Source organism: Eleutherodactylus coqui, chromosome 8, assembly GCF_035609145.1.
Source record: "Eleutherodactylus coqui strain aEleCoq1 chromosome 8, aEleCoq1.hap1, whole genome shotgun sequence".
Taxonomy (NCBI): Eukaryota; Metazoa; Chordata; class Amphibia; order Anura; family Eleutherodactylidae; genus Eleutherodactylus; species Eleutherodactylus coqui.
In genome coordinates, this window is record NC_089844.1 from 17,966,025 (window position 1) to 18,038,113 (window position 72,089).

Below are 72,089 nucleotides of genomic sequence, written 5' to 3' on the forward strand. Positions count from 1 at the left end.
CGCACCCACCTATAATTGCCCCTCCGTGTCTCCTGTGCACCCCCATATGTGCCTTCTCTCCGTCTCCAGAGCCCCCCACTTGTGCTCCTTCTGGGCCTCCTATGTACGCCCATGTGTTTCCGTGCGTCTGCACCTCCCGTGCCCCCATATATACCCCTTCTGTGCCCTCTATACACTCTCCATGTTCTTCTTCTGCAGCCCCCATAATTGCCCCTTCTGTATCTCCAGCGCCCCCCATATATTCCTTTCCTGACCCCCCTGTTCCCTCTTCTGCACCCCATCACAACCCGCCATGTGCCCCCTGAGCCCCCCACAAGCTCACTATGAGATTTCTACCAACTGTCTGCGTACGTTCACACAAAGTGAAATTGAGAGGGATTGTTGTGGATTTTGCTGTGGATCCGCATTAAAACCTGACACATGTGAACACACCCCAAAAGAAAAACTCTCTGTCGCCCAAAGCAGCCAATCAGAGCTCAGCTTTCATTTTCCCACAGCACTATGATGAATGAAAGCTGCGCTGTGATTGGTTGCTATGGGCAACGCTGCTCCAACGTCCTTCTTTGAGCAGCCTCAGGAGCCGCCTATGCTAGATCATGTGACGTCAGTAGGTCACGTGACGCCAGAACGCCCTCATCAGTACCTCTGTATAAATTATGCAAGTAGGCGTGTTGCTGCATGTAAATACTGTGAGTGGGCGTGCCCTGAATGAGGTGGGCGTTCCGCAGTCACCTGGTGTGATGCCGGCGTTGCTGCTGCTCCTGGCCGCGGTTGCCGTCTGCTGCTCGTGCTGCGGGTTTGCTCTGGTCCTGCGCCGCCACGGCTGCTGCCGCTGCCTCCCGCTGATGGCCCGCACCGAGAAGCCGTTCTTCAGGATCTTGTGAGTATAACGTGCGGGCATCGGGCGACGAGTGCGGCGCGTGCATGTCGCCCGATCTGCCGCGGCGTTAATGCATTCTGGTCCAGTGATTAGAAACGACGCAAACAGAGCTAAAAATAGCGCAGGCTAAAAATAGCGCAGCTGTGATCACCCCTTTATTGTTTTGGTTATTGAACTGAAAAATGACTATTGGCCGCCGTCCGTTAGTGGAGCCATAAATTAACTTGGCGCTAAGCGGTTACTAGCGATCGGAATTGCGGTCGGGTGATTGTACGCCGCTAACGCCGCCGCTTCTGGTAGACGTTCCGTTTTCAGCGACTTTATTACTGCAGTCACTTAGAATGTCGCGGTCTCGGCGCCCGTTCACACCGCCGTGTTTTCTGTTCATATTTTTCTGCTAACTGAATACAGAAAAATCCTGAATCCGAGGGGTTAATTAAGTGCGTTTACGTGGACTGGTCTTGGGCGCAGAACGCTCTATTTTTGGTCCGCATTCGCAGACCCAAATCCGTGCGGATTTTGATGTGTGCATTCGCATCCGTATTCGCTGCAGGGTTTTTGCGCGCCGTTTCTTCTGCGGGTTGTGATGTCACTTTCGGTACCTTGCACGTTTTTGTTTTCTTTTTGCCTGTGAAAAACGGGTGAGACGCGGACTTGTAGGGGGGGGGGGAGCCCGTGCGGCGAGAACGCTTTTAAGCGTGCATCCACACGGACAAGTTTTGGCGCCGTGAGATGCAGTAGACCCCGTTGTTTTCGGTGGCGCTGATCACATATGCGTTTTTTTTTTTTTTTTTTTCTACCTCTCGCAACTTGTTCTATTTTTTGAGTGTCCGCAGAAATCGCGCCATTGTTGGCGGCGGGTGAGGAAAATCTCATCGCACTCGCGTGTTCGTCGATGCGATTTTCTAGCACGTAACGCGCTCGCAGTGAACATCGCACTTTTCCGAGCGCGGTATTTGTCCAAGTTTCTGGGTCGGATATCGCGCTCGCCCGTGTGAATGCGCACTCAGCGAAAATGGCGCATTTTTGAATGGATGTAAAATCGCGTCCGGCTGTGTGAGCCCTTAGCGCTGTATTGTATCGCGGATGTAGGGGGCGTGATGGCGAGGGATGTCAGCCATGTTGGGGTCCTGCAGTCCGCATAACATTGTGGGGCGTTGTTTGACTTTTTTTAAGCCTGCGCTGCGATGTTCTGCAGAAGAATGGATGTAATCGGCTCTGAGCGATGCTGAGACATGACCAGTAGCGAGGAGTGATGCTCTGCAGACATCCTATATGCAAAGGCAGTGAGATGCATTGCAGAACGCAATCATGCAATGCTGAACTGTAGCTTGGTGCGATGCTCTGCAGAAGAATGGATGTAATCGGCTCTAAGCGATGCTGAGACATGACCAGTAGCGAGGAGTGATGCTCTGCAGACATCCTATATGCAAAGGCAGTGAGATGCATTGCAGAACGCAATCATGCAATGCTGAACTGTAGCTTGGTGCGATGCTCTGCAGTTTGCACGCTGCGTTAAGCTGTAATAGTTAATAAAACAACTTTCTGCACAAGGATTGCTGATGAGGTGCAATGTTCTGCAGAGTGTTTATATGCAGTGCTAAGCAAGTTGGGTCCTGCGATGTTCTGCAGGGTGCTTATTAGCGTTTGTGAAATGCTCTGCCTAATATCCCTGTGCAATGTGCTGCAGAGCATGGAGTACCAGAGATGCCTCATGACAGCAGTGAAGATGCCGCTCCGTCAGATGTTCCATGTAGGTGGCTTCTAGGAAGGTGCGCTGCTCTGCAGAATGCCAGTAATGACTCTGTACGGGGTTTGTGTTATGATGCAATAGTCTGCAGGATTCCTAGTAGTGTGACCGCCCGGCGGCCATCAGATGATGAGAGCTGTAGTCATCTGCAGGACTTGGCTACATCCGGTGCAGCAGGCTGAAGGGTTAATGTGGCAGCGATGCTCTGCGGGGCAGCCAGTGCATTGTCATGGTCATGCATTCTTGTTGCCACATAGTCTGAACAAAGATCACATCATGACTGCAAAACCACAGCTATGAGCGAGGGGCCGAGCCCCCCACGTTGTGTAACCCTGTGTGCGCTGGCAGAACCGCAGACCATCTCGACTCAACATATTAGATTCCGTTCTCTCTGTAGTCAGCAGTTTGGCTTTTCCACTTCACTGCTGCAGCAGAAATCTCTTATGTCCTGGTAGATTGTCACAGTGTATCAGTCTGAGGGCCACAGAGAATGGTCTAAGCAGCTGTAACAAACCCTCAGCTGTGATTTATACAAGAAGGATTCAGTTCACTGACAACAAGCAGAGAACTTATCTGTTAGTCATTCTTCAATCTGATCCTAAATTCCTCTGGGGTTCCTACATCTTCATTGGTATTATACTCCAGAGCTGCACTCACTATTCTGCTGGTGGAGTCACTGTGTACATACATTACTTATCCTGTACTGATCCTGAGTTACATCCTGTATTATACTCCAGAGCTGCGCTCACTATTCTGCTGGTGGAGTCACTGTGTACATACATTACTTATCCTGTACTGATCCTGAGTTACATCCTGTATTATACTCCAGAGCTGCGCTCACTATTCTGCTGGTGGAGTCACTGTGTACATACATTACTTATCCTGTACTGATCCTGAGTTACATCCTGTATTATACTCCAGAGCTGCGCTCACTATTCTGCTGGTGGGGTCACTGTGTACATACATTACTTATCCTGTACTGCTCCTGAGTTACATCCTGTATTATACTCCAGGGCTGCACTCACTATTCTGCTGGTGGAGTCACTGTGTACATACATTGCTTATCCTGTACTGATCCTGAGTTACATCCTGTATTATACTCCAGAGCTGCACTCACTATTCTGCTGGTGGAGTCACTGTGTACATACATTACTTATCCTGCACTGATCCTGAGTTACATCCTGTATTATATTCCAGAGCTGCACTCACTATTCTGCTGGTGGTGTCCCTGTGTACATACATTACTTATCCTGTACTGATCCTGAGTTACATCCTGTATTATACCCCAGAGCTGCACTCACTATTCTGCTGGAGGAGTCACTGTGTACATACATTACTTATCCTGTACTGATCCTGAGTTACATCCTGTATTATACCCCAGAGCTGCACTCACTATTCTGCTGGTGGAGTCACTGTGTACATACATTACGTATCCTGTGTACTGATCGTGAGTTACATCCTGTATTATACTCCAGAGCTGCACTCACTATTCTGCTGGTGGAGTCACTGTGTACATATATTACTTATCCTGTACTAACCCTGAGTTACATCCTGCATTATACTCCAGAGCTGCACTCACTATTCTGCTGGTGGTCACTGTGTACATACATTACTTATCCTGTACTGATCCTGAGTTACATCCTGTATTATACTGCAGAGCTGCACTCACTATTCTGCTGGTGGAGTCACTGTGTACATACATTACTTATCCTGTACTGATCCGGAGTTACATCCTGTATTATACTGTAGAGCTGCACTCACTATTCTGCTGGTGGAGTCACTGTGTACATACATTACTTATCCTGTATTATACTCCAGAGCTGCACTCACTGTTCTGCTGGTGGAGTCACTGTGCACATACATTACTTATCCTGTACTGACCCTGAGTTACATCCTGTATTATACCCCAGAGCTGCACTCACTATTCTGCTGGTGGAGTCACTGTGTACATACATTACTTATCCTGTACTGATCCTGAGTTACATCCTGTATTATACTCCAGAGCTGCACTCACTATTCTACGGGTGGAGTCACTGTGTACATACCTTACTCATCCTGTACTGATCCGGAGTTACATCCTGTATTATACTGCAGAGCTGCACTCACTATTCTGCTGGTGAAGTCACTGTGTACATATATTACTTATCCTGTACTGATCCTGAGGTACATCCTGTATTATACCCCAGAGCTGCACTCACTATTCTGCTGATGGAGTCACTGTGTACATACATTACTTATCCTGTACTGATCCTGAGTTACATCCTGTATTATACTCCAGAGCTGCACTCACTATTCTGCTGGTGGAGTCATTGTGTACATACAAATACGTGTACACATTCAGTCCGCTGTCATTCACTTGTGGGGACTCCTCTCTGCGGTCCGTGTAGACGCGTTGTCTTGCGCTGATTTGATATCTTGTATGTTACACGGATGACTGACCGCGTGTAGACGTGTGAACTCCGCCCGCACTCCGCTCTGACACGCTTCGCTGCACATGTGATACGGCTGTCACCTTGCAGCTTTTATATCTGAGCTCTGTGTGACCTTCTTATAATCCGATGAATCCACGGCGCCGGAGCTGATGCAGCGAGCGGACGGTGTTAACCCTTTGAGCTTAAAAGGAGCATTAATTGCACGCTAAACGGCAGTCGGATGCTTTATAAATACGGCGCCCCCTGCCTGCGCCATTTTTGACTACATAGCAGTTGCTATAAATGTGTCCCAGTTTGGGCATGGACCAAATCCATTTATTTTGTGTCAGTTTTCACTGCACGTCTGGCATTTTATTCAGGGTAAGCAGTGCAGTAATATACTGTATGGACGATGTTATATGGCAACCAAGTTGGCAGGATCTTCTGTGGCTGAGATGGGGTTAATCAGCAGAAGCAGCGCTGATCTGCGGGATGTCAGCAGCGCCGCACCGTTCTGTTCTCACCTCCCATGACTCGCGTGTGAGGCTGGAGCTGATCCGAGATCCACAGAGACGCCTTGTTTGCTCGGAGTGCATGTTCAAGATAAGATTGGGTCGAGTTCACACTCTGCTTGCTGTCAGTAAATGGAAACTCTTTTTTTTTTTTTTTTTTTTTTTTTTTTTATAGTTGTTTACACCCTGAGACTGACCAGCCCTCCGGATTGCGTCCAGTTTTACACTAGCGCTCCTAGTCGTCCGTGTAATCGGGACCGGATGTAAAGAAGAAATGTTCATGAACAGCAAGCAGAGATCTATAAAAGAGATGTCTCTTTGCTGTGGAACTCAGCATGCAATAACTCCGTCTCGGGCGCAATAGTTTTTGTTAAAGCCTATAATGCCCCCATACGCTCGCAGGGACGTTGGTCAGATCTTCACTGACTACTATCGCACTCACCGCGGGAACCCGGCGTAAGACGTAGCGGTGGGATCGGAGGGAGCAGAGTAACATGTGACTGTGGGGGGTTTGTTTGGCTGGGCTCACACAGTTTTAAGCTGCGCCTATCCCGTGTAAATTTCGTGATTTTTCGCTGCGGCAACGCCGCGAGATTTCTGCTGTGAAGGCGTCCAATTCGGACCCCGCATTAAGGCTCCTGTCCACGGGGGGTTCCGGTAAAACACTGCCGCTGTTCCCGCAGCGTCTTACCGGTGTTTGTCTCTGCTGGCGTTTTGCAAAGACAATGTATGGGCAGTGAGTGAGCTGTGCGTGTCCGTGGCCAAAATCCATCAGTGTGTCCCCGGCCGGAGTCTGCGGAGTCGCTTCATGGTTTTTTTTTTAGAAGCACTGGAGCAATAAAACGGTTGCTGACGTATTCACACCTGTTGGCACGGCACAGTGGAGCTCTGCAGCCTGCGAGGGCGTGCAACAGCGCTGACTAACACAGCCCCATCAGATTGTCAGCTCCTAGGATCGGCGTTCTCACGGCTTCTTTTATGTGTCATCTTGTGTTATGTTAGCACTTGTTACAATGTATCTGTTCAGAGATCATTCGGTATGAGGTGCGCTTGTGCAAACAGGATGTGGCTGCAGGTGTAGTGATGGCTCGGAACAGAATTCTAGACCGTCCAGCGTGATATGTTCTTACAGTTCCGGGCAGGACAGCGACAGGGTCATATATTATACTACACTAACTGATATACCCGAGGAAACTTGGTGCAGGTGTTTATAAAGCGGTGCTTACTTCAGAGGAACCGAGGAATACAGTATGTATACACAGAGGAGCGTTAGATTCTCCTCAGACTGCATGTACCGATGTCCCTCTGCAGAATGTGCCACCCCTCCCACTCCGCTCACTTTTTACCCTTAAATGTAATGCCCGTTTTTATTCAAGTTTACCCCCACACTGGAGGTTGCAGCCCCTTCTTAGCCTTAAAGGCTCCATCCCTGCAGTCCATGGCTGCTTCCTAATGTACTTTACAGCCTTTCAGTATAGTCTCCGCAGTATGTACACACGGTCAGGCGGACTCTCTTTGGGAGCTGCGCACCCAGGTCAGGCGGATTCTCTTTGGGAGCTGCGCACCCAGGTCAGGCGGATTCTCTTTGGGAGCTGCGCACCCAGGTCAGGCGGATTCTCTTTGGGAGCTGCGCACCCAGGTCAGGCGGATTCTCTTTGGGAGCTGCGCACCCAGGTCAGGCGGATTCTCTTTGGGAGCTGCGCACCCAGGTCAGGCGGATTCTCTTTGGGAGCTGCGCACCCAGGTCAGGCGGATTCTCTTTGGGAGCTGCGCACCCAGGTCAGGCGGATTCTCTTTGGGAGCTGCGCACCCAGGTCAGGCGGATTCTCTTTGGGAGCTGCGCACCCAGGTCAGGCGGATTCTCTTTGGGAGCTGCGCTCGGGGGTCAGGCGGACTCTCTTTGGGAGCTGCGCGCTCGGGGGTCAGGCGGGCTCTCTTTGGGAGCTGCGCGCTCGGGAGTCAGGCGGGCTCCCTTTGGGAGCCGCGCTCGGGGGCCAGGCGGGCTCCCTTTGGGAGCCGCGCTCGGGGGCCAGGCGGGCTCCCTTTGGGAGCCGCGCTCGGGGGCCAGGCGGGCTCCCTTTGGGAGCCGCGCTCGGGGGCCAGGCGGGCTCCCTTTGGGAGCCGCGCTCGGGGGCCAGGCGGGCTCCCTTTGGGAGCCGCGCTCGGGGGCCAGGCGGGCTCCCTTTGGGCGCCGCGCTCGGGGGCCAGGCATTGGAGAGTGGCATATGAGAGCAACACAAGATGACAAGATACAAAGATGGCAGACTGCGTGGAAGGAGGAGTCTCCCTTCCCACAAGGGATTCTGTCTCCGAAGACGCTGAAATAGCATCGACAGTCTCATGGCAGTAGTGTGTGCACGATTACGGATGCTCACAGACTAATACGGACTGAAAGCGTAACTCCGCAGACGGGACGGTCGGATCTGGGGACGTTTTGATGGGCTGTGCTTGTGTTCGCCCGATGAGGTGTGCAAAGTTTGTACGAGGATTTGTGTGACGTGATGATGTGATTAGAGGTGTCATGGCGGACAAAGCACTTCGTGTTTACTGCTGGCGCCCGTGGATTCGCCCTATTGGCCGTCCTGTACAGCTTGATGAAAGCAATAAGTAAAACCTCCTGAACATCAAAGTCACCCTGGAACATGAATTTCCCCCTAATTGGCGCCGTTCCTCGTTCTCGCTGACGAGCCTCTGGGCTTAGATGCCAGGATGCTGCCTGAGGTGGGATTCTGCGGCGGAGGGTATTGATTAGATGACGTTGCGCCTCTCGCCTTCATCTTCTCCAGAGTCGTGTCACATGTGCCGGCATCCTGGAGGGGGTGGGGAGCAGCGGGTTTTTGTGCACAGTAGAGGAATTCGTAGGACCCCAATGACCCGTTCAATCTGCGGCTCTGACTCCATCATATTTGATACTTCTGCGTGTCGCACGATTTTTTTGTTTTTCCCCAGTGGTTCCCGATACAAATCATTGGCGTCCATCAGCAGAGCGTTGTGGCTTCATTATAAAGGGAAGCCACAACGTGGATGTGAAGCGGGCCCAGCAGCGGGCGCTGTCATGGTCTCCATCGATCTGGCACGACTACCGACGACGAAGCCTCCGAACGGCCTGTTTTTGTGTTGTATAAAAATCCACAGTTTTGGTCCGATTTGTGTGAAATTTTGCGTAAGCGTTCTCCAGCCCCAGGCGACGAATACTGGCAGAACTAAAAATCAAAAACTCACCAACTTTCCCTGTAACTTATGTTGCTAATAGCAACCAATCACAGCGCAGTTGATCTGTTGGTGCTGCGAATGTCGCGGATTTTAATATCCACCCATGTGAATATGGCCCTGGAGGGTTTTTCTGGGATCTCTGTATAGATGGTCTAGCCTGGGGTAGGCCACCAATATGAAGTGTGTGGGGGTCTGACTTACAGCCACCCCCGCTGATAAGCTGACTGAAGACCACCACACATTAGAGTTTAGTCATCTGAACCCACCAATAATGGCGGACAGCTCCCTGCCGTGTATGAGGGCTCAACATTCCCCAACAGATGATGCTGGGAAAGAGGGATGACTATCCGCGTCTGATGCTACTGGCGCCAGAGAGGTCCATCCGCTGCTGGGGGTAGTTGTACGCCAGGTGACTGCCGGGCACTTAATCTTAAAGGGGTTTTTCGGCAATGGGGAATTTTTTTTTTCCATTTTATGTCCATACACCGGATGGGTGAAACCTAATAGATGGGTGGGACCCCATGAGGGACCCGTGTCCCCCTTATTTCACAGTTCAGTGGTGGCGAACGCAGCCGCTCCATTCCTCTCAATGGCGCACACAGCTGTTGCTCCGTTCATTTAAACGGGGCTGATGAAAATGGCTGAACACAACAGTCGGCTATCAGCCATTGAGAAGGATGGAGTGGCCGCCGCGCATGTGCGACCGGCGGCTCCATTCGCCACTACACTACCGAAATGGGAGAGTTGCTTGTGAGATGGGGAGCACACGGGTCCACCATTCTCAGGATCGGTGGGGGTCCCAGTGGTCGGACCCTCACCGACCTATCAGTTTTCGCCCATCTGGGGGATTGGACATTCTCTCCAGTATGCCCCCATGACCAGAATACCCTTTAAGTGCCAGACGGCCGTCCCCACGATTATCACTGCTGTGTTTTCACGCGGGAGCGATGATTGCGCACTGAATGGAGGCAGAGTGCGCCGGAGACCTTCTGGCCGCCCACCTCCATCCAGAGTAAGCGGGCCGTTGTTCATAGTCAAATGGCCGACAGTCACTTAGTCTTTAGGTGAGCTACAAATCAAGCGACTCTGACAAGTGTGCGATTCTTCCCCACCCTCCCTGTTGGGTCCTGTGTACACGGGACGGCGGCCGCCTGCAATGGTACTTTTGAGTGATTAGTGACTATTGACCTTACCCCTCTAAACATACGAACCTTTGGCCATACTGTAGGCTGGATGGTTGTGTATGGGGGGCCGGGACTTGGTCGTAATATCAGGGACAGTCACTGCCAAATGTACGGCCCCGTATCTGGTAAACCATGAGCAGGACGCTGCGAGTAGCGTGGGACTACCGGGGATTGGGCCTCATCTGCCCCCGGCTTGTCTATTCGTGCTCTTTGGTAGTTCCCTGTACTCTCCCCCTGCCGTATCTACCGGCCTGTGCTTGCAGCAGCGTTCATAGCAGCATATAGGTATAATTATATAGTTGGCATTGACAGAGGAGTTCCGAGAACTAGGTCAGGCGCGTACAAGTCAGGTTGGGACATATAGAAGAGGTGAACTGAATGTGATGCCTCCTGCGCTCCAGCGGAGACGACACAATGGTGGCAGCGCGGCAAGATGGTATTAAATGAGTCAAAATTCCCCTAATCCGGCAAATTGGGATTAAGGTATCGGGTGGTGAGCGCCTGGATTATCGGCTGAGCACTTTGATTCCGTTTTGATGTGGAAATGGGTAATTCTGCAATTGTGCAATTTTTAGTCGCGGATCCTGGAGCGTCCCTTTTATTTTCTACTGAGCTGCCGGAGGAGGAGAGCCGCCTGCCGCCGTCATACCGTTCAGTTACACAAACTACCGCCGGAGCGCTGGGGGACGACAATGGGCATCACCTTCACTTTACCTTTAAATGCCAATATGTCCCAGCCTATATAGCGTAAGGCCAACACGGGCATTAGCGAAACGCTGGGTTCGAAATCGCTGCGTTTTACCACGATTTTGAGACGTTTTCTAGCGCATTCAACAGCGGTTTTTAACACCCCTTCATAGTGGTGATAGACATTTTAAAAAGCGCTAAACTGCGAGCCCCCATTGAAGTCTATGGGATCGTCTTGCAGCATTTAGCGATATTTGAAACGCCGCGCTGAACGCTGTAAACAGTGCGCCGTTTTTTTTTCCTCTTGCAGTGATGTACGTTTTCTGTGTATTTTTGGGTGATTTCATGTAAGAATCGCTCATTCTGGCTTATGGGAGCAAAAAAGTGCAGTGATGCGTTTTTTTCGCAGACGCATGGCGCTTGCATAGATCGCAGCTTTGCAGGTGTGATATTGGTTTCTGGGACTCCTCGCTCAGGTAAAGGCAGCCTAGATCCTTCTACAGATAGGATTAGGTGGAGAACCCCTGTAAGGACGCTGTACATGGCGGTGTGCGGGGGAGGGGTAGAGGACCAGGTCTTACTCTGGCATAGCAGGAGTTAAATATTTTACTGGTAATTCAGTGATTGGTAGCGATGCGTAGACCTACCGGCAGCGGTGACTGATGAACGGGACTGTCCGGATTCCTGCTCGCCTGACTCGTCATTAACGCGTTTGTGACGGATAGCTGAGAGTGACGCGCTGCCATTAGCTGTCCGTCCGCCTTCATAACTGTAATCCGTGATCATTACCGGAAAATCCCCGTCACTTAGAACTAATCTGCGGAAAATGTTCAGTGACTGCAGTAATTACTCGGCTTTACTCATCTCGTACTCTTACAATTCTTTCTTCTCCACTCACATCCACAGCTGCATTCAGTTTTGCAATTTTGTGCTTTTTGTCTTTTTTTTTTTATTTCCCCCCACAGAAGTGCATTGTGGGATGAGCCCAATGACATTCGTTATGAAACCATAGTGCTAAAATTGTCTGTTTTTAAGGAGATATGTAATGTTCTAAATGCAGCTCTGGATGTGACTGGTGGATACGTCAAATAGGTAAGAAATGTTCATTTTAAAGGTACCTTTATGGGGTATTGTGAAAACACACTGACAGAATCTCCCAGACAAATACACCTACAAGACGTCTAATTCATGTACAAGAATATAACTACTATAATACTGCCCCCCTATGTACAAGAATATAACTACTATAATACTGCCCCCATGTACAAAAATATAACTACTCTAATACTGTCCCCCCATGTACAAGAACTACTATAATACTGCTGCTATGTACAATATAACTACTATAATACTGCCCCCTATGTACAAGAACATAACTACTATAATACTACCTCCTATATACAAGAATATAACTACTATAATACTGCCCCCTATGTACAAGAATATAACTACTATAATACTGCCCCCTATGTACAAGAATATAACTACTATAATACTGCCCCCTATGTACAAGAATATAACTACTATAATACTGCCACCTATGTACAAGAATATAACTACTATAATACTGCCCCCTATGTACAAGAATATAACTACTATAATACTGCTCCCTATATACAAGAATATAACTACTATAATACTGCTCCTGTGTACAAGAATATAACTACTATAATACTGCCTCCTATGTACAAGAATATAACTACTCTAATACTGCATCCTATGTACAAGAATATAACTTCTATAATACTGCCCCCTATGTACAAGAATATAACTACTATAATACTGCCCCCTATGTACAAGAATATAACTACTATAATACTGCCCCCTATGTACAAGAATATAACTACTATAATACTGCCCCCTATGTACAAGAATATAACTACTATAATACTGCCCCCTATGTACAAGAATATAACTACTCTAATACTGCCCCCTATGTACAAGAATATAACTACTATAATACTGCCCCCTATGTACAAGAATATAACTACTATAATACTGTCCCCTATGTACAAGAATATAACTTCTATAATACTGCCCCCTATGTACAAGAATATAACTACTATAATACTGCCCCCTATGTACAAGAATATAACTACTATAATACTGCCCCCTATGTACAGGAATATAACTACTATAATACTGTCCTCTATGTACAGGAATATAACTACTATAATACTGCCCCCTATGTGCAAGAATAGAACTACTATAATACTGCCCCTATGTACAAGAATATAACTACTATAATACTGCCCCTATGTACAAGAATATAACTACTATAATACTGCCCCCTATATGTACAAGAATATAACTACTATAATACTGCCCCCTATGTACAAGAATATAACTACTATAATACTGCCCCCTATGTACAAGAATATAACTACTATAATACTGCCCCCTATGTACAAGAGTATAACTACTGTAATACTGCCCCCTATGTACAAGAGTATAACGACTATAATACTGCCCCCTATGTACAAGAGTATAACGACTGTAATACTGCCCCCTATGTACAAGAGTATAACGACTGTAATACTGCCCCCTATGTACAAGAGTATAACGACTGTAATACTGCCCCCTATGTACAAGAGTATAACTACTGTAATACTGCCCCCTATGTACAAGAGTATAACTACTGTAATACTGCCCCCTATGTACAAGAGTATAACGACTGTAATACTGCCCCCTATGTACAAGAGTATAACGACTGTAATACTGCCCCCTATGTACAAGAGTATAACGACTATAATACTGCCCCCTATGTACAAGAATATAACGACTATAATACTACCCCCAATTTACAAGAATATAACTACTGTAATACTGCCCCCTATGTACAAGAGTATAACTACTGTAATACTGCCCCCTATGTACAAGAGTATAACTACTGTAATACTGCCCCCCCCCTATGTACAAGAATATAACGACTATAATACTGCCCCCTATGTAAAAGAATATAACGACTATAATACTGCCCCCTATATGTACAAGAATATAACGACTATAATACTGCTCCTACCGTGTTTCCCCGAAAATAAGAGTGTCTTATATTAATTTGTTCAACAAGGGCTTAATTTTGGAGTAGGGCTTATATTTCAAGCATCCTCAAAAAGCCTGAAAAATCATTTTGCATCCTCAAAAATTCTGGAAAATCATGCTATGTCCTATTCTTATACATACCCCGTTTCCCTGAAAATAAGACATAGCAGCATGATTTTCCAGAATTTTTGAGGATGCAAAATGATTTTTCAGGCTTTTTGAGGATGCTTGAAATATAAGCCCTACTCCAAAATTAAGCCCTTGTTGAACAAATTAATATAAGACACTGTCTTATTTTCGGGCAAACACGGTAGGAGCAATATTATAGTAGTTATATTCTTGTACATAGAGGGCAGTATTATAGTAGTTATATTCTTGTACATAGGGGGCAGTATTATAGTAGTTATATTCTTGTACATAGGGGGCAGTATTATAGTAGTTATATTCTTGTATATAGGGGGCAGTATTATAGTAGTTATATTCTTTTACATAGGGGGCAGTACTATAGTAGTTATATTCTTGTACATAGGGGGCAGTATTATAGTAGTATTATTCTTGTACATAGGGGCAGTATTATAGTAGTTATATTCTTGTACATAGGGGGCAGTATTATAGTAGTTATATTCTTGTACATAGGGGCAGTATTATAGTAGTTATATTCTTGTACATAGGGGGCAGTATTATAGTAGTTCTATTCTTGTACATAGGGGGCAGTATTATAGTAGTTTTATTTTCAGGGAAACGGGGTATGTATAAGAATAGAACTACTATAATACTGCTCCCTATGTACAAGAATAGAACCGCTATAATACTGCTCCCTATGTACAAGAATAGAACCGCTATAATACTGCTCCCTGTGTACAAGAATAGAACCGCTATAAGACTGCCCCCGAGGTAACAGAAAATAGCTGCTGCCGCCGCCGCCCCCCCCCCCCCCCCTTGTCCTGTGTGTCGCGCACGATCTCGTTTGTGACTTGTACTTGTCTGCTAGGATACGGCGGGGTGCAGAACGCCAGTCCTCGAGGGCCCCAACAGGTCATGTTGTCAGGATATCGTATATTAAGAGCACCTGTGGCAATGTCTGAGGCACTGACTATAATTTCATTACCTGAGGAAATTCAGAAAGCAGGACCTGTTGGGCTCCCCCGAGGACTGGAGTTGGGCACCCCACATTACGGTGTAGTGCACCTGACATCTGGGACAACAGCGGGACTTGACCACCTAATCATCTGCTTACTGGTAGAAAAGCGATTCCCATCTGACCTGAAGGTCTGCTGGCAGCGGCTCTGCAGGCTGGTTCAGTATTAGGAGGGCAGGGCGCTGAGGTCACGTACAGAGAGACCCCGCTGTGCTGTCGGGAACAATCTGAGGATATGGCTGCTGGCAGTTCCTGTAGTCCAGATAAGGACACAACAGGTGGATTGTGCTGAGATCTACGTGATAAGAATGCGAGACGGTGCGCGACTAAGGACCAAAGACTGCAGCTGTTCATTGCATAATCCTTGCAGTCGGCGGAGGTCGGTTTGCATACAACATTTTGTTCCCCATCTAGGAAGAGTAAAGGTCCATTTAGACAACGATTATCGTTTAAAAGCCGTTTCTTGAGTGATAATTGTTGTCTAAACGCATGGCCGTCGTGGACTGTTCGTTCAACGCTCATTTCTAGCCAGCTAGAGATCAGCGATGAGCCTTTTCAGCGCTGCACACTGATATCTTAGCGGGTGGCGCTGATAGCATTCTTTTAGCTCTTATCCCTCTGGCAGTTCTCAGCAGGACACCAGCTGAAAGCTCCGAGAACAATGCAGCTATTTGCATAGTCAAAACAGCTGCATTGTTCTTGGAGCTAATGTGGTGGTATCCTGCTCCGCCTCCATAACTCCTAAGTAGCTAATTATTTACTTAGAGTAATGCAAAGATGATCACTCAGAACTGTTTGAGTGATTTTTTTTTTTTTTTTTGATAAAGCGATCATCGGTCCGTGTAAATGGGCCTTTAGCCTACCTGCGGAGCATCGCTCTACGTGGTCTTGGTTAGGTTCATATCCTCTGCTTAATGCCATTCTCACACATGCGTTTTTTTCCACAATTACCGTTGTGTTTTGAATGCTCACATTGATTTCAATGGGGCCTCGCAGACCTGCGCTCAAACGCATAGGTAGAATACAGGATGTAACTCAGGATCAGTACAGGATAAGTAATGTATATACACAGTGACGCCACCAGCAGAATAGTGAGTGCAGCTCTGGAGTATAATACAGGATGTAACTCAGGATCAGTACAGGATAAGTAATGTATGTACACAGTGATTCCACCAGCAGAATAGTGAGTGCAGCTCTGGAGTATAATAAAGGATGTAACTCAGGATCAGTACAGGATAAGTAATGTATGTACACAGTGACGCCACCAGCAGAATAGTGAGTGCAGCTCTGGAGTATAATACAGGATGTAACTCAGGATCAGTACAGGATAAGTAATGTATGTACACAGTGACTCCACCACCAGCAGAATAGTGAGTGCAGCTCTGGAGGATAATACAGGATGTAACTCAGGAGCTGTACAGGATAAGTAATGTATGTGAACAGTGACTCCACCAGCAGAATAGTGAGTGCAGCTCTGGAGGATAATACAGGATGTAACTCAGGAGCAGTACAGGATAAGTAATGTATGTACACAGTGACTCCACCAGCAGAATAGTGAGTGCAGCTCTGGAGTATAATACAGGATGTAACTCAGGATCAGTACAGGATAAGTAATGTATGTACACAGTGACTCCACCAGCAGAATAGTGAGTGCAGCTCTGCAGTATTGTATGGGCTAAGCAATATATGTAGACTCTTTGAATTGCAACCATTTTTAATTCAGTTTATGCCCTTAGTACAAATATATTCATAAATTTGGGCTTACAGCTTTCCTTCTGTATTTTATTGCCTGTAGGCCATTATTTTGTATCTGTACCAGTGACTGCCGAATGGTTGACAGAGCCCTCAGTAGTCGCAGGCCATCCGGTGGCCGGTTGGATTGCTGACTGGTCACGGGTCATAAGATGCTTTTTGCTTATGAAGTACAATCCCCCCTCTCTCTGACTGCAGTCATAATGGAGCCTTTGATCAAATTCATCAACCTTTTTTTATCCTGTGCGGCGCTCCCCCTCCCCCGATCATTAAATGCACCAGCAGAGGTTACCGGCCGGATGAATCAGCAGATTGATCCGTCATCGGCTTGATCAAACAGTTCTCTGCGCCAAGTGCGATTTAATTACAGGCTGGTGCAGCGGGCACGCTGCCTGGTGATGTGCGGCAGAACGCGGCGCTTCGTACTCTCTGCAGCCGTCGAGCCTTTATGACTGCTGTAGCCCGCCATACGTGGTACACTTGGAGCGCAGTGAATCTGGGTGACCCTTCTGCTATACGGTGGCCTCATTGGCGAATGTCAACTTGGGTTGCTGCAGACTACGTAGTCGCTTGACAGAACACGGGCGAGATGCATTTGATGCATTTTGGAGGACCTTAAAGTAGACGCCCCTGCGGTTCGTTTTTTCATATGTGTAGAAAAAATTTGCATGTGCCTCCAATTGTTACAATGGTAAAAATTGCGTAACATTTGAGTAAAACGCCATTTTTTTCCCCCAATGGGAATTTATGGACCACTTTTGAGGAAGGATTGCCCAAAAATAGGACCTGCTGCAAATGTCTTATCTCAATCCATCGGTCCGAGAGGAAAGTCGTTCGTGTGAATAAGCTGAGATCATCAATGGTCGCTCTCCTCATGCGTGTTCTGTAATCGGACAGAACCTGAACTTGAAAGTGGCCTGTGTGAATACGCCCCGCAGGATGTGTGCGGCGCGTCTGGAAGGATCGGGGAGTCCAGCGTACGAGGCGGCGGCGCACCTGTGTCCCGGAACGCCTCCTATTGTTATGGCCCGGAGCGATAAGATCATCTGTTTTTCCTGCTCTGAACAAACCAGTGTTTACTAGAGGGCAGAGGTTAATTCCTGCAATACACTAAAACGTTTCCTCCTCCTTCTGAAAGTCTTGGATCGCCGCCGCCGGAGCCTCGGCAGGTGTGCGCTGGAGCGAAAATAGTGGCGGAAGGCGAAAATGCCCTCCGGCTACCGGATTAATATAGCAGCCTGGAGCGATCACTGCGGATTGTGGCTCATAGCACAGGTTTACGAATGAGATGGTGTGGAGAGGACTGAGGGGGTTACAGGTCAAGATAGATTGTCCTACCTGAAGTAGTTGGACCCCCACCCCCCTGCCCTCCCGTCAGTAGAATAGATTTTATTAGCATGTCCCTAAACTCACGCCTCAGGTGTATTCTCACAACCCTTATGGATGTTCTCCTTGGGAAGAGACTATGCCCCCCCGACCCACTCACCCCCTGGGTGTCTCCACACACTTTTTTGGTGCTCTTCCTCTTGACCCACATCACAGGCCTCTCACCAGCCAAACCAGAAACCTACTGCACAATAATGAGGTGCAATCACCCTGAAACAGCTGTCTGTGTATGGATTTCTAGCTTGGTTTCTCATTTCCAATCATTGTTTTAGAAACAACTAAAAGAGTGGTAGATTGATTTTGAAGGAATGCTGCTGTAAGGAGAAGACAATCCCAGATCTCGTGTAGAAGCATGGGCCCTTAGGAGAAATGCAAATCACACCAGCCTGTTGCGGTATCAAATGATTTCTAATGTATTCAAAGTTGCATGTGGTTTATATACCATAAATGACATCACAGGAAAAGTACATACCTGCAAAACTACTAAGAATACATGATGGCTATAACTAAAATGATTAACATAAGTTACACCTTTAAAGGTATAACTATAACATACAAAGAAACTGTTATTTCATTAAGAAGCAATGCAAGGGAGGGAGGGGGTCTGAGGGCTATTTTATCTGTCTTACCCAGTACCACTCACTGGTATATAGAAATGGTTACATTTAACCACTTTACTACCTATACTAGCGCAGTGATGGGCAACCTTTTGAGCTCGTTGTGTCAAAATTCGCCAAAAAAGCTAGCATAACTCGGGTGGTGTGTCACTTCGAGGAAAAAAAACATAAATTTGCGATATTTATAGTTTAAAAAACAAAAATGTATAATTGTAATATATAAGGGCTCCTTCCCACGGACTGATTTCCGCCGCGTATTACGCGGCAGAAATCTGCTGCGTTGCCCGCAGCTATTAGGTTCTATTGATCCTAATAGCTCAGGGCTCACGGTGCGGAATTCCACCATGGAATTCCGCACCATAAAATCTCCCGTCCTCGCCCACGGCATGCTCTATGAGCCGTGGGTGTACGCGAGGACAGCTTCCATTGCAGTCAATGGAAGCCGTCCGTCACCGTATCTTCCGCTGTAGCACAACGGAAGATAGCGTGAAACCGCTTCCCCGCATACCGCAGCCGCGTCATATGACACAGTCGGCGCGTCGTGATGCTGTGGGCGTGTCATATGACGCGGCCGGCACGTCACGCGCTCTATTGCGCATGCACGCCGAAGCGTCTTGCGGGACGTAGGACGCCGAATCCGCAGGTAAGTATTGGGGTCTCTGGTAGGGGGCGGCGTGACGGGCTCTGCCGCGGAATTCCACGGCGGTGACCGTCACGGCCGTGTGAAGCCGGGCTAACTGTATTTAATAAACCCAAAACACCCATAGCACAGGCCCTCGCCTCTCGCTGCCTCCCCCTCACTTATCTTAGTAATGGTGAGCCCCCAGCAGTGACAGCAGCCCCCAGCTATGATGGTGCACCCCACAGTGCCCCCTGAGACCCATGCACTTACCCCCTCCACATCCTGGAAGCTCCGCTCCTCCTCTGAACTCCGAGCCCTCCAGCAGCGATGATCTCCGGCGCACACTGGGACATCAGTATGCTTCTGGACGCGTCTTCCCCCGTACCCTCTCGTTGAACCAACAGGTAGGAGACGTCAGGGCAGGGGGAAGGAGGATCCCGACTGCACACTGACATCACAGTGTGCACCAGGACCAGCGCTGCTAGTAGCGCTGGTTAGTGAATACTAGCAGGGGAGCCGCGGCCCCTGCCAGTATTCACTAACTGGGTGAGCGGCCGCATGTCAGCGACTATGGCGTGTCATAGGTTCGCCATCACAGTACTAGCAGGATGCTATATCTTTCTAATGTACAATCTGATAGCAAAAACCATTAACTGATATATTGATCTACAATTTTCTTAACTGCTGCCATCTAATAGGTGGAGCTGCAGAGGTATTGTTCCATCTTCCTCATTTGCATAAATCACCCAGAGGAGCGTGCATGGCCTTATAAGTCTCCTCACTCACTTTTCAGGTGTCTCCTCTCCCCCTTTCTGGGTGCTCTCCTTGGGGAGAGACTATATCATCCCCAGGCCCACTCAGCCGTTAGATGTCTCCACTCACTTTTTTTGGGTGCTCTCCTTGAGGAGAGACCTCACCCCTCTTGACACATGTCCTAAACCATGCTACATAACCTGCAGCCCCTCGGAGGTGTCAGCCATAGTTTGTGACAGAACTGCACGCTATTGGATATACGGGTTATGCCGCTGCACACAAGCCATCTATCATGAAGCTCGCATTGGCCCATCTACAAAGGTGCAAGGAGTGTCGTCTTTGGACAGTTGAGTAATGGAAGAACGTTCTATGGAGTGATGAATCGGGCTACTTCATCCTCACATCCGATGGCCGTACCCGGGTGAGGAGGAGCCTGGGGAACCCTGCCACCAGTTATGCCAACAGTTAAGTACGGTGGAGGTTCCGTTATGGCCTGGGGATGTTCTACGTGGCATGGTCTCCGTTCATTGCTTGTAGTGACAAGAACCATGAACATGAAGGGTGTACCCTGACATTCTAGACCATGTGCTGCCAACAATGTGACCATACTCTGGGAATGGTCGGCCATACTTCCAACAAGGTAACACATCTTGTCACACATCCAACACTGTTTTATGTTGGTGTGAGGATATGGGTGTTCCACGATTGGACTAGCGGCACAGAGTTCCCACCTGAATCCTATTGAACATATTTGGGATGAACTGGAATGTCAGGTCAGGAAATTTGAACAGTGTGCAACTTTGAGACAATCCGCCAGATGTTTGCAGGATGAATGAAGGGAAATACTAGCTGAAGTGTATAGAAAGTATGTCAGAGTATTCAATGTCACTATGGCCAAAGGAGCCGCACTAAGTATTGACATATGGAAATAAAATACTACTTAGGATTCTTGCTCAGGCGTTCAATTACTTTTAAGTAGGTAGGATAGTGTAAGATATTGATGGCCTATCCTTAGCTTGGGACATCAATATCAGATGAGTTGGGGGTCTTACTTCTGGTACCTATGCTGATTAGGCCACTCGGGACAAGTGTTAGGGCCTCTTCATTGTATGGCAGGCATAGCGCCATTTGTTTGAATGGGATGGAGGTGCCAAAAGGCCATGAGTGCACTTGTCCAAACACAAGGGCATTTAGCTAATGGGGGTGTTGAATTAGGTATCAATATATGACCTGTCCTAAGGATGGGTAACCAGTATTGAAGTCCCAATAACACATTTAAGATCATAGGGCAGAGGACCAACAGTGGAGGGGGTTGTAGGACTATATGGCTGATGGCCCCCCGGAAGCTGTAGGACTATATGGCTGATGGCCCCCCGGAAGCTGTAGGACTATATGGCTGATGGCCCCCCGGAAGCTGTAGGACTATATGGCTGATGGCCCCCCGGAAGCTGTAGGACTATATGGCTGATGGCCCCCCGGAAGCTGTAGGACTATATGGCTGATGGCCCCCCGGAAGCTGTAGGACTATATGGCTGATGGCCCCCCGGAAGCTGTAGGACTATATGGCTGATGGCCCCCCGGAAGCTGTAGGACTATATGGCTGATGGACCCCCGGAAGCTGTAGGACTGCAGCTATAGGGTTGGCTGATGGGGGCAGATGAAGGAGCACAGGGCTGCGTTTGACTCCTCTTGCAAGATGTCTAAGAAAGTCTTCTTTTATTCATCTTTTTCAAAAACTTCCTGATTCTCCTACCCGCACATCCAGCGTTGGGTTTCCTGGTTTGTCCTGGGGTGCGTCCCACATTAGAGGCTGACTATATCTGTACTGGGGTATATAACAATATAAGTTTAGGGTTGAAACAATCGCCTTGTGCATTGCCATCTTGTGGTATTTTTGGGAGAAAGGTTGAGGAGAACGGATACAATTGTAGCAAACTGCAAGCAGAAATCTTTGAAATGAGGTGAAGAAATTAGAAAGTTGCAAGAGTTTTTGTTATAATCAAGAAAATGCCTTTAAGGGTTCCCGCTGAGTGCCACCGGACACTCGGGCGTTATCTCACCGGTCTTGGCTCCATTCGCTTTTTATCTTCCTTTCCCATGTTCGTGGTGTTGACTTTAACTGAAGTAGTTATGAGCTCATCGTTCTCAGGACATGTAGGACAATGAGATTCCCGATATGAAGGACCGCACTAGACCCAAAGCAAATAAATGAGACCGGCCCCCGGGGGCCGCAGGACTGCAGAGCCCCTCAGCGGTGGTTACATGTTCTCCTGAGAACCAGGATCATTCTTCTCCGCCTTTCTGGTTCAGGTCATGAGACCACAACATCTGAAAAATCAGAGTAGTGGTGTTATACCTGTCAGTTTGAGTTCCAAATCACATGACCATTTACACCCCGACCCCGCCCACCCATGAATAACCCCAAGAGTACATAGAAGCTCCTCTCCGAATTTGCCTTGTCCTGGCTGTGCCTTTTCACAGTTCAGTTTTTAAGACAGTCCTGCAAAAATGTTCCAAAGTAGAGGGACATACGTGTGGTGCCTGTCTTCGCACTTGAGGAACCTGATCATGATCTCATTGGGGGCTGCGGCTCTTCCTTTATCTGCAGGGTCCCGCCCCCGCTTAGACTGCTGCATTGCATTACTGCAGTTATAAGCCACTACTGGTTAATATGACACCCTGTATGGAACACCTGCTAAGGATCTACCAGAGAATTGCAAAACTGCAACTTGTGGACCTCGCTACATGCAGTGCCAGCGTCGTGCTTATGGTGGCATACAGGCTGGCTTAGGGCTTAGGCTGGGCCTAACCAGCAATAGGGATGAGATTTACAATCTGGCCCACACGCTGCAGTCCATTGTGTCTAAGCCGCGATGAAACTGACACCGTGCAGAATTCAAAGCCGCGGTATGTCAGTTGTATCGCCGTTTCCGCTTCGGGCTCTCTCCTGTCTATGGGGAGAGAAGGCTGCAGCGGAGTTCAGGCAGACAAACCAATTCAAAACTCTCGCCGAACGACGCAGGTCTTGAAGCTGCCTTTCTGCTGCGGAAATCTCACGAAATTTCCGTGCGGTCCCGCTCTTGACCTTCTGCCAGATGTCCTCCCTGTGTGACCGCAGCATTATACTCACAGGCGTATGCTTTATTGGTCTGATTTCACTGCGTATCGCATGCGTTTTTAGAAGTTGTTTTGTTTTTTTCATGTCCATATGGCATGTTCTTTATGCACATACAAAAAAAAAGCAAATCGGCCTAATTGATACTTTTTTTCCAGTCTCCTGACAACCTGCACAAAGCAGCGCACACGCATGTAACATCCATGTTTGCTGCATCTAGCATGTAATGTCTGTGTTTGCAGTGTTTGTTCCCACAGTTTTTTTTTTATTGGGTTTGTGTGCTTTTGTTTTCTGTGACTTAAAAAAAAACGGACAGAAAATACGTGGTGTGAATGAGGCCCCAAGCCTACCCCGTATACATCGCCTGCCGACCAAGGAGGTGTTCCTTCTATTCTAGGTAGACTTCCACCTGTTGGGCAGTAATTCCTATAATATCTTTAGAAGTATACCGCCCAGGTATCTCTGCGGCGGGACGGATGAATATTAGATGTTTGCGGCGTGCTGTAGATTCGGATCGCTGCTATAGGGGCTGCACACTTATATGTAAGGGTCCTCTGAGCCTTGCTGGACTGGGGGAGCATGCGTGGCTTCTCTCCGGCAATGCTGCGCTCGCAGTATGTCGCAGACGGCATTTCCGCCTGGCACCTTCTCCAGACCCTGCTCCGATTAGCGGTCAGCTAGTTGGGGGTGGTACTTCGCCCGTCGTGTCCTCCTGTTGGGGGCTCTCCTGGGGGGGTTCTCACACTATCCCATTGTGCCGCGGCACCCTAGTTGTTACCCGCTGCTCTAAGGCTCTGTTCACACAAGGCGGATTTGGCTCCATGGCTCCTGTTGTGGATTTAGTGCAGATTTTACAGTGAAGAGAAGCTGCTGCGGGGCGGCCGCATGAATCTGGTGCCGTTACGGGTTTTGTGCGGACCTCCGCTTTTCCGCTGCAGTCTATTGGCCGTACTCTGCAGTGTATCCGCACCGCATGTCCATTTCCGCACAGATTTTTGCAGATCTTTGCCGGAGCGTGCGGACAGGACTTTGAAAATCAGCCAGAGATGGAGAACACGGCAGCCCTCCGGATAGACCCCACTGGTGACGAAAATATCATCGACTTTGCTGCTACTATAAATGCCGGGGGATTTCCTTGCGCTGCGGCGGCACGGACAATCTGCGGAAAAATCATCCCTGTGCGAAAATGGCCTAAAGCTAGAAATAAATGAGGGGGAAAACGGACATCTGTCGCTGTAATTGTATTTATGCCAGAAATCCAAGCCTGAGCCGCGGCTTTACAGTTAGAAACGACGCGGATTCTGTCATTCATCTTTTGCGCCACGCAGATTCAGCGTAAACGACCCCCAAAGAATAATAGTGGAACAGTTCTAATAAGAAAAATGGGGGTCACACCCATAAATGTCGCCGGTGGACTGCGGCTCCTTACACCACAGCCACTAATATTTATGGACCTCACTTAACATAAAGAGTCTCTTTGCGACTCATCGGGGGGGGGGGGGGGGGTTGGCATAGAAGGACCCGTTCCATCACTGATGATACAGATGAGGATTGTCACACTCTGGCTGTGGAAGGGTTAATGGCTGGTGAAACCCGATTACCGCCATATGTGCCTGGTTGATAACGCTTATCTCTGAGCCTCTCTGCTCCTTGCCCGCTGATAACACTTCTGTGTCTCCGGCCTCGGCTGAACCGCTCCAAAGCCGAAGGAAAATATAGAACCTCCCGAAACGGTTAGGGAAGCGCTGCCACCATTAACTGACTAAAACACATGTGGGCCCCCGCCATATATACCTGCAAGGCTTGAGGGGCCCCTGGTGCAGCACTGATTGTGGCCCCCTCGCCCTTTACGCAGATCAGGATAATAACTGATGTAGAACGCTGGCAAATATTGCCTGTTCTGACTCTAAACTGCACTGTAGCGGGCTGCCGCTTTGCGAGCGGGTAGTTCTACATGGGTTTCCAGGTTAGAAATTTTAATTATAATCTCAGCAAGCAGAGATCTTGAAATGGGCCAGGATTAAAAGTTCATGTATGTCAAAGTGGCAGAGGGTTGCATTTTTGCGTGGAGAAGCCTGGCTGACCCCCACTGTATGTCCGGTGGTCACTGGCATCTGTGCCCGTCGCAGCTGTTATCAGAGATGGCGCCAGGAGCCTCTCTGGTGAGGGTGACTTTCTGCTTTTTGCCAACTCCTTCCCTTCCAATCAGTCGTCCGGAGAGCTAACAATCACTCATTGTAGTCCTTGGCGCTCTACCCGCACAGTTTCAGCCCATGTCTTGTTAGCGTCCAGATGTCTCCGCGGCGCTGAGACATGGATACGGCGGTCTGTAGAATGTAAGCGGTCAGTAAAACCCCTAAAACACTGATGTGGAATCTGACGGTACCTTAAAGGTGGTCACCATAAAACACACTGACCGCCCCTTTTATTGGAAACCCCCATCTAGCAGCGGTGGACTAGTTTTGCCTTCAGATCTGCAGCGATTCTTCGCGGTGTAGATTCCACTCGGTGATGAAATGGTTCTGCAGGAATACCGGCCCCTGCGGACAGGCAGCTTCTTGTAGTTGCCGCAGATTAGATGGCGGTGCTGAGATGTTCTGACCAGCTGACAGGAAGGGGTCAGATATTCATGCTGCTTGCGCCAAATTCTGACCTATCAGCATGGAGCAACAGAGATCTGGCTCCATCTGACCAGGAGATGTTTTTCCGCTGCTCAGTGATACAAGTTTTGCGCTCTTTTGCCCGCTGGAGTCTTTCTGTTTGTCTTAGACACAATGGCGCTGGAACTGGTCGCCCGCTGTTGTTCCATCCGTGCGGAGGAACGGCGAGTTCTGCATTTGTACGCGTTAGTTGGAGCTCCAGCATTGTATTCAGCTGTCTATGCAGCCTATTGGTCAGCGATTCCTGACATCCTCCTCCGACCCCTTTCAGTGATTGTTTCTGTCCGCAGGATCCCCTTTTGCTGGATGTTTCCTCGATCGCGCCATTCTCGGTATGCTCTCCACTTCGCTGCACAAGAAACCCTCCTGCAGTTGGCAGTGAGACCCCGGCTAGTCTAGCACTGATGACCGGGCCTTCATGAAAGTCGCTCAGATCACTGGGTTTTCCCATTTGTAGTTGTGCCCAAGATTCTCCTTTGTCCGGCCTCTGGTTGCCATGGGAACTCATTGGTACCTTGTATCGCACTGCAGAGGGCCGATGAGTACAGGAGGAGCCCCCACCCTGTCATCAGCTTATATGCTGCAGACGCCCTTTTTTTGGCATGTAAGGGGTTAAGCTGTCGGATGAGGTTTCTCCGTTCCTGGCAGGTAGAGCAGGAGCCCCGCTGTCAGTCAGTTAAGCCATCGCCTTTAAAAAGATGGATGCACAGGTTTAAAGGCTCTTGGTGACCATCGTAAGTGTCTTGGTCACTGCGGGGTTAATATTTGACGCTTCACTTGCTGTTGGGTAATCCGTTGTAAAATGTTGAGCAACCTTGACGGTTTTCCCTGCTGGTCGGGACTTGCTTCATGTCTGCAGAGCTGCGCTCAGTGTTCTGCTTCCGTTGTCTCTTGGCTGCAGGACCGCATTTGTCGCTGGGGCGGGACGTCACAGAATGTCCCGCTGTGCTGCAATGTGGAAAATGTAGTGTTTGCACCAGGACTGTATTGTGGAAGCGGCGGAGTCCCCACACCTCATAGAATACTACACTGCAGAACCGAAACCTGCAGGTGGTTGTGCTTCTAGCTGTGGATTTCACCTGCTGCACGAACGCCTGACGCTTCTCAGCATGCAAGCGGCTGGTTGGTATGAACCCATGCCGCCATGAACTCGGTTGTAAACCGCACTCCGTCATGTTGACCTGCGCCAACGGTCTTGCATGGGACTGCCAGGCCTAAGGAAAACCCTTTACAGGAGCTGTCCCTGGAGAATTGGGGTGGGTTCAGACCAGTACCCGGAGAGACTATACTGTCAGCTCAGCAAAGCCCTGGGGCATACTGCTGCTCACAACCGCTGACTGCCAACCCAGGGTGCCCTGCCAAGGTCAGGAGAAGTCAGTCGCCGTTAGTCCAACAGAAACTGTATCCACCACATTGTGCGTGCCCTCTGGAGAGGGTCTGCGGGCCGAGGCACCCGGGTGCCCTCTGGGGAGGGTCTGCGGGCCGAGGCACCCGGGTGCCCTCTGGGGAGGGTCTGCATCCCACCAAGTCTTAAACTATAATGATTAAACCTTGTGCCCCTGCTAGAGTCCCATCTGCTGTCCTTCTCTTCGCTGTGCCATCCTGCAGGGGACCCCGCAGTAAGGGCTGAGGGCCACACACACAGAGCTGATCCTCTTAAATGGCTCCTGGTATCCCGTAACTCCTACAACGCACATGCAACGTGCGAACGCAACTATATAGATGTGCGCAGCGCTGATGAGGCAGACGGCAGACTTCCTGATGCAGCTTTGGATGTGACTAGAGAATAATCTAACTCCATATCGTTACTAGATGGGTAAAGCGGAGTAAAAACTCCGGATCGGTCTGTACGTTCCTAGTTCTGCAGTCTGAAAACCGCTGATGGATATTTCCTGCCTGGGCTCTATTACTTGTGTGCGTGTATCTGCTGGCAGCGCCGCTCTCCCCGTGTGCTCTGCTCCGTTCCCTTCCTTCTGGGACTAGATCTGCAGAATAGTAATTGAAATGCTGTGTATATTTAACCCTGTGGTAAAATCCGCAGCCTGTGAGCCGGCCCATGTGCGACATTCTGAAAAACGTTTTTCTTCCGTGCGGATCCGGCTCCTGGTTTTGGCGCGCGCTGGGGGTCTCCTCTGGGGTCTTTAGAGAGTGGGGTCATGTCATGCAGAATGTGGCACATTGTACGGTGGTGTGGGAACGGCCGGCCCCCTGCGGCCCCCCTCGCTTCGCTTTTCTTCTTCGTTGAGTCAAACAATTGTTCAATCGCTTACATAACTCCTCACATCCCCAGTACAATGTGAGATTGTGCCGCGACCGTCGGACTGAGGCGCCCCTCCCCCACTCCGCCCGGCTCTGCTATATGTGCAAGTATGACGCTGGCGACGGCGGCAGGACTCGTGGCAATGTGTAGCTGATCGTAACCAGGAAGACTTTCCTCGACCGCCGCTGTTACGGTTTTATGTTCCCCGATTAGTTCCTAGATGATGATATATTCCACGCGACGCATGAAGCGCTCCCGGCAGAACCGCGCGTCGTTAGTAATTAACGATGAACATTACGGCTGCTTTACTCAAAAGGGCTAATGAACGCGGGCGATTTTTCGCCATTTTCAATAGGCCTATTTACACATACGGTTTTTCTCTCACGGCGATGCTGTGTGACCGGAAGTCTCATTGCACTCGCCATTTCTAACCTTTTCCTATTAAAACGTGATTTTAACGTTTAGTGAAAACGCTCGTGACCATCACATTTACTGCGGTGCCGCTTTCTACCAAAAACGTATCGCACTTGCATAAAAATCGTAGACTTAGAAGTGCGATATCTGTCCAAGGTTTTTCAGACTAATATCGCACTCGCCATTTAAATCCGGTCTTCGGCGACGCAAAGCAGAATGAATTGGTGCGGATTTATCCACGAATTTTGACACTGATTCACCGCGAACGTTGGCCCTTCAATTGAAAGGATGAAATCTGCGCCAAAATCTTCTGCGTGTGAACGTTCCCTAAATGTGGCTGGTTATTAGTGTATCCGTATAGAGATGTTTGCAGCCCAAAACAAGACCGAATGGCGTGAACGGTTACAGAGAACAGTCGCCGAAGCGTCCGAACGTCTGTGTGATTTTACACAGCGCCATTCTTGTTAACTTGATATTCAGCCTCGCAATTGCTGATCAAATGGTTGGGAGCGTTTACACGAAATACTCCTCAGCTAATTAGGGGCGAACCCAAACATGGCGCCAGGCTCCCGCTGACTCTGCTGCGGCCAAAACAGTTGTTACACTTTTCTTTACGGATGACCTTGTGTCTCTCCAGGTATGGCTTGTACACGCGCACCCGACTCGGTTACCTCTTCTACAAGAGACAGCTGAAGAAGGCGAGAGAGCGCTACCCGCAGGGACACTCATCCACCCAGGCCATCGTGTTCAGTGGTAAGTGGCAGCAGGAACGTCTCTGTGGGGGGGGTGCAGTCTGTGCGGAGAGGACGGCGCTGCAGGAGTGACAGTGCCCTCCTCTGTCGCGGCGTGTGCATCCCCTTTTGTGGCGGCCTGCGAGTGTCTCCGTCTCCCCCCCCCCCCCCCCCATCCGTCTCCCCCCTCTGTGGCGGCATACACGTTCCCACCCCCTCCTTTCACCACGTCGTGCACAACCCCTCCTTTTGTGGCATCGTGCACATTCTCCTTCCTCTCCCCCCCCCCCCCCCCCCTTTCCTCTTTTGTGGCGGCATGCGCATTCCTCCTCTGGCGCCCCCCTTATGTGGCTGCATGCGCATCTCCTGGTGCCCCCCTCTGTGTTGGCATGTGCCCGCACCCCCCCCCCCCCCCACAGACACACAAACACTCCGGCGCCACCCTCTGTGGCGGCGTGCCCGGGTCGTGTGTTGTCCGTCCCCCCCACCCCTCCAGCGGTCCCCTTCTGTGGCGGCGTGGGTGTTACCCGTCCAGCGCCCCCTTCTGTGGCGGCACTCCCCCTCCGGCGCCCCTTTATGTGGCGGCGTGCGCATCCCCTGGCGCCCCCCTCTGTGGTGGCATGCACTTCCCCCACCACACACACACACACACACACACACACACACACACACACACACACCTCCTCCCCCCCCCCCCCCCCCCCTCCGGTACCCCCACCCCTCTGTGGTGGCATGCACTCCCCCCTTCCCCCACCACACACACACACACACACACGCACACACACACACCTCCCCCCCCTCCGATACCCCCCTCTCTGTGGTGGCTGTGCATCCCCCCCCCCTCTGCGGTGGCGTGCGCCCCCCCCCCTCTCTTGTGCCCCCCTCTGGTGGCGTGTGCGCGTCCCTCTTTGTCTTCAGTTATGTTACAAGCTGAAGATCCAAAAATAAAATTGCAGAGTCACATCAAAGTTGTAAAATTAACTTTGCTCTCTTCCTGCTCTGAACCTTTGAGCAGCGCATGAAGTGTGGCCGGTAATCAGGCTGAGGTTAATGATTCATCTGGGACTCTTCATCTAAGCGGCGTGCGCCGGGCCGCTCTGTAAGGCTGCCCTCCTGTCCTGTGACTCCAGCACCAGTTCTGTCCCGGGAACTGCATGTGGATAAAACTGTCCCTAGGAGCCCCAGTTACAGGGGAAACACCACTGTCTGAGTTGGTCAGGGGTCTGCTAAGACCCTGCACCTCTGACATGCTGTGGGTTGTCAGCGATCATGTGATCGCCAGGTCCTGAGCAGGAAACAGCAGTACAGCTGTCTGCATTCTGTACATAGTGCTCATTGAACAGTATATAACCTGTAAATGAGAAGGCGGAAGCAGTTAAAGCCCACTTCTATCTTCTCCTCCGGGTCATGTCAGGACACAGTCGAGGACCCAACCTTCTGCTAGATTGCAGGTGTTTTACTCCCACTCAATATATTTACTATTGGCCAGAATTAAAGCCCAGGACCAAGCGTTCGGTTCTTAGTGGGTTAAAACACAACGTATAAATAAGGGAATACAAAGTGGTCATAGGGGAACGCTTCCATCATTTCCACCATTCTGCTTAATCTCCATTTATTGATGATATAAACGACACATTCCTCATTGGAATAAAAACTTTCATTTCCTCTATTGAAAGGGAAGTCTGTGTTTGTTTGTTTTTTTGCTAGAAGAGAGTATTGAAAGAGTTAATGGAGAATTGTGTATTCTAATGGAGGTGTGGGGCTGATAAGGCATGTATGCCGTGCCCATGGCAGTTCCTAATGTGCAGTCTGTCTATAAATTCAGTCCAGATGTTTATTTTCTGCGTCTCACCCTCTTCTACCTGCTTCATTTTCAAGGTGTTAAGGTGGTTCCCGTCCCCGTACTGTCTGACAACTACAGCTACCTGGTCATTGACACGAACTCTAACCTGGCAGTGGCTGTGGACCCGTCGGACCCCATCGCTGTACAGGTAGGTTTGTGATAAAGACTTGTGTATGTGAGAAAATATTGGCTTCCTCTGTTGTACACACTGGCTCCTTTTTTATTTGAGCCTTTGGTCATGATTAACCCTTCCCTGTATGGTAATTCTCCCCGTGACCCCTGAGTGCAGCATAAAATCATATAAGTTTTCCATGAATCCGTTTCAGAAACAATGGTCAGAAACAACTTGTCACTAAAAGGGGTCAAAGGAGGATGTCAGGAATCACTCTAACAGGCGCTGCACAGTTGGGAGCAACTGAATAAAATGCCGGTGCTCCAACTAAAGTGTCCGAATGCATAACTCGCCATTCCTTATCACTGATGGACTATAACTGCAGACGACCAGTTCCAGCGCCAATGTGTCTAACGGCAGAAACTTGAGACACCAGCGGGCAAAAGCACACAAAAAGTGTATCCCTGAGCAGCGGAAAAACCTCTTGGTCAGATGGATCCAGATTTCTGTTGCCCTGTGCCGATGGGAGGTCAGGTCACGCGGGAATCTGACCCCCTACCTGTTCGCTGGGGCAAAATATTCCTGCAGAATGATTTCATCACTTAGTTGAATCTACGCCGCAACGAACTGCTACGGTTCTGCGTTCCCAAGGAGTCCAACGCTACTTGATGATGGGCACTCTAATAAAAGGGTCATGCAGGGCATCTAGGGTATCATTGTGTACTAAGTTGTGCTGGTCCAGAGCTTGGCACACACGTTTCCAGGTCTGAACGCAGCTTTGGATGTGAATGGAGAAGAGGACATGAAAAGAACAGTCTTCACAAATCATATATATATGATGGCAGATGCTTACATTCCACTGAGAGCATTAGATATGTTTAGATACCAGGGGATTAATATTGGTATGTCCATCTGTCCGACCCTCGCTGCTCGGGTTACAGGCGCTGTCTGCACCTACAGTGGGGTTTGGGTCTCGTCCAGGCAGGGATCTCTCTCGAATATCCGTTCAATCCCATTCTATAGGGGCTCAGAGAACAATGGAGTTCAAAGCACAGAGCTCGGAAAATCGCATACAGAGTAACAAAAAGGGAAAGTGAGCGGCTTTTGTTTTCAATAGAGGCAAAGAATCTGCATTGTTCCTGCAAATTGCCTTAACCCCTTCAGTGCATGAAAATCCACAAAGTCCTCAGTCTATTGATATGATCCACAATCTGCAAATGGGGAACATGTTGTATAGATTATTGTGGCGCACACCGGTAATGGACGGTCATGTAGCGTGATGCACATTTGGATTATATACATGGACAGCGGATGTTGTGCTTGTTGCAGAAGAAAATGTCAAAGTGCGTAAAAAAAAATCTAGTTTTTTTTTCTTACTAGTTTGAAGAAAAAACTCACAGCATATATAGGAAGCAGTATAGTTATCCATTATAATACTGCCTCCTATGTACAAGAATATAACTGCTATAATACTGCCTCCTATGTACAAGAATATAACTGCTATAATACTGCCTCCTATGTACAAGAATATAACTGCTATAATACTGCCCCCTATGTACAAGAATATAACTACTATAATACTGCCCCCTATGTACAAGAATATAACTACTATAATACTGCCCCCTATGTACAAGAATATAACTACTATAATACTGCCTCCTATGTACAAGAATATAACTACTATAATACTGCCTCCTATGTACAAGAATATAACTGCTATAATACTGCCCCCTATGTACAAGAATATAACTACTATAATACTGCCTCCTATGTACAAGAATATAACTGCTATAATACTGCCCCCTATGTACAAGAATATAACTACTGTAATACTGCCCCCTATGTACAAGAATATAACTACTATAATACTGCCACCTATGTACAAGAATATAACTACTATAATACTGCTCCCTATGTACAAGAATATAACTACTGTAATACTGCCCCCTATGTACAAGAATATAACTACTATAATACTGCCCCCTACGTACCAGAATATAACTACTATAATACTGCCTCCTATGTACAAGAATATAACTGCTATAATACTGCCCCCTATGTACAAGAATATAACTACTGTAATACTGCCCCCTATGTACAAGAATATAACTACTATAATACTGCCCCCTATGTACAAGAATATAACTACTATAATACTGCCCCCTATGTACAAGAATATAACTACTATAATACTGCCTCCTATGTACAAGAATATAACTACTATAATACTACCTCCTATATACAAGAATATAACTACTATAATACTGCCCCCTATGTACAAGAATAGAACTACTATAATACTGCTCCTATGTACAAGAATATTAGTACTATAATACTGCCCCCTATGTGCAAGAATATAACTACTATAATACTGCCCCCTATGTACAAGAATATAACTACTATAATACTGCCCCCTATGTACAAGAATATAACTACTATAATACTGCTCCTATGTACAAGAATATAACTACTATAATACTGCCCCCTATATACAAGAATATAACTACTATAATACTGCCCCCTATGTACAAGAATATAACTACTATAATACTGCTCCTATGTACAAGAATATAACTACTATAATACTGGCCCCTATACACAAGAATGAGTTATTTTATTGTATATAGGCGGCGGCATTATAGGAGCTATATTCTTGTACATAGGGGGCAGTATTATAGTAGTTATATTCTTGTACATAGGGGGCAGTATTATAGTAGTTATATTCTTGTACGTAGGGGGCAGTATTATAGTAGTTCTATTCTTGTACGTAGGGGGCAGTATTATAGTAGTTATATTCTTGTACATAAAGGGCAGTATTATAGTAGTTATATTCCTGTACATAGAGGGCAGTATTATAGTAGTTATATTCTTGTACGTAGGGGGCAGTATTATAGTAGTTATATTCTTGTACATAGGGGGCAGTATTATAGTAGTTATATTCTTGTACATAGGGGGCAGTATTATAGTAGTTATATTCTTGTACATAGGGGGCAGTATTATAGTAGTTATATTCTTGTACATAGGAGGCAGTATTATAGTAGTTATATTCCTGTACATAGAGGGTAGTATTATAGTAGTTATATTCTTGTACATAGGGGGCAGTATTATAGTAGTTATATTCTTGTACATAGGGGGCAGTATTATAGTAGTTATATTCTTGTACATAGGGGGCAGTATTATAGTAGTTATATTCTTGTACATATGGGGCAGTATTATAGTAGTTATATTCTTGTACATAGGAGGCAGTATTATAGTAGTTATATTCTTGTACATGGGGGGCAGTATTATAGTAGTTATATTCTTGTACATAGGGGCAGTATTATAGTAGTTATATTCTTGTACATGGGGGGCAGTATTATAGTAGTTATATTCTTGTACATAGGAGGCAGTATTATAGTAGTTATATTCTTGTACATGGGGGGCAGTATTATAGTAGTTATATTCTTGTACATAGGGACAGTATTATAGTAGTTATATTCCTGTACATGGGGGCAGTATTATAGTAGTTATATTCTTGTACATGGGGGGCAGTATTATAGTAGTTATATGCTTGTACATAGGGGGGCAGTATTAGAGTAGTTCTTGTACATAGGGGGGCAGTATTAGAGTAGTTATATTCTTGCACGTAGGGGGGCAGTATTAGAGTAGTGATATAAACATGGAATACCTTATATTTGCTGCATTATTTTCACCTTCTAATCTATAAGGTTTCCCCTTCGTGTTGATGCACTTTCGTGGGTGTCGGGTTGGTGCAGTTTGGATTATTTTTGATTTACCAATGGGAGGTTAAAATCCTTTCTGGAAGGAAATTGGCAGGAATCGCATCTATAATGCAGGAACACAGATTGCACTGAATGATACTTGATGTCATTAATGGTCTTTTTTTAGCCGTTCTGTAATGATTTCCCAGAATTCTCCTTATTCACACTGCTCAGAATAAGGATCTTATCTGCTTTTCTTTGAGATCAAATGACTCATTGTTCTCCTTTGAAAGGGAACTTGTGAGGATGTTTATAATATATTTCTTTTATATTGGACTATCAGAAAATCTTATCCCGGTGACCTGATGAATTATATCTCATTTATCCCAAATTGTCCAACATTTGCCCGCATCTCAAGCAGCCTGAGCGGTAACAACCTGTCCGATTGTTAGGAGACCCCAGTAAATTCTCTGAATCCACCAATATACAGAAGGTCCAGAAAGTCTTCAGACACTTTCACTTTTTTTTTTTTCACATTTTGTCATGTTGTGGCCTCATGCGACTAAAAATATACATTAGTGTTAGAAGTCTCTGTAAATGTTTTAATAATGAAAAACTAACATTTTGCATTGACCCAAGTATTCACACCCTTTGGTATGACTTGTAGCTCTGGGGGCTTCCTATTTCTCTTGATCATCTGAGGTGTTTCCACACCTTGATTGGAGTCACCTGGGAAATTCAGTTGATTTAGATATAAAATCCCCACTCCCAGTCTATATAAGGTCTCTCAGCTCACAATGCATATCTGAGCAAAACCCAACCCATGAGGAGGTGAGAACTGCCAGTAGAGCTGAGAGACAGGATTGTGTGGCCGCTCAGATCTGGAGAAGCTTCAGAAACACTTCTGCTGCACTGAAAGTTCTCAGCGGCCTCCATAATTCTTACATGAAAGAAGTTTGGAACAAGCAGAACTTTTCCTAGAGCTGCCCCCACCAAACTAAGTCATCGGGGCAGAAGGGTCTTGGTAAGAAAGGTGACCAATAACACAGTGGTACCTCTGGTTGAGCTCTAAAGATCCTGTGTTCAGATGGGAAAAACTTCCAGAAGGTCAACCATCACTGCAGCCTCCACCAATCTGGACTTTATGGCAGAGCGGCTAGAAAGAAGCCTCTCCTTGGGAAGACACATGAAGGCTGTCTGGAGTTACCAGAGAGACCCTAAAGGACCTCAAACTGCGAGAAACAAGATTTTCTGCTCTGATGAAACCAAGATGGAACTTTTTGGCCTCAAGTGTTCTGGCTGGAGGAAATATACACAAAACGGAGAAGAAAAATGCTCTCGTGTTCAGAGGGTAAATCTTGCTGCGTAAATGATCAACCCCCCACCCCAACTACCACCACCCTATCGATCCAAGAAGACCTGGGACAACCAACTAGAAGAATGGAGTCACCTCAGATGCTGGCACATTTTAATCCAAAATTGAAGCGGAATAACGAACAAAAACCTACATGTGAACAATATGGAAAACCGGGCGCTTCGTGTTTCAGAGCTCGGGGCTCATTTCCCGAGCACAAATCTAGCAGAAATGAACAGAGAAGTCACCAATACATGAGGTATCTGTGAGCCTGCTAAAGCACATGAAGAGATCGTGGGAAGACTGGCGCAGACCAGCGCGCAAAATCCAGCGTGCGCTCCCTAGGGGTTTGGAACACCCTTTAAATCCATGCAAAGAATCACGGGAAGTGGCGAGCATGAACAGGCGCGCTGCACAAACAAGAAAGTAACGCTGTCTGGATTTACGACTTCACCGCGCGTGTTTCACAACAAACCATGTGGATGAAATAACAGAATTGTAGTTCCTGTATACCACGGGGGGTGTGGTGCGCGGCGGGAACGGGAAATGCTGCTGATGGTACAACGACCGTGTATTCCATAAACGCAACAGACAGGTTTTTCATAAAAATATAATCACAAAAATGGATAAAACTGGAATAGCAATGGGGTATTAACTAAAACAAGCATGAAGTACGAAGAACCTTACACAACTTATAGCCCTATTATGGGGCGCACATGAGTGGATCAGTAAAATATATCCCTAATATAAGAACAATTAGGTAAAATACATGGAAGATTAGAATAAAATATATGAAAAATTGATGAGAGAGAGGATTTAGAATATGAAGAATAAATTATTATAATGCGGGAATTGATAGAGTTGTAAATAAAGGGCAGATGGATCCATCAATGAGAAATAGACCCTGTAAGATGGAAGGCCAATAAAAAGGACTGTTGTATCCGGGAGTCTCTAGCGCACGGTGGTCCGTGCGATATCGCTGCATTTTTTTCACTGTGATGACATGATTTTGTGTTACAAAGTCACATGACTTTGTAGCACCACGTGCAAGGATTTTTTTGGGGGGTGGGGTGGGGTTTGGGGTTGAAACATAAGCCTTACCCCCAAAATAAGCCCTAGCTGCAGTGAGAAAACCTAACAAAAATGAATACATCACCTAAGAGGCACTGTCATCTGCGGCTTGTCTTCACTGTAGCTCCGTGGCACTTGTCTTCAGTCTTCTGCCAGCTCTTGGACTGGAGGATCAAAATCACCACCTCCAAGAAGGGCTGGCTGTGATTGGGTGAGCCACGGCGCTCGTGAACCAATCAGAGGCAGAGCTTCCTGGAGGCGGGGATTTTCAAAGTTCCAACCAGGAAGTTCTGCAGTAGAACTTCAAGCAAGTGCCGGGGAAGAACCCATAGGAAAGCATGGGCTCTACATTCATGCGATTTAGGTAGTACTGTCACATTACGGTATAATCGCCCCTGTGGATGCGGCCTTAAAATCATCAGAGGTACAATTTCTCCAATTTCTTCTGAATTGTTCACAGGGAATAAGGATCTTCCATTGTTCGGCATGGCAACTAGGGGATTCTAAATGAGTCTACAGATTTAAAAGGTGTCCACATGGAGACATGTCCTACCTTGATGTCTAGTTCTAAACCTGAAAACACAAGGCTTCTCTAGTTTTAGGTCCCAGAAAATTCCAAACCGCAAGAGTTATTAAGGGTATTAGAAAACCGCTGTAGATCTATCGTGTCACCATCCCAAACAATGTCATGGATGAATCTCAAATATAATACTATGCAGGAATCTAAAATATTAGCTTCACAGGCCCCATATAGAGGTTCTCATAGCTTGGGGCGAACGTGGTCCCCATCGCAGTTCCCTTAGTCTGGAGGTCTGGAGGTAGAATTGGGCGGGCGGAGTTCCCATAGACCCTCCCCCGAAATACGTATTTCGTATTTTGGATTGTGATCATTTGCACAGCAGGATTTGCTCTGAGCGCAGGAGTATTTTTCTTCTTCGCAGTCCTAGTGTATTTCTTCTTCCGAGACTCCAACAGTGTTTCTTGGACCTTCTGTCACGCTCTCCCTTAATTGATGCCTTTATGCCTATTTGACAGTGTTTACCACCTACAACATCCTATGAGATGTGTGGTGACCTACCCATTGGGTTGGCTCACCTACGCCGGGTAAGTCCCCCTCCATTATCTCTCTTCACCTACGCCTCCTATTCTGAGGCGCGGTCCTAATTGTTTTATGCCTGGAGGAAACCAGGCGCCGCTTATCACCTGCCCAATATTTTTCCTACAGTGAAGCCTGGAGGTGGCAGGGGGTGGTGGTGGTGGTGGTGGTGGTGGTGGTGATGGTGGGATTTATACAAGACCAGTCAGGATTGATGGAAAGCTGAATGGAGCAAAATACAAAGGTAATGAAATCCAGAGAGCGAAGGACCTCAGACCGGGCAGAAGGGTCACCTTCCAACAAGACAATGACCCTAAGACCCCAGCCAAGACAACACAGGAGGGGCTTAGGGACAACTCTGTGAAGGTCCTTGAGGGGCCCGGCCAGAGCCCTGAACCAAGTGGAACATCTCTGGAGAGACCTGACAATGACGTCCACCACTGGCCCCCATCCAACCTGAGAGAGGGCAGAAACCCCCCCCACCCCCCCAAATCCAGGTGTGCGAACCTTGTGACATCATATCCAAGGCTTGGAATCAGTGCCAAAGGTGCTTCACCTAAGTACTCTAAGGGGTGGGAATACTGATGTCAATGCAAAATATGGATTTTATTTTTTTTCCTATTTTTAAAAACTGCAAAAATTTCTAACATTCCGTTGTCACTTTGCTCTTATGTGGTATTGAGTGCGGAATGATGGGGAAAACGATTGCATCGGCGAGTAGCTTACCTTGACTTATCTCCATAATTGCCAAATTACCAAGTCTGCTCTAATTCATCGGCAATAAAGCCGGTACTGGGTTATGTTCAGAAGGTGCTTTTAATCGTTATAGCGACAGTCCGTTTTATCAACACATTTTGCGATCATAGTTGATATTTCTCCTGTGTGTTGGATTTAATGTTGGGAACATCACCCCCTTTCCCCCCACCCCTCCCATTCGGAGCTCTATAAAGGCGCAGTAACAGTTGTCCCCGCAGGCTACATTGTTGCAGGGATGAGTCGATGAAATGTATCGTCCGGTGCACAATGATCTGGATATTGTCTCCAGCGCGGAGGGAGGAAGCTGTGATGATTCTAGTTGTGCTTCATCAACCTGTTCCTGCGCTCTGATCTCTGGCGCGGCGGCGGCGCAGCGACACGCCGGCTCGGCTGTTATTCTTGGACGGGGAGCTGCTGCCTCCTCTCCCAGAATTCTAATCAGTATAAACACAAAGACGAAGACAAATCCTGCAGGAAGAGGCCCGCCAGCGAGCTGGACATGAAAGGCAGCGAAGATGAATGGAGCCCCAGACATGAAGAAAGGCGAGGGCCATGGGTGTACTCCACCAATAGTGGATGTCTGTGGGGAGGGGGCTGGGGTGGCGGATATAGGTATATGGATTATATCTGAGCTGTCAATCAAACCGAAGTTGTAACATGAAGATGTCCTTGAGACATAATCTCCTGTCTGGGTTTCACTTATCTTCACTAGCTTTTAAATGGTGCAGCGGTACAGACCCCACTCCGTATTGTTGCAGAACTAGTCTAGGATTTGTAAGTGATGCAGTAAATACCTTCAGGTTAGATGGACCCTGTGCAGAATTTTTTTGCTTTTCCACCTTAAGAAGTAGGGAAAAAATATATAATATATATTTTTTTTTTCCACTGCTGGGCAGTCTGCCCGGATCCTGCTTGTGCAGAATGCTGCAAGATGACGGCATCCCAGAACATCTCAGTAAATACTGTACCAGAAACTGGCTAATCACATAAATACAGCACCAGAACCAACCTCCGTACATAAATACAGCACCAGAACCAAGCTCCTAATGCAAACCCAATTGCAAAGAAGTTGGGCTGTTGTGTAAAATGTAAAGGAAATCCCACCTAACCACATATCAGAGGGGAGACTGATTTTTTTTTTAATGACCTGTAAAAATGTAACTCCTTTAGAAATTGATAACTGCAACAAAGCTCACAAAAGTTTTTGGCCAGGGTTAATGAAAGGCTGGAAAAGTAAGTGGCACTAATGAAAAACAGCTGGAGGGGCATTATTCTACTAAGTCACATGACTGGATAAAAAGAGCGCGTTAGAGAGGCCGAGTCTCTCAGAAGCAAAGATGGTCAGAGCTGCTTCTAAAAACTGAATATCCCACCATCTACAGACCGTAATATCAGGTGATGCAGAGAATCCGGAGAAGTTCTATTGAATAAAATATTTAGAGATTTCCAAATCATTGCGCTTTTTTTTCTTTAAGTTTTATTTACGTTTTACAGTGACCCAACTTTTTTGGAATTGGGGTTGTATAAATACAGCATCAGAACCAAGCTCTGTAGATGACTGCTTGGTGCTGCTACTGTATTTAAGTAGCAGGGGTGCTGATGGGCTGATGGCGGCTCCTCAGAACATCAGGGTAGGAGGGGGATTCATGTAGCTTCAGAAGATGCTGCCACATAGGGACATAGGGACATGGGGAAGGGAGGTGGAGGGACGACTGTGCTCCCCCACAAGCTGCTGGTCATCGCTATATGTGACCATACGGGCTGCACATAAGGCAGCCTGAAGTGACAAAGGACTTGGAGGGGTTGTGGGGGTGCGCATGTGTGACCGCTGTGCCTTTCTTGGATTGGGGGGGTCTCCGCAGCCAGATCCCCCCCACGATCTGAACTGTCTCCCCACTCCTCTGGAAGGTGTTTAACCTTCTCCTTCGCCACAACGTCTTCAAGAACTTCTTTGTGTCTTGATGAGCTCAGGTTTTGCTGAGGAGGTAGATGGTTTGTACGAGCGTCAGCGGGAATACGGCCCGGCAGCTGCTGCGCAAAACTAGACGAATCATGTAAAATTCATGAGTACAAAAATAGAAAATCCTGAACAACTTTTTGTGTTTTTGGTCTTTCTTTACAGAACTGCTTGGACGGGGAAGGCGCGGTTCTGGAAGCCATCTTGTGTACGCACAAACACTGGTATGTATCCTGGCTGGAAACCTGCCAAGTCGCCAGAAACCGCTCACGTTTTTACAGTGATTGAAATTTAATTCCAGGTTTAGCTTTTTTTTTTTTTTAATAAAAGCCTTCAATATACAACGGACCCCATTGTGTATTGGCTGCCATCAGGGGGCGCTCTGCTTCCTCGCAGCAGCTGCATGGTCTGCAGTAACTTTCTCGTGATCCCTCTTCTGTCCATGGCCAGAGGATCGGGGATACATGTCTGATGGTTGGGGTCCCGGACCCCCAGCGATCCCGTGTTACCTGTGTGACCACCGCTGCATTCACTCCTATGGTGTGGAAGGAGATTGCTGAGCGCATCCATCTCCCCGTAGCCGTAGAAGAAGCGTTGATTACGCACCAACATGCAATACACTGGGTGAACTTGGGAACGCTGGGGGTCCCAGCAGTCAGAGACCCTGTGATCAGAGCCGGACCCCCTTTACACGCAACGATTAGCGTTAGAAAAATCATTAAAACGAATTATAATGGCGCCGTGTAAATATGGCGAGCGTCACTTATTTTCTGCAGGCATAAAAATTATCGTTTGGCGTTTGAATTTCTTTCCGTCTAAACGGCCATCATTCAGTCATTCGCGGACGCGAGGGGAGGGGTTATGGTCTCCTGCACCGTGAAGTGCTCTGCGATAGGCTGCCGGCAGAACAAAAGCAGGTTTTTCACACGCCCACAAAGTGCTCTGCTATTGGCTGATGGGAAGTACATCATCACGAACACAACGTAAGGGCATAAAAGCCTCGAGGGATCGTTCACCATTCCGATTACCCAGAGAGCGCCACGTGACGCCGCTGCGGCGGGACGTTTCGTTTCACCACTTGAGATACTTTGACATCTCTGTTCGCCGCAGCAGGATTTATTTATTTGGCGGCTGGGAAGTCCCGCCCGCTTCTTCGAGGGAATATTCGCAGGCGTGAACGCTTCTAACGATAAGGGCTCATTAACATGGGCAGATGTGCCCTTCGGTCGCGTAAATGCCCTGTGTATTCACGCAACCAAAAATCGCAATTGCGTGCGGTTTTTGTCTGTTCCTGCGGGGGTTTTCGTGTGCGTAAATACCCTCCATAGTTACATCTCCATAAAAACACGCAGAAGAGCCCGTCGATTCCCGTGCAAATAGTGTATTTACCGCATACTTGCGCGGCCAGTTCACTTCAATGACGTATTTTGGTATGTAATACGCACCCAAATGGGACATGCCGCTTTTTTTTTTTTTTCATGCAACCAAACATCACGAGAAAACATACACGGAGTATTATGTGCTGCGCAAATACGCTTGTGTGAATGAGCCCTAAAGGTGTTTGCTAGAGATGAGCGAGCACGCTCAGTAAGGTCAGTTACTCGAGCGAGCATCACTCTTCTCGAGTAACTGCCTTCTCGTCCGAGCATGCTCGGGGGGGGGGGGGGGGGGGGCGCGGCGGGGGAGAGATAGCTGAGGGGAGAGAGATCTTTCACACTCACCCGCCACCCCTCGCTGTCCCCCGAGCACGCTCAGACGAGAACTGACCTTACCGAGCGTGCTCACTCAAATCTAGTGTTTGCTCGTACTGTTACTCGATCTGACATTATATTCCCCCCCAGTAGGGTCCTGTATAATGTTGCCTCACCTCCCCTTTGCAGCAAACAATTGTCTGGCAGGCGGCAGCACCTCGTGGCGGGTATACAGGCGTTCACAGTGGTGAATGGAGAATCTCGCTCCTCCGAGGGATACTTCTATATGTCCATTCACCACTTCGGAATGTTCAGTCTTTATGGCTCTTCTTACTCAATCCCCATTTTACGCAGTCCCTGTCCTAATGATTTAGCGGCATCTGTCCTTGGCCCAAGGACTAGGAGATTCAAGTTGGGGTCTTTGAGGGGGCGGTGGGCTTTACATGTATGTATATCTCTTCTGTTGGCTTTAATAAAGGGAAGCGCGATGCTGGTGTCACACGGTGGGCTTTCCAAGTTTTATCAGTTTTCACTTTCCGACTTTCTGCTCTGCAAAGGCAGGAAATGTAAAAAGCGCTCAAAGGTTTTTCATGTGAAAAAAATCATCTGCACCAAACTGCCTACAGGCCGTGAAAACCGGGTGTACTTCACAGACCAAAACTGCATCCACCAGTGTGAATGAGCCCCTACTGTAACAATCGCATCATGGATGGAGGGTCGCAAATCTGGGAGATCGCTTACTGTTGTCACGAATACAAGGTCCTGAGTAAGGACTGGTAAACGGGGTAGCGATCTGGAAAGGTGTTAGTAAAGGAACGCTGAGTGGCCAAACTCCGATGTGGGGGACCCCATCATGCTGGAAGATGTTAGACAGGATTGAGGCGCTCCCCCTCCGAGGTCTCCAGACACGAACACGGCCATCAGCAGCAACCAAACCTGATTAGTCACGGACAACGACCTGGTTTCCCTCCATAGCGTCCAGTTCAATCGTTCACCACATCACTGTAAACGGAGGTGCCGGTGGGTGTCAGAGGCCGTACATGTAATGGGGGCGACGGTGGGTGTCAGAGGCCGTACATGTAATGGGGGCGACGGTGGGTGTCAGAGGCCGTACATGTAATGGGGGCGACGGTGGGTGTCAGAGGCCGTACATGTAATGGAGGCGACGGTGGGTGTCAGAGCCCGTACATGTAATGGGGGCGACGGTGGGTGTCAGAGGCCGTACATGTAATGGGGGCGACGGTGGGTGTCAGAGGCCGTACATGTAATGGGGGCGACGGTGGGTGTCAGAGGCCGTACATGTAATGGGGGCGACGGTGGGTGTCAGAGGCCGTACATGTAATGGGGGCGACGGTGGGTGTCAGAGGCCGTACATGTAATGGGGGCGACGGTGGGTGTCAGAGGCCGTACATGTAATGGGGGCGACGGTGGGTGTCAGAGGCCGTACATGTAATGGGGGCGACGGTGGGTGTCAGAGGCCGTACATGTAATGGGGGCGACGGTGGGTGTCAGAGGCCGTACATGTAATGGGGGCGACGGTGGGTGTCAGAGGCCGTACATGTAATGGGGGCGACGGTGGGTGTCAGAGGCCGTACATGTAATGGGGACTGTGAGACCAAATGTACTTCAGCCAGGAGGCTGGTAATGGTTCCGACAGACACAGGGGTGTAACGATGGCGCCACCTATCTCTGGATGGCGGACAATGAAACAGTTGATGCTGCTGGTGCTTGTTGGACAACCAGATGCTCCTGTCTACTAGTTGTCTATAGGGGGCGTCCTGAGCCCGGTCACCTTGTGTGCCCCCATCCACTGGTCCCTACACCCCCTAACAGTCTGGTCAGACGCTCCTCTCTACTGGTGGTCTGTAGGGGACATCCTGAGCCCGGTCACCTTGTGTGCCCTCACACATCCACTGGTCCCAACACCTCCTAACAGTCTGGTCAGACGCTCCTCTCTACTGGTGGTCTGTAGGGGGCGTCCTGAGCCCGGTCACCTTGTGTGCCCCCATCCACTGGTCCCAACACCTCCTAACAGTCTGGTCAGACGCTCCTCTCTACTGGTGGTCTGTAGGGGGCATCCTGAGCCCGGTCACCTTGTGTGCCCTCACACATCCACTGGTCCCAACAGTCTGGTCAGACGCTCCTCTCTACTGGTGGCCTGTGGGGGGCGGGGGGTCCTGAGCCCGGTCACCTTTTGTGCCCCCATCCACTGCTCCCAACACCTCCTAACAGTCTTGTCAGAACGGCCCGGTAGGTGATAATTCATGGATACGACCATCCAGCTTCTCGCATCCCAATAATGCGCCCCTCTCAGACTCTGGTAACGAGGTGAAATCTCTTCTCTGCGTCGTAGAGGTGTATAGTGGTCAACAAGATCTACAAGCGGAAGAAGAGGTCACTACACACAAGGAGCCTCCGAGAGCCTCTTATAGGCCGAGAGGGGAACCACTTTTAGGGCCTCTGGTGACAAGACCGTCCATCTAATCACCACAACTCCCATCATTTACAGATCTACCTGAGATGGAACCGCAGGACGGGATCTGCAGCCAAACATCATCTTCTGGGGGCGATTGTTTTCTCCCCCTTATATACAAGCACTGTATTGCGCACGCTGTGCCCGGCGGACGCTGTACTACGTCTGGCGTTGGAAATACTGGGCTTAGTAAATTGTCCCCAAGAAAGTGACAGTCGGCGTTGCTACAATCCGGTATCTTGGTCTACGCTATTTGTCATCTGGCATCCATTGTAGGACAGAATTCATGAGACAGAAGTCTTTTATCAGAACGATCTAAGAGTAAAACCGCTCGCAGCCCGGCTTCTTGTACCGCTGCGGTAAAACGAAAGCTGCGCAGTGATTGGTTGCTCTGGGCAGCAGTTTCACTATTAGGTTTGGTTAATGAGGCCCATGATTTTTTTCACCCAGTGCTAATTACATCCGTCCATCATCATTTTATTATGTTGATTGATTGAAATGTAGGAGGAACCCCTTGATCTCATTTTGGGGGCCGCCCTGCTGGTGCTGTTTATCGGGGGCATTGTGCCCCATTTTTTTATGGGCAGCACTGTTATTACTTCTTACTACTACGTTACAATCTAATGAGGCGAAGCTGCTTTCCCCTTTCATTACATGACAATCCGCTGCTGTGTCTTGGCGCCGTACCCACTCACCCCTCCCTCACGCTGGAGCGTTACTCCTCTATGCCCCATTACATTACCCCTCAGTATGAACCTCTTGCAGTGAAGTCTTGAGCCCTGTGGTGAACCACAGACGGATCGGCGCGGCAGACCTCCCGGTGATGTACGGCTTCTGCGCCTCCTGACCTCGGATCCGTGACGGGATGATGTAGTGATGGATGATGAATCATTCATTCACAATCTGCTACGGACCGCTGGGATCTCAATAACCGGTCGCGCTTGTTTGGCGGTTTATTATCATCGCTTGTGGTGATTGCTTTCTGTGGCGCAATAATTTCTAAAACTGGAAAGTTCTGTTTCACTTCATGTGTCGCCACTGATGCAATGAGCTCGGGGAAAATCCAAGCGTCCGTCTCCAGTCGGTGTAACGCTTCGCACGGGAGCGTAGGGGATTACCTAAAAACACAATTGAAAAGTCACCACGATTTAAAGGGCCAGCAGACATGAAGTCAGCGACCTATAATGGTGAACCCCATCCACCAGCACCTCCCGCTCTGCTGTCTAGACCAAAACTGACGCAGGCACGTAGTGGGAGTCGCTGGTGGGCTGTAACACATCCAGTGCCTCTCCATTGGTGGTTATTTGCAGGTTGGATTGGTGGCACTCTTCTGCGCTTCACTGTACAGGATGTCTAATTCAATGACGAGGGGCCGGGGCTTCATAAAAGACGGGAACAATGCAGAATTGTGAATGACCTATTAGTAAATTGCCCAAATGCTGCACATCCACTGCCTTGTACATAATCCGTGTAAGGTGGCCAAACTCTTAAAGGGGTTGTTCAGGACTTTTACTATTGATGACATGTCCTCTGAATAGGTCATCCGTAATTGATCAGCAGGGGATCCCCACCAATCAGCTGTTAGCTGGCTTGCTGTCAGTGTGGAGAACACTGGAAGCAGACGGCACTGTCCGTATCGCAGTGGTCCAGTTTGGTACTGCAGGCACAGCTCCTATTGAATTCAATGCACTGCCAACACAGGCCGCTGCAATGTTGACAGTGCGATCTGCCTCCATCACTGACAGGTGGCCTGGCAATCAGCGGGGATCCTGAGTGGCGAATCCGCTCTGGATGGTCTATCCTGAGATGAAGTCCTGGACATCCCCTTTAAGTGTCCTGTTAAGCATACGCCCACTTATCTCCTCTAAATCCTTTGCTCTCTCTCCTCAGGGATCACAGTGGAGGCAATAAAGCACTGAAGAAGCTGTACCGGTCCTGCCGGGTGTACGGGAACGCCTGCGATGACATTCCAGAGCTGACGCAGTACGGGGTTTTCTGGTTACTACAAATGGGAAAGGAGCTGCAGCTTTAAAAATTTTTTTTTTTTTTTTTTTTTTAAAGGGACCCTTATCAATCCAGGCAATTAAAGGGGTATTTCCATCTTATAAAATAATGGCCTACTGCTAGGATAGGCCATCATTTTGGTGGAGGTCCGAGCTCTGGGACCCTCGCTGATCCTGAGATGAAGGGCGCTGATTTACTGCTGTATCCGCTTCTGTGGTTTTCCAGCGCCGCAGTACTCGCCCTCCCGGAGGAGCTGCAGTTGGTACCCTTCACTTAGATAGAGCCCTGCTGCAGTTGGCGTGCGGCGCAGGGATAAACAGTGTATGGCATACAGCGTTCCGCCACCCGCAAGATCAGTGAACGCCCCAGAAGTCCGACCGCCACCAATCAAGTGCTGGAACATCCTAGTGATCAGCTGTCACCTGATGGGACAACCCCTTTAAGTGGACAATTCCTTTAAAATGAGAATACCCCTTTTAAATAGCGGGTCACTTTGCGGAAAGGGGGAGGGGTTCCCAGTCATTAGGGATTTGCGTTCTAGGACTGCGGGGTCTCATGAGTTACTATGAGCTGCAGCGCTTTGACCCATAGTATTTCCCTCGTTCCTTCCGTTTTGTTGTAAGGGGCCGCTGAGTTGCGCCATTCTTGTGCTGGGGATTATGGCAGAAGTTTAGAGACAGATCTTGCCCGCTGTTGGGGCCGTACTGATGGAGGAGGCAGTAACCGCTCCGCAATGGGTTGCAATTGGTAAGAGAGCGAAGGGTGCGCCGGCCCTTTACCTGAGCAGGGTGGGCTACTAGACCGAGCATGCAGCGCATAAGAGGGAGAAGTCTGCGCACAATAAAGAGGCGGGTGGTTTGAGAAACCATTAGAAGTGGGGGCGGTATGACGAGGCGACATTGAGTGGGACCAAAAAGAGGGCCAAGTGCGTCTGGATGGAGGGAACCCGGTGTGAATGACTTGTGGGCACAGGAGTAGGAGACTCCTCACCGTATAACTAGGCGGAGGTGTCATGGTGGCCATATTGGTTATCTGATTGGTCAAATTGTTGCTTATAGTAGCCAATCACAGTGCAGTTTTTATATTTCCTCAACTCTGATTGGTTTCTAGCTATGAATAACGACCTCCACTCGGCCTTCTGTGCCAAAATGCAGCAATAAATAAGTGAACCTGTAAAAATTAAGTTTTCTTTGTCCTGTAGCAAATTTTGTGCTGCCAGACTGTATTTTTGTTCACGCCGTGACTTTTTTCCCCTCTTTTCTCCCAGCCCGCTGTCCGACAGGGAGCAGCTGGCGGTTGGCCGGTTGCAGTTTCAGGCGTTCTTCACGCCGGGTCACACCGTTGGTCACATGATTTATGTGCTGGATGGAAAATCTGGAGATGGTCCGGATTGCCTGTTCTCCGGGGACCTCCTCTTCCTCGCCGGCTGTGGTAAGTCTGAAGTCTTCTTGAAAATAACGGATGTGTGTGATTCACGAATAGAGCTGATGCTCTTTGTTCTCACAAAGAGGTTCTGCAGCAGCTTTGGTGGAGTAGAGCAGCTCAACTACGCAATGAGGGGAACATGAGACTGAATTATTTCGCCATCTGTGTTTGCGCCTCTTGATGAGCTTCGGTACATCTGGTTTCATCTTGCCGGGTGCCAAAGTGGACGCTTGCGTTGCCTCTTTCTGCGCACCCTGCAGCCCGTCGCGCTGATTGCAGCACCTGAGGCGGCAGGAAGTGTCAGGGGTTCAGATTTCACTCATTAGATGCGGTTAGTACATGTCAGTCTTTTGATAATACGGATCTGGTTTCCTGTGCACGGATGGTTGGAAGATCTCCAGCGCTTTTCTTCTGGCGCCAGCTCTGCCGCAGCCCGTGCCAGCAGCCAAGTCGTTTAATCTGATTACTGGGCGCAGCAGGTGATTGCTCTGTGATTTGTACCCGGGATCCAACAAGAAAGCATCTAGCGCCTGAAAGCTGAAAAGTCTGCAGGAATCTTTACAAATATCGGAGCGTGGAGCGTCGCAAAATGCGTAAACTTCCTTCGTGCAGAGGACTCCAGTATTAGAAAAACATGGCTACTTCCTTACAAAAAAAAAGCGCCGCCCCTGTCCACGGGTCATGTCCGGTATTGTGGTCTTTTTATTAAAGTGAATGGACCTAAACTGCAGTACCGGTCACAGCCTGTGGACAGGTATGGCGCTGTTTTTGGAAGGAAGCTGCCATATTATTATTATTTTTTTTTTTTTTTTAAATCCTGGACAACTCCTTGCAGTGTTCATCTGCTGACAGCCCTGAAAGCTCATTGAGGTCCTATAATCCTCTGCTGCCTTGAATTCTGGCAGATGTAAGGGAAACCGTAATTAAAAGTGCAGCCCCTCTTTAATAACTTCTAACGCGTCAAAAGTTTTGATCAGTGGGGTCCCGCTGCTGAGACTTGAATTAAAGGGCTGCAGCACTCGCCCCCACTGATCAAAACTGTTGACTCTATGGCAGGTTAAAAGTGCAGTTTCTCTTTATGACGGCATTTCAAACACTGGATTTAACCCTTTCCCCGGCGCACAATGTGCCTAATATGTAAAGATGCGCACGCCTTAAATATCGGGCACATCATGGGTCCTCCATGCACTCCTAAGGGCTGCGCCAGATCTGCCGTACATTTCTAGTATAATTTGCGTAATTTTCTGGTGTAAATTATACATGACTGTTTGAGTCGGATGGCCACACCCCCTTCTGGCAGGCCACACCCCTTTTTGGGAAAGTGGCAAAAAGTTTTAAAATCATAGCGCAAGCAAGCCTTGCAGAAAATGTTGGTTTTTTTTTTTTTTTGGTTACTTTTTTCACCATGCAACCCTTTCTGATTACCCCTCATAGTCTGGTGTTTTGCATGCCGTATTTTGTGGGGCGAAGGTGTAAACAGAATGTGTTTTTTACAGACACTGAACCAGCAGGGAGGTTCGAGGTCCTGCATAGTTTCTGCTGCATGCTGAGCAGGCGGGCTCTTCCTGGTGGGATGTAAGAAGCTGCAGCTGCATCCCCCTCCTCCCCTCTCATAACTGTTAAACACACTGTGTGTGTGAGAGACACGGTTAAAGTCTATGGGAGATTGCGTGCGTGATACGCTGTACCAAAAACTGCGCACATCCTACACATTGACTGACTATACGCTTGTGTGAGAGAAGCCACTATCTAAGAAAGCTGCGTATCTCGCTCGGATGAGAGATTTGCGTGTGACCCGCCGCGGTTTCTATCTCGCTTTTCCACATTTCTGAACAGCAAATATATTTTGAGTAATGATGAAACCTGGAGGCCGCGGGTTCATGGCCTCATATGATGACCCATGTAGGGGGACGGCTTCTTTAACGCTGTATCTGCGGCCGTGTTGGCAGTCGCGCAGCGTTCCCCGAAACGGATATCACTAGGAAACCAATTCATAGAATTGTTACAAGTCTTGATGACTCAAGAACTGGGAGTTTTAGTGAATCCTCTTTTCTTCGGCGTGTATCTAAGCCGCTAATTCCCCTTGTATCGTGTCGCTTCCAGACAGCGGCGCGGCAGCCATGATGCATGGAAGCGTCTGACTGTTCTCCCTCCCACACCTGCGCCCTCGGATCGTTAGCGGATTCAGTGAAGGAATGCGGAGTCCTAATTAGCCCGTCACAATCGACTCGTCAGCCTGAAGACCCCCAGGGGGAGATTCAATAAAGCCCCAACCATAGGATACGAGAACAAAACCATGACAAATCCGGCATCTCCCACCGTTGCCATGGAGACGGCCGCGCCGTCCTGCTGTGCGCTGACCCAGCTATTGTCAGACGTCTGCCTTCTTGATATTAAAGGGGAAAAACGCGTCCCTCCAAGGACTGAAAACCCCAGGAAATGGCGAACTTTGAGTCCGAAAGATGTGAATCTGTGTTCAGTTTTACCTATTTCTGGGAAAATGGCTGATGGCCAATATGGCGGCCACTACGGCTCTGCATTTCCCCCCGCTTTCCTGCTCATCGTTAGATTTATGATTATAGTAAATTCTCTGCTTCTATGTTACTAAATGTAATCGCCATTCACGACGCCGTAATATCTGCCGGGGCATTTTTTATTTCTCGCCCCCCCCCCCCCCCCCCCCCCCTACTGCCCACTGTAGGCGGCGCGGTGGCCATGTGATTTAGCCCTATGACTGCTAGCCTGGCTGTCCTCTCGGCCCGTTTTGCGCAGGGTCTTTTGCTGCCAGTATCTGCGCAATCGCCAAAAGTTCCGCATGGACGCCGGCAGTAAGAAGACTTTTGTATCTGCTTTCTCGACCGCCTCCGGTTCTGTGCAGGCAGTCACACGGCTGAATCACATGTGCTCCCCCTGTCCAGTGAGAAAAAAGATGGCAGCTAAATCATGTGACTGCTTGTCCGGCTGTCCTGTCGGCGCCGTCCAGTTCTACGCAGCCGCGGATTCTTTTCGTGCCTCTATCTGAACTCGTCTGGTGCAGAAGAACCTTCGCCGACTTGGACAGAGACAAGGGAACAGCCGGGTAATCGGTCGCTGTGCTAAGTCATGTGACTGCTGCCATCTTTATTTTTATTTATGGGGGGGAGGTCATGGGATTTGCCCATGTGACCTCTTCTCCGGCTTTTCCTTTTGCTGCCTGCATCTATTTGTGTACTGGGGGCTGCACACAAAAAATGGGGTGAGCACGGAGATGCTATATTGGCCCCGGAATAAAATGGTTATTTATGCCCCAGCAAACGTGGCCTATAAGTAATTGTACAGTGGAAGGTGATATCGCACCACATGGCTGGACTGATTGAGGAGTTTGGGAAGCTGTGTGACAACTAAAGTAAGCTGCCAGCCTCCATTGGGGAGGGGAAAGGAAAACTCCTATGCCTGCCATTTAGTGCCTCTGGTGTCCCCTCTTTAGTTCCCGGGTCTCATGGCTGCTGTTGTGTAGCGCCTCTGGTGTCCCCTCTTTAGTACCGAAGCCCCATGGCTGCTGTTCTGTAGCACCTCTGGTGTCCCCTCTTTAGTCCCCGGGTCTCATGGCTGCTGTTGTGTAGCGCCTCTGGTGTCCCCTCTTTAGTACCGTAGCCCCATGGCTGCTGTTCTGTAGCACCTCTGGTGTCCCCTCTTTAGTCCCTGGGTCTCATGGCTGCTGTTGTGTAGCACCTCTGGTGTCCCCTCTTTAGTCCCCGGGTCCAGGGCCTGCAGATTAGAGCAATTCCATCCCAAAATTAAGCATCCCGTCCTCCTAAAATCCTGTTGAGTTCTTATTATTTTGTCATCAGGAAAACTGGGTGGCCACTCTGTGATGACTGACGTCAGCCTGCTGGTTGTCGGCCGTCCTGGATAACATCTGCATATTAAAGGGGTTTTTACCAGTAAAGAATTGGGTCCTCGTTCCACAGAGGAGGGGATACATGTCTGACTGCTGGGACCCCCACGTTCTAGAGAACTGCGCCCCTGAATTACCCATGCGACTAGTGACTATCGCTCCATACTTACTCTCCACCTGTGCCATCGCAGTGCATGGATCGGTGGTCACGCATGTCACACGTGTGCTGGAGCGTTCAGCAGTGCAGTTGTCGGGATTGCCAGGGTCCATCAGTCAGACATCTTTGGGGGTACAACCCCCCCCCCCCCCTAATGCCGCTGTATTCTTCACTGTCTTTTGAAAGACACTAAATGTTGCTCTTGGGTATAATGCGGGCCGCCGGGATAAGCGCGGTTTTGTGTTCAGCTGACCTCACAGCCGCCTGTCTGTTTTTGTCTTTGCAGGGAGAATGTTCGAGGGCTCGGCGGACACCATGCTGGCATCGCTTGACAAGGTGGCCTCTCTAAGTGACAACACGTTGCTCTGGCCCGGTAGGTTCATCGCAGGTTTAGATGTACTTGTCAGCGCGAAAAAAAATTCACCTTATGAAAAAATCCTCCATGAATATTCCCAAGGCGTAAGCTGGATGTAAAAAAAAAAAAAAGAAAAAGGGGAAATAAAAATTGTGCTGTAGCGACACCTAGTGGACAAAGAATGACAGGTCATCAACCGGAAAATTACACTTCATGGTTTTTTTTTTTTTGGTGGTTTTTTTTTTAGTGTAATCGTCATTTTTCAATTCCAAGTAAAGGCGATTTAAAGCATTTTTGCGACGATCTTTTTACTTGTTCAGGCAGCTTTTCATAGAAAATATCTCTAGATCTGCCTGTCTGCAGCCCCAGACTGCGGACGGCTCCTCTAATGAGCCTATAGTCATCAATTATTGTCCAGGCGTGCGGCTCGCTGCAGGGGTTTTATACCGGTCACATCTGGAATGTGGACTTGTCGTCTTGTGCTCCTGCCCAGCAGCCTCATGCCGATTGCTTTGAATTCAATGGGAGCTGTGCCTGCACTACTAACCCCGGCCACTGCACTATGGATGGAGCTGTCAGCTCTGCCTGCACTGGTAGGCCTGACATGAGCTGCTCAGAGGGGGTCCTGCCTATCATCTGTCCATGACCGTTTGCACTCTCCCTTGTGTAGGTGGCCTAAGTGTGGATTTTGATGCAAATCCGCAGCTGACCCCTGAAGAGTGAAGTCTTCGATCTGTTTGCGCCATCAGTACAGTCTACAGCAAGTCCGTCACGTATGAATGCGCTCTTGTTCGCACAATGGAGGTTTGGGGCAGATCTTCGCCTGGTACCCGCGAACCGTCTCTGCCCGTTCTGGATCCCATTACTCTATAGGAATCTGCATCGTAGTCTATATTGCGCTGATGTTTTCCGCACATGCATCTGAGAAGGACTAAATGCGTGCGGCTCCGCCAAAACATGTGCGAATACCTGTTGTAGACGTCTGCAGACTTCTGCCCTGTGCGGAGCAATCTGTTCTGCTTCCACCGTAAGCCGCTATCCTGAGGGGCGGCCGCCCACTGTAAAGGCCGTTTGTTTGCCTTATTCCAGCATGGGGGCAATAGAGGGGAGGGGAAGGGTTTTGCCCCATTTGAGGGCAGATCTCTGCTGTGCAGAACTACAGACCTGATGGCGGTGACTTCGGCAGGTGTGTTTACTCCCCATCCGCACCGCTCCTTCTCCGTATGTCGTATTCACTGACTGGACTATTAAAGCCCTACATTTATCAATAACGATGTAAAACCAAACATGGCAAAACTAAAAGAACAATCATCTAGTAAAAATCAATGAGTTCAGATATAGAACACAATGTTCCCTCCTCTTGCAGGCCACGAGTACGCAGCAGACAACCTCATGTTTGCCGCCGTGGTGGAGCCCGATAATGGCGTGCGGGACAAGAAGTATCAGTGGGTCTTCCAGCAGAGACAAGACAAGAAATGCACAGTGGGTAAAAGAGGCGTCCGGGAAAACTGGGGGGGAGAGGGGGGGGATTATATTGGGGGGAGTGTTCCCCATATTGTATGTCCAGTATTAAACCTCATAAGGTGGACTGATGTGTATACAGACCCATATAGGACTATAGCTTTAGATCAGGGGGTTGTCCATGGATCCTCATAGATAGATCCTGTGGCGCCCCCTAATGTTTAGCTTCACCTTTCTAACGCTAAGCAGCTTTGTTTATCTTATTACACTCCAGTCTCATCCAGAGCAGCAATCAGAGTTCTGCCGCCTTCCAAACTACACTTAGAGAAATTCTGTCGCCCGCATTTTCCCCATCTACCAATCCTAACCATGGATGGGGGAATAATGACAAGCCTAACCAAATCTCTTAATTCTCGGCACCTCCATGGCCCCGAAATCCCTTTTTTTTTTTTTCTTTTTGCATTGTGCCCTGCCATAGGCATTGGTCACACTGATGCCACCGTGTCTACCCCGGAGGTGCCATGCGCACTGTGTTACAAATGTATGGTGTCTCCAGCTCAAGGCAGCTGGAGCCATCAGTCAGTTGGCAATGGGCAGCAGGAGAGGAAGAGCCTGGCCCACCCCCGAGGAATGAAACGCCAACCGATCAGTCTGCTCCTAATTTGCATACGGTGTGTGGTGGAAACACTGATTTTGGGGCCCAGAGCAGAGAAACCTCTGATGCTGGTAACCCTTTACATGCCATGATCCTAGCATGTGAATGGTTGACAGGGGGAGGAAACTTCCTCTGTCGCCCATCAGCACTTCGCAATCTGATCTCAACTTGCCAATGGGTTCCTATGGTTGCCAGAGGCCTGATCAAGGCCTCCAGGTCTGTCATGCATGGTAGCTTATTAGACTTGACCTCCAGTCTTCAGCGGGGTCTGATAGAGCTGGCAAGAGTATGCTACACTGCATTTCATAAGTAGTGCAGTGTAGTTAACCAACAACTAAACAATTGCATCTTCAAGTACCCTTGAGGGAGAAAAAAAGTGTACAAAGTTTTTTGTTTTGTTTTATGAAAAAAAGTTAAAACACATTTTTGCCCACAAAGTGCCTTTTTTTATTTAATGGAAAAAAATAAAGTGAACCTCCTGGCTACTGCGGCATTTGTAATATCCAGTACTATAAAAGTTGGACAAAGTGCCAGGATCGCCATTTTTCATTCATCCGCCAATAAAAAAAACCGCTCAATACCAGCCGAAAAATAAAACCTATAACTGTGGTATCTCAGTAATTGTAGTGACCGCAGAATAAAGGTCACATGTCATTTATCCCGTACGGTGATCGCCATAGAAAAACAAAAGTCAAACATTACATTGTATGAACCTCAGGATGATGGCATGAAAAAATACAACTCGCCCCGCAAAAAACAGAACAAGCCCTGCTGGAAAAAAACAGAAATGTTTTGGTTCTTGGAGCACAACACTGAAAAAAGGGTAAAAAAAAATTCCCTGGTCATTAAGATGCAAAATCCCCTTTCCTAAGGTATTAAAGGCTGCACAAGGCTTACTTTTTGTAGTCTTTATGTTTACATTACATGGCAGACCCTGAACCAGCAGGGATGATTTTGTGGTAAAAGCTTAAGAAGCTGGCTGGCATGTCTGTGAACGCAGCTCTGGATGTGACTAGAGTATCTTGATGTAACTTAAAGGGGTTGTCTCATGAAATCAAGTGGGGGTATACACTTCTGTATGGCCATATTAATGCACTTTGTAATGTACATCGTGCATTAATTATGAGCCATACAGAAGTTATTCACTTACCTGCTCCGTTGCTGGCGTCCCCGTCGCCATGGATCCGTCTAAATTCGCCGTCTTCTCCCTGGTGAATGGGGCCGCTCGTGCCGGAGAGCTGGTCCTCGTAGCTCCGCCCCGTCACGTGTGCCGATTCCAGCCAATCAAGAGGCTGGAATCGGCAATGGACCACACAGAGGCCACGGTGCACCATGGGAGAAGACCCGCGGTGCATCGTGGGTGAAGATCCCGGCGGCCATCTTGGTAAGGTAAGTAAGAAGTCGCCGCAGAGCGGGGATTCGGGTAAGTACTAAACATTTTTTTTTTTCTAACCCATCCCTTGTGTTTGTCTCCCGCCGAACGGGGGGGCCTATTGAATTTAAAAAAAACCCGTTTCGGCGTGAGACAACCCCTTTAAGAGTAGATTTTTTTTTTTTTTCTTTATATGTTGATTTAACCTGATGACATTAATTAGCTCGGCCATATAAAGCCCAATGAACGGACACTTAATGGTTGCCTTTTTTTTTTCCTCCAGTGTCCATCCACGCTGGGAGAAGAGAAGGAGTACAACCCCTTCCTGCGCACTCACTGTAGAGACTTGCATTTGGCCCTCGACCTCCAGCGAGGGGCAGAGGAGGAGTGGAGTCATTTCCGTTCGCGGGTCTTAGAAGAAGTCCGAAGAAGGAAAGACCTGTTTAAAGGCAGATAGTCATGTGACCTCAGCAGGAAAACTGACCGTGAACTGGAGACTCTGCAATGTGAGAATTGTCCTTCAGGGGTCGGTTTTACTTTGCTCCATCTGTCCTTCGAGTGGGAACCATCTTTGAAGATCATGACTGCAGCATTAAGACGTTCACAGATCCACACTGGAAATTAACAATTGCACTTTTTTTGTACCAGTTACCTAAAGACAACATTTGCAAGTAACAAAAAAAATCAACAACACCCACTTGAGGACTACATGAGAACTTGGGGCCAGTTTACCTTTAATGCCCCTTATTGGGCAATAAACACTAGGACTTCACTGGACAGAAGGTTTGTGGGATGCGGACTTGACTGGGAGGACCAGGAGCAACTTTCTAATATGCCCATGAGATGGTTTTGCACATGGCCTATTAATTGGCTGCTGTAACAAATCAATATGTGGCACTGCCCGCATGCTCCACCATGGGTAACAGCCAATCATGGCCTATTGCTGGGGTGCTGTACCAAATCAATATCTGGCACTGCCCGCATGCTTCACCATGGGTAACAGCCAATCATGGCCTATTGATGGGGTGCTGTACCAAATCAATATCTGGCACTGCCCGCATGCTCCACCATGGGTAACAGCCAATCATGGCCTATTGCTGGGGTGCTGTACCAAATCAATATCTGGCACTGCCCGCATGCTCCACCATAGGTAACAGAAGCGTCGTCTTCAGGGCTAAATAGAAGTGAAGCTACCTGCTCCAATTCCCTTTTCAGGATCCTTACACCCAGAGGTCTGCATTAATAGGCTTGAAGGGAATCTCAGGCACTCGAGTTGACCTCTGGTGTTGATCATCCAGTAGAGAACTCCTATATGGCAATATACAGTATATTATAGATACCTCCCCTCCTCCCATTTCTACTAGATTGATGCCTGAAGCCCATCTCCTCTCTTGTTGTGGCATTATGTAGTATGTTTCTTTGTGGTTTGTGTCAAACACTATATTGCATTTTTATCCCAGAACTCCCACAAATGTGAATAGCGGATGAGCCGTAGTAGCTGGCGCTATAGAAAAAGCAAACAAAAAAAACGTTTCTAGGTTGTATGACCCCAAAAGTGTGTCTCTAGATAGAAATGTGTACAGGGGGTTGTCGAGGATTAGAAAAAGTCTTCTCTAGTCAGAAATAGTCCATTGCTGACCTTGGGTATCCTGGTATTATAGCTTAGGTCAAGTGAATGGAACTGGACTGTAATACCAGACCTGCCCTATGGATTGGAGTGGCACTGTTCTTTCATTACAGGTATGGTTGTAGAAGTCTGTAGCGCTCACAACCTGGACCGGGCATAGCATCGTCTCTAAGCAGACAGAATACTGCTGTTATATCTTAGTCTTGTCTACTCTTCTAGACTGTCTGACCTAATTTTGGGAACTTCCCGATCTTCTGCAGTCCGGACAGCCACCATTAGGAGGGCCATTGCTGCATACTGTGTCACTAACATAGGAGCTGGATAAAGAAATATGCAGTGAGCTCTCTCCCTAGTAGCGGCTCTACAGAGCTCTATGCAGGAAGCCCTCTCCTGGCGGCAACGACTGCTCTATGGCCTCTATATGGGGGAAGCGCTCGCCTGGCGGTGCCTCCTCCTCGGTAGAGCTCTGTGTTGGGGGAGCTCTCGCCTGGCGGTGGCAGCGGTTCCTCTGTAGAGCTCTATGCGTGGGGAGCTCTTGCCTGCCGGCGGCTCCTCCTCTGTAGAGCTCTGTGCAGGCGGAGCATCGTCTGGCGGCGGCTCCTCCTCTGTAGAGCTCTGTGCAGGCGGAGCATCGTCTGGCGGCGGCTCCTCCTCTGTAGAGCTCTGTGCGGGCGGAGCATCGTCTGGCGGCGGCTCCTCTGTAGAGCTCTGTGCGGGCGGAGCATTGTCTGGCGGCGGCTCCTCCTCTGTAGAGCTCTGTGCGGGCGGAGCATCGTCTGGCGGCGGCTCCTCCTCTGTAGAGCTCTGTGCGGGCGGAGCATCGTCTGGCGGCGGCTCCTCCTCTGTAGAGCTCTGTGCGGGCGGAGCATCGTCTGGCGGCGGCTCCTCCTCTGTAGAGCTCTGTGCGGGCGGAGCATCGTCTGGCGGCGGCTCCTCCTCTGTAGAGCTCTGTGCGGGCGGAGCATCGTCTGGCGGCGGCTCCTCCTCTGTAGAGCTCTGTGCGGGCGGAGCATCGTCTGGCGGCGGCTCCTCCTCTGTAGAGCTCTGTGCGGGCGGAGCATCGTCTGGCGGCGGCTCCTCCTCTGTAGAGCTCTGTGCGGGCGGAGCATCGTCTGGCGGCGGCTCCTCCTCTGTAGAGCTCTGTGCGGGCGGAGCATCGTCTGGCGGCGGCTCCTCCTCTGTAGAGCTCTGTGCGGGCGGAGCATCGTCTGGCGGCGGCTCCTCCTCTGTAGAGCTCTGTGCGGGCGGAGCATCGTCTGGCGGCGGCTCCTCCTCTGTAGAGCTCTGTGCGGGGGGAGCTTTCGCCTGGCAGCGGCTGTAGGTAGCAGTTTTATCAGTGAATTTTGAGGTCATTAACCCCTTAATGACACGGCCTATTTTGGCGTTGAGGACAAAGCGCTTTTTTGGTATTTTTCCATCTCCATTTTTCAAAAGCCATAACTTTTTTATTTTTCCATCGTCGCGGCCGTATAAGGGCTTGTTTTTTGCGTGGCGAGCTGTAGGTTTTATCGGTGCCACTTTTGGGTACATAGACTATCGTAAAAAATTTTTTTTTTTTGATAACGGGGAGAGAAAACGCATCAATTCTGCCATAGATTTCTTTTTTTTTTTTTTTTTTTTTTTTTTTACAGCATTAATCATGCAGCATAAATGACACACTAAATTTTTTCTGCGGGTCGGTACGGTTACGATACCAAAATTGTTATATTTTTTTGGGGGGGTTTTACACTTTTTTGCAATAAAACCCCCTTTTTTTTGGAAATCTTTTTTTTTTTTTTTTTTTTTCCTCTATCGCTGCATTCAAAGTCCTGTAACTTTTTTATTTTTCTATGTACGGAGCTCTGTGAGGGCTTATTTTTTGCGAGACGAGCTGTAGTTTTTATTGGTACCATTTTGGGGAATGTACGGCTTTTTTGATCACTTTTATTGCATTTTTTGCGAGGCAAAATGCTAAAAATTAGCATTTTGCCCGTTTTTTCGCTTTTTTTTTTTTTACGCTTATTGTCGTACAAAATAAAAAGCGTGTTCAACTTTTTGTACACGTCGTTACGGACGCGTCAATACCCAATATGTGGGGTTTTAATTTTTTTCCCTTTTTTATGCTAATATTAGAAAAAGCATAAAAGGGTTTTTTTAACTTTTTTTTTTTTTACATTTTTCTTTTTTTTTACACAATTTGAGTCCCTCTGATGGACTTGCAGCACTGTACCGATGATCGCTGTTATAAGGCTTGTACAGCGATTTATAGGCACAGGCAATACAGGACGCCAGTGTCTGGTGTCCTGTTGCCATGGTGACAGGCCGGGCTCTCGCGATGACATCGTGAGTGCCGGCCGGAGACACAGAGGGAGCGCGATCCCTTTGTGAACTCTTTCCCTGCCACGATCTACTTAGATCGCGGCAGGGAAGGGGCTAACAGTGGGGGGCGCATCTCCGATGTCCCCCCGCTGTTGCAGCGGGACGCCGGCTGTGACTGGCAGCCGGCTCCCGCTGCGAGAGAGCGTGGGATCTTATGTGATCTCGCGCTATCCCCAGGACGTAGCGGTACGTCCTGGAGCGGGAAGGGGTTAAAGGGGGTAGCCAGGGAGCCTAAATACTTGCACAGACTCAGTGTTGAACGTCCAGTTTTGGCACCAGGTCACATGGTATGGTCCTTCTCTCTGTGCCCGTCATGTCACTTTAGGGGGGGCGGCTCATCCAAATAACCAAGATAGCCCCCTTCTCTGTCACATCTGAGGCCGAGCCAGCAGGGGGCAGACTTGGTTATAAAGGCCGCTGGCTGTTTGAACTATTTGACCCTGAAATCACTGTATTCGTTGTAAGTGACAATCCAAAAAAATAGCGCTATACAATTCCGGTAATCCAGCATCAGTGACGGCTGCCGGATTATCAGAGCGTCCGGATGGTTTCATCTTTATCGTCATATAGTGGAAAGATCCACAACTTTCTCATATACTCTGTCCGTCAGTTCTTCGTCATTTGTAGTAAACTGTGAGAATTGGGTTTAATAACTCATGATCTTCAACATCTCTGCTTGCTGTCAGTGAATAATAACACTACTGTACTAAAGTTTATAGCTGTGTCCACACTGTATCCAAAATCCCATCCCCCCGCGGCCGCCACCCGCCATACAGCATGCAGGCAAGATTATGCGGCCGGATGGCGTTTCAGACCGCGGTTACAGCTGTGTGGACCCCCCCCCCCCTTACACTTAGGTCTTCTGACCTGTGATTATTAGATTGTAGCTCTGTGTGTCTGGATTATCAGATGCCGGACTGCAGGACTCTTGTTGTATTTCTGAGATTTGTTGTACCGTGTGAGGTGCCGATCCCTGCTGTACTGGATGTGAATAAATGAAGTACATGTGTTCGGGGTGTCTGATTTTTGGGTGGGGTTATTTAAACTTATAAAAATTTAAAGTAAATGTTTTTTGTTTTTTGCCCCAAGAGGGGAGTTAATCTCATGATCATGATGTAGCAATATCGGATCTACTCTGTCCTGGCAGGCATTCTATTATGACGTGCCGCAGGCACATGTTAATAGGCAATCATTTATGGTAACTTTCAGAAGCCCCCGGCGGCCCGAGCTCCCCTGTTTCCCAGCCGGTTTGCCCTACAATATCATTTAAATGCGGACAGCAGCATTTCAATGGTTAATAGCTGCTCTCAGTCTCCGCTGTTGCCAGCAGGTGCCGGCGGTCATAGATAACCAACACCCACCATGGATGGAGCACAGTTGGTGCCCACGCCTGCTCTATCCAGTGACAGTAGACTGTACATGGCAGGAAGGGGTTAATGTAGGTCTGCCAGTCAGGAACTATCTTGTTTTATAACATGGCAACGCTTTAACAGTACAGCGCCGCTTTTATTTCTTAAAGGGCCCCTCTCTCCAACGGAGGGGGAAGCGGTCGTAGTCACAGGACAACAAACCAGAGATTATTCTGAAGCTCATGTTACTGGAGAAAAACAGCAAACCTCTGCAACATTAACGTTCCCCGGGCTGCGTGCGACTCGTATAGTGAGCGGTGTACAGGCCCGGATCCTGTCCTGATCCTGAGTTACATCCTGTATTATACTCCAGAGCTGCACTCACTATTCTGCTGGTGCAGTCACTGTGTACATACATTACTTATCCTGTACTGATGCTGAGTTACATCCTGTATTATACTGCAGAGCTGCACTCACTATTCTGCTGGTGGAGTCACTGTGTACATACATTACTTATCCTGTACTGATCCTGAGTTACATCATGTATTATACCCCAGAGCTGCACTCACTATTCTGCTGGTGGAGTCACTGTGTACATACATTACTTATCCTGTCCTGATCCTGAGTTACATCCTGTATTATACTCCAGAGCTGCACTCACTATTCTGCTGGTGGAGTCACTGTGTACATACATTACTTATCCTGTACTGATCCTGAGTTACATCATGTATTATACCCCAGAGCTGCACTCACTATTCTGCTGGTGGAGTCACTGTGTACATACATTACTTATCCTGTCCTGATCCTGAGTTACATCCTGTATTATACTCCAGAGCTGCACTCACTATTCTGCTGGTGGAGTCACTGTGTACATACATTACTTATCCTGTCCTGATCCTGAGTTACATCCTGTATTATACTCCAGAGCTGCACTCACTATTCTGCTGGTGCAGTCACTGTGTACATACATTACTTATCCTGTACTGATGCTGAGTTACATCCTGTATTATACTGCAGAGCTGCACTCACTATTCTGCAGGTGCAGTCACTGTGTACATACATTACTTATCCTGTACTGATCCTGAGTCACATCCTGTATTATACTGCAGAGCTGCACTCACTATTCTGCTGGTGGAGTCACTGTGTACATACATTACTTATCCTGTACTGATCCTGAGTTACATCATGTATTATACCCCAGAGCTGCACTCACTATTCTGCTGGTGGAGTCACTGTGTACATACATTACCTATCCTGTACTGATCCTGAGTTACATCCTGTATTATACTGCAGAGCTGCACTCACTATTCTGCTGGTGGAGTCACTGTGTACATACATTACTGATCCTGAGTTACATCCTGTATTATACTCCAGAGCTGCACTCACTATTCTGCTGGTAGTCACTGTATACACACATTACTTATCCTGTACTGCTCCTGTGTTACATCCTGTATTATACTCCAGAGCTGCACTCACTATTCTGCTGGTGGAGTCACTGTGTACATACATTACTTATCCTGTACTGATCCTGAGTTACATCCTGTATTATATCCCAGAGCTGCACTCACTATTCTGCTTTTCCCCATCAGGAATTGATATGTCCCGGTCTGGATGAACTGCTGTTATATGGGCTCCGACACAGATTTCCATATGAAGCGATTTATTGTGAAAGCCAGCAGCATCCTCCCGGCGGTCTCCCGTGTGATCGGCGCCCTTTCATTGACTTCATTCTGCGTGTTTTGCGCACATGTTCTATCACGCTTGCGTCCCCCGCCCTCAGGGCTTCTTTAGCCCTAGTCAGCCCTAGTCACGCATTACTGTAATATTCGCGCACGCCTGTCCGTGGAATGGATTGGCTATTAAAGCCTCATGAGGGCCGGCCGCCGCCGCCTTTTCCCTGTATTCGCCGCAGTGTTTCACGCCTCCTCTTGCGTATTTGCGCACCTTCTATAGACTTCTATGGGGTCATTGCTGCACAAAACAGGAAAACAGAGCCGGTGTTTTGTTTGCCGCGCTCAGGAGAACGAACCCGTCTGAATCGGCGCGGCCTGGTCGCTGTTTAACGCGCAGAACTTGCGCAAACGTTTGTTTACAAAACTGCTGCGGCAGGGCACTGGGGAGGAAGGGGTTAAAGGGCCCTGATCTATAGGACTGTGTGCTGCAGCTCTACGGCTGACCACCAGGTGGCAACCGTGGGAGAGCCAGAACCTTGTTATGGAGACGGCTCTGGTTGCCAAGCAACGGACGCAGCCGGTAGGGAGGCCGGAGCAGGAGAGCAGACGGCGGCGGGCAGGTGAGCGGCGCCGGGCGTTCTACGGGCGCTAGGGCTGAGGCCAGAAGCCGCCCGGCGGTCTGTACTGGGAGAGCAGGAGGACTGCGGCTCCGGAGACAGGTGAGCCGGGAGAGAACGGCTGCGGGTCCGTCCTGTCATCCGGCGGCCGCCATGCTGTTGTAGAGCGCGTTATTAGCGGGGGGATAGAGATGTCACCGGGAAAATGGCGGCATCATCAGGATATCCTTGTCATAGCCCCCCATACCAGGTGAGTGCACCCCCAAATAGCGGCCAGAGCCCCCCATACCAGGTCAGTGCACCCCCAAATAGCGGCCAGAGCCCCCCATACCACGTCAGTGCACCCCCATGTACATTACTAGGGTACTAGAGCCTCCATGCCATCCGTATCACATCTTGTATCCAAGCTAGAGGCGGTACAACAGGGCACTAGAGTCTCCATGCCCCCCGTATCACATCTTGTATCCAAGCTAGAGGCGGTACAACAGGGTGCTAGAGCCTCCATGCCCCCCCGTATCACATATTGTATCCAAGCTAGAGGCGGTACAACAGGGCACTACAGCCTCCATGCCCCCCGTATCACATCTTGTATCCAAGCTAGAGGCGGTACAACAGGGTACTAGAGCCTCCATGCCCCCCGTATCACATCTTGTATCCAAGCTAGAGGTGGTACAACAGGGCACTAGAGCCTCCATGCCCCCCGTATCACATCTTGTATCCAAGCTAGAGGTGGTACAACAGGGTACCAGAGCCTCCATGCCCCCCGTATCACATCTTGTATCCAAGCTAGAGGCTGTACAACAGGGTATTAGAGCCTCCATGCCCCCCGTATCACATCTTGTATCCAAGCTAGAGGTGGTACAACAGGGCACTAGAGCCTCCATGCCCCCCGTATCACATCTTGTATCCAAGCTAGAGGCGGTACAACAGGGCACTAGAGTCTCCATGCCCCCCGTATCACATCTTGTATCCAAGCTAGAGGTGGTACAACAGGGTACTAGAGCCTCTATGCCTGCCTGTATCACATCTTGTATCCAAGCTAGAGGCGGTACAACAGGGTACTAGAGCCTCCATGCCCCCCCGTATCACATCTTGTATCCAAGCTAGAGGCGGTACAACAGGGTACTAGAGCCTCCATGCCCCCCATATCACATCTTGTATCCAAGCTAGAGGTGGTACAACAGGGTACTAGAGCCTCCATGCCCCCCGTATCACATCTTGTATCCAAGCTAGAGGCGGTCCAACAGGTTACTAGAGCCTCCATGCCTGCCCGTATCACATCTTGTATCCAAGCTAGAGGTGGTACAACAGGGTACTAGAGCCTCCATGCCAACCCGTATCACATCTTGTATCCAGGCTAGAGGCGGTACAACAGGGTACTAGAGCCTCCATGCCCCCCGTATCACATCTTGTATCCAAGCTAGAGGCGGTACAACAGGTTACTAGAGCCTCCATGCCCCCCGTATCACATCTTGTATCCAAGCTAGAGGCGGTACAACAGTGTACTAGAGCCTCCATGCCCGCCTGTAGCAACCATATGTAATAACCTCTGGTAGTGACTCCGTGCCGCCCGTCGCCATGCACTATCTTGGCATGTATTTGTGTGTAATATGGACCATGCTGCAGTTTATCTTGTTTCTACTTCACGTAAGTCATGTGAGCGGCAGCATGGCCGCCTATAGCAGATTGGTACAGCGTATACCCGCTCACAGAATGCGCTGTACCGATTGGCTGGTTGGCGCCCGGCCTTACTGCTGCCATTATTTCACAGGTTATAAAACAAGATGGCATCCAGCGGCGCAACAAAAGTGGAGATTTCTGAACCTCCGACACACGTGCGTGCGAGTGCCGAGGCCGCGGCGTTCATGGCCGGCGCAGGTGAGTGGCTTCTGTTGGTCGGCGACCTCCGGCCCTCCCACTCTTATGGAACTATAACCCCCAGCATGCCCGATCCTCGTAGATGTACTGTGTAACATATAACGGTTGTCCTCCAGGGCCGGACGAGCTGCGTCTGTGCTTGTTCTCGGAGTCCTTACAGTCTGTCTCGCAGTCCGGCGGCGCGGTCGGCTCGTTTACTGTCGATATCCAATCCGCTTACTACGAGCAGGACGGACGGGACGACGAGAAATGTTACCTTGTTCACATCAGCAGCCATAGCTCCGTGGACGGCGTTCCCTGCGGAAGCTCCATCACCGGTGAGTGCAGAACACGCGTGTAACGGGCAGACACGTATGTAATGCTGTATATACCCAGATGTGGTGCCACGGTGCGCTAATAGGGTCCTATAGTGAAGTAATAGCGTACCTGAAGAGGAAGGCATGGATGCATGATGGTACGGCGCACGGGCTCCTGGGGGCCCCAGAATATGAATATCAATTTTCCATTGTGGCCCCTGTCAGAGTAAAACCCCAATCGCAAAGGGTCAGCAGAAAAGCGCTTCCCGTGTCTCTCTATGTCCGGTGGGACCGCCGCGATGACTGACATAAGGAAGTGGCTCCTCCTGCTACAATAGGGGGCGACAATCCAGGAAGTCATCACCGTCGGCAGGAGGTTCAGGGACCGATCCGTGTTGAAAGTCCCTGGAATGACCGCAGGTCCAAAGAGGTGATTGCGCCAAATTCCAACCAAGGCATTCACGCTGAAGTGTGCCTTGTCCTCTGATTGGGCCGCGCTCTGACTAGTAACCAGTGCTTAGCCGTTCACTAAGACGGTCGCACAATGATGGCGTCAGCCCCGGACTGCACTGTAGAACGGCTCCATGCGTGTATCGCAGTGGGAGGAGCCACTTCCAGTCCGCTTTCCTTCCTTAGTAGTCATAGCGGCGGTCCCACCGGACTTGGGCCTCATATCCCTGGCACACGGAGTCAGAGTGCGGAATCCGCCCGTGCCCAGTGCGGGTCTCCTCCGTCGCGGCCGGATCTTCTTGCTTCTGCACGGCGGATGCGTCCGGCCGCGGCAGCCAACGCGCTCGGTGCGATCTGCAGGCGGGGAGAAAATGACATCCACGGGTATTTATTTACCTGCGATGCCCGATGAATGTCTATGGGCATATCGAACTACAGATCGCCCGCAGTTCCATTTTGCCCGTGGACACGAGGCCTCAGAGAGGACGCTGCTCACCCGCTGCTCTCCAACCTTACAATTGGGCTTTACCCTCTTTTACAGGAGCCACAACACTGAAATCCATGTTCTGTGGCCCCCAGGGGTCCGGGCTCTATACCGCCGTGTAGCCACGCCTTCCTATTCATGCACCCCATCGTTATTAGGCCCCATCTTGTACATTGATGACTTTGTCTTCCTGCAGCTTCTATCTCTCTGCAGCTGGAGACACTGGAGCAGCAGCACCACGAGTCCCTGAAGGTAACGAGCTCCTCTAACATCCACTGACGGGCCGGCGGTACATAAACTGATCACGAGGTGGCGTTAGCTCAGGTGACGCTCTGGAGCGCCCCCACCTGTTAGGGATGGTGAACACCGGCCAGCGTGCTCCTGGCAAGACAACGTGAAATATCGGAGTTAGAATGAGGTCATGGTGGGTGCCGGATGGGTGGGGGGGGCGTTCCATGTCTGAAGTTGTGCGGACATTTAACATTCCTTGATCCACAGCGTCAGGTGTAGCAGAAATACCTCATAGAAGACATTACAAGAGTGGACAGCGCAGCGGCCGCCCGCAGGGGCCTAATAATCGCAACCGGCGGCGTGTGGCTAGAATTCATGCAGACAAGCAACTCCAGCAGAAATCCCATCTACATTCAGTGAGGACACCCCACACACACAGATCCCGCAGGAGACCCCACACACACAGATCCCGCAGGTTAGTGCAGGAGACCCCACACACGCAGATCCCGCAGGAGACCCCACACACACAGATCCCGCAGGAGACCCCACACACACAGATCCCGCAGGTTAGTGCAGGAGACCCCACACACGCAGATCCCGCCGGAGACCCCACACACACAGATCCCGCAGGTTAGTGCAGGAGACCCCACACACGCAGATCCCGCAGGTTAGTGCAGGAGACCCCACACACGCAGATCCCGCAGGTTAGTGCAGGAGACCCCACACACACAGATCCCGCAGGAGACCCCACACACGCAGATCCTGCAGGTTAGTGCAGGAGACCCCACACACACAGATCCCGCCGGAGACCCCACACACGCAAATCCCGCAGGAGACCCTACACACGCAGATCCCGCAGCTTAGTGCAGGAGACCCCACACACACAGATCCCGCAGGAGACCCCACACACGCAGATCCTGCAGGTTAGTGCAGGAGACCCCACACACACAGATCCCGCAGGAGACCCCACACACGCAGATCCCACAGGTTATTGCAGGAGACCCCACACACGCAGATCTCGCAGGAGACCCCACACACACAGATCCCGCAGGTTAGTGCAAGAGACCCCACACACGCAGATCCCGCCGGAGACCCCACACACGCAGATCCCGCCGGAGACCCCACACACGCAGATCCCGCCGGAGACCCCACACACGCAGATCCCGCCGGAGACCCTACACACGCAGATCCCGCAGGTTAGTGCAGGAGACCCCACACACGCAGATCCCGCAGGTTAGTGCAGGAGACCCCACACACGCAGATCCCGCAGGTTAGTGCAGGAGACCCCACACACGCAGATCCCGCAGGTTAGTGCAGGAGACCCCACTCACGCAGATCCCGCCGGAGACCCCACACACGCAGATCCCGCAGGTTAGTGCAGGAGACCCCACACACACAGATCCCGCAGGAGACCCCACACACGCAGATCCTGCAGGTTAGTGCAGGAGACCCCACACACACAGATCCCGCCGGAGACCCCACACACGCAAATCCCGCAGGAGACCCTACACACGCAGATCCCGCAGGTTAGTGCAGGAGACCCCACACACGCAGATCCCACAGGTTATTGCAGGAGACCCCACTCATGCAGATCCCGCCGGAGACCCCACTCACGCAGATCCCGCCGGAGACCCCACTCATGCAGATCCCGCCGGAGACCCCACTCACGCAGATCCCGCCGGAGACCCCACACACGCAGATCCCGCCGGAGACCCCACACACGCAGATCCCGCCGGAGACCCCACACACGCAGATCCCGCCGGAGACCCCACACACGCAGATCCCGCCAGAGACCCCACACACGCAGATCCCGCCGGAGATCCCACACACGCAGATCCCGCAGGAGACCCTACACACGCAGATCCCGCAGGTTAGTGCAGGAGACCCCACACACGCAGATCCCACAGGTTATTGCAGGAGACCCCACTCACGCAGATCCCGCCGGAGACCCCACTCACGCAGATCCCGCCGGAGACCCCACACACGCAGATCCCGCCGGAGACCCCACACACGCAGATCCCGCCGGAGACCCCACACACGCAGATCCCGCCGGAGACCCCACACACGCAGATCCCGCCGGAGACCCCACACACGCAGATCCCGCCGGAGACCCCACACACGCAGATCCCGCCGGAGACCCCACACACGCAGATCCTGCAGGTTAGTGCAGGAGACCCCACGCACACAGATCCCGCCGGAGACCCCACACACGCAAATCCCGCAGGAGACCCTACACACGCAGATCCCGCAGGTTAGTGCAGGAGACCCCACTCACGCAGATCCCGCCGGAGACCCACTCACGCAGATCCCGCCGGAGACCCCACACACACAGATCCCGCAGGTTAGTGCAGGAGACCCCACACACACAGATCCAGTAGGAGACCCCACACACGCAGATCCTGCAGGTTAGTGCAGGAGACCCCACACACGCAGATCCCGCTGGAGACCCCACACACGCAGATCCCGCCGGAGACCCCACACACGCAGATCCCGCCGGAGACCCCACACACGCAGATCCCGCCGGAGACCCCACACACGCAGATCCCGCAGGTTAGTGCAGGAGACCCCACACACGCAGATCCCACAGGTTATTGCAGGAGACCCCACACACGCAGATCCCGCCGGAGACCCCACACACGCAGATCCCGCCGGAGACCCCACACACGCAAATCCCGCAGGAGACCCTACACACGCAGATCCCGCAGGTTAGTGCAGGAGACCCTACACACGCAGATCCCGCAGGTTAGTGCAGGAGACCCCACACACGCAGATCCCACAGGTTATTGCAGGAGACCCCACTCACGCAGATGCCGCCGGAGACCCCACTCACGCAGATGCCGCCGGAGACCCCACTCACGCAGATGCCGCCGGAGACCCCACTCACGCAGATGCCGCCGGAGACCCCACTCACGCAGATGCCGCCGGAGACCCCACTCACGCAGATGCCGCCGGAGACCCCACTCACGCAGATGCCGCCGGAGACCCCACACACGCAGATCCCGCCGGAGACCCCACACACGCAGATCCCGCCGGAGACCTTACACACGCAAATCCCGCCGAAGACCCTACACACGCAGATCCCGCAGGTTAGTGCAGGAGACCCCACACACGCAGATCCCGCAGGTTAGTGCAGGAGACCCCACACACGCAGATCCCGCAGGTTAGTGCAGGAGACCCCACACACGCAGATCCCGCCGGAGACCCCACACACGCAGATCCCGCCGGAGACCCCACACACGCAGATCCCGCCGGAGACCCCACAGACGCAGATCCCGCCGGAGACCCTACACACGCAGATCCCGCAGGTTAGTGCAGGAGACCCCACACACGCAGATCCCGCAGGTTAGTGCAGGAGACCCCACACATGCAGATCCCGCAGGTTAGTGCAGGAGACCCCACACACGCAGATCCCGCCGGAGACCCCACACACGCAGATCCCGCCGGAGACCCCACACACGCAGATCCCGCCGGAGACCCCACACACGCAGATCCCGCCGGAGACCCTACACACGCAGATCCCGCAGGTTAGTGCAGGAGACCCCACACACGCAGATCCCGCAGGTTAGTGCAGGGGACCCCACACACGCAGATCCCGCAGGTTAGTGCAGGAGACCCCACACACGCAGATCCCGCCGGAGACCCCACTCACGCAGATCCCGCTGGAGACCCCACTCACGCAGATTCCGCAGGTTAGTGCAGGAGCCCCCGCAAACGCAGATCCCGCCGGAGCCCCCGCAAACGCAGATCCCGCCGGAGCCTCCACTGACGCAGATCCCGCCGGAGACCCCACACACGCAGATCCCGCAGGTTAGTGCAGGAGACCCCACACACACAGATCCCGCAGGTTAGTGCTGGAGACCCCACACACGCAGATCCCGCAGCAGACCCCACACACGCAGATCCCGCAGCAGACCCCACACACGCAGATCCCGCAGCAGACCCCACACACGCAGATCCCGCAGGTTAGTGCAGGAGACCCCACACACGCAGATCCCGCAGCAGACCCCACTCACGCAGATCCCGCAGGTTAGTGCAGGAGACCCCACACACGCAGATCCCGCAGCAGACCCCACTCACGCAGATCCCGCAGGTTAGTGCAGGAGACCCCACACACGCAGATCCCGCAGGTTAGTGCAGGAGATCCCGCACACACAGATTCCGCAAGAGACACCACACTCAGATCCCGTCGTAGACCCCACACACGCAGATCCCGCAGGAGACCCCACACACGCAGATCCCGCAGCAGACCCCACTCACGCAGATCCCGCAGGTTAGTGCAGGAGACCCCACACACACAGATCCCGCAGGAGACCCCACACGCGCAGATCCCGCAGGTTAGTGCAGGAGACCCCACACACACAGATCCTGCAGGTTAGTGCAGGAGACCCCACACACACAGATCCTGCAGGTTAGTGCAGGAGACCCCACACACGCAGATCCCGCAGGAGGCTCCACACACGCAGATCCCGCAGGAGGCCCCACACACGCAGATCCCGCAGGAGGCCCCACACACGCAGATCCCGCAGGAGGCCCCACACACGCAGATCCCGCAGGTTAGTGCAGGAGATCCCACACACACAGATCCCGCATGTCAGTGCAGCCTTCTTTAGCTTCCATAGGATGTGGGAGCAGAAGACCA

General features: G+C 49.8%; 2 protein-coding genes across 3 annotated transcripts in view; both read left to right on the forward strand.

The window, feature by feature from the left end:
* Window positions 1–740: 740 nt before the first annotated feature.
* PNKD (PNKD metallo-beta-lactamase domain containing) lies at window positions 741–58,732 on the forward strand. Its single transcript, XM_066575229.1, has 9 exons — window positions 741–880; window positions 29,034–29,149; window positions 31,006–31,118; window positions 41,183–41,241; window positions 47,072–47,164; window positions 48,453–48,616; window positions 52,931–53,017; window positions 54,366–54,481; window positions 56,771–58,732. The coding sequence occupies exons 1-9, from the start codon at window positions 741–743 to the stop codon at window positions 56,942–56,944; spliced, it is 1,062 nt and encodes a 353-aa protein (XP_066431326.1). The 3' UTR covers window positions 56,945–58,732.
* Window positions 58,733–64,036: 5,304 nt separating this feature from the next.
* Window positions 64,037–72,089, forward strand: part of CATIP (ciliogenesis associated TTC17 interacting protein) — a 20,375-nt gene continuing 12,322 nt past the window's right edge. The window contains exons 1-4 of one of the 2 annotated variants that reach the window (XM_066575231.1): window positions 64,037–64,114; window positions 65,883–65,989; window positions 66,106–66,306; window positions 67,416–67,471. In XM_066575231.1, coding sequence (XP_066431328.1) covers window positions 65,896–65,989; window positions 66,106–66,306; window positions 67,416–67,471 — 351 coding nt within the window. In that variant the 5' untranslated portion in view covers window positions 64,037–64,114; window positions 65,883–65,895. Of the gene's footprint in view, window positions 64,214–65,882; window positions 65,990–66,105; window positions 66,307–67,415; window positions 67,472–72,089 lie in introns of both variants that reach the window. The other variant, XM_066575230.1, reaches the window with a different exon arrangement.

What these genes read in the sequence shown, in the direction of transcription:
- PNKD (XM_066575229.1), top strand. Translation starts at nt 741, where the DNA reads ATGCCGGCGTTGCTGCTGCTCCTGGCCGCGGTTGCCGTCTGCTGCTCG. An exon ending in CCTCTTCCTCGCCGGCTGTG is followed by an intron (nt 48,617 to 52,930) that starts GTAAGTCTGAAG and finishes TTGTCTTTGCAG; the next exon opens with GGAGAATGTTCGAGGGCTCG. An exon ending in CAACACGTTGCTCTGGCCCG is followed by an intron (nt 53,018 to 54,365) that starts GTAGGTTCATCG and finishes CTCCTCTTGCAG; the next exon opens with GCCACGAGTACGCAGCAGAC.